The 72,089-nt window shown below is 45.0% G+C and overlaps 1 protein-coding gene across 1 annotated transcript; it reads left to right on the top strand.

The window, feature by feature from the left end:
* Window positions 1–14,493: 14,493 nt before the first annotated feature.
* Window positions 14,494–52,974, top strand: LOC115324271. The gene is made up of 4 exons (XM_029984807.2): window positions 14,494–14,545; window positions 28,661–28,752; window positions 40,616–40,711; window positions 52,906–52,974. The coding sequence occupies exons 1-4, from the start codon at window positions 14,494–14,496 to the stop codon at window positions 52,972–52,974; spliced, it is 309 nt and encodes a 102-aa protein (XP_029840667.2).
* The last annotated feature ends 19,115 nt before the right edge of the window (window positions 52,975–72,089 follow it).

Here is a 72,089-nt window from a genome sequence, read left to right as displayed (position 1 = left end):
GAAAGCGCGGCGAATGAGCAACTCGCAGCATAATAATACAGAGGAAAATACATGTGTTCATATTCTTGCTTTCTTGTTGTAGGAAGTCCGGACACTGATGCCACTCATCCATCTCCAGGAAAATGAATTTGACATCTTTTTGGACGGTGTCCTGACAGTGAGCGACATCAGAACGACAGTAGAAGCTGTGTGCACATTGCTGGCAGTGATACCCGTCTCGTCTCGAAACTGTTTCGAATTTTGCTAGCTTTTTTACTGCGAACAGAAGAATCAATTTTTGCTACTCCAATAAAGTATGGTTGGACATGATGTTTACTGTTCTGCCTGTCACCTAGTTAATTACGTACAGGAATGAAGTGTGTTGACTCTGGCCAGACTGATGTTTGTCAACCTGTCGAAAAGGCCCAGTGCTAGCGATTAATGAACAATCTAAAGACACTTTGGTTGGTAGAAAAAAAATGCACCTTGTGGAGCAAGAAATACAAAATACGATTTACTAAAAACTAACTAGGAATGTAAAAAAAAACTCATTTGTCATAAAAGAGGGTTAGAAGTAAAAAATATGGTTTACTAAAATAACGCCAACATAATCTAAAGAACTCGGGATTTATTGAAAGAACCAAGGAGGGTTCCGAATAAAACATGAAATAGGGTTCATAAAGAAAAACCAAAGAAGGATCCGTAAAGAACCTCGAAATAAGGTTCATTAAGAGCACGAAGAAGGGTTCTGGAAAGAACCCGAATGGGGTTCATTAAGAAGAACCAATAAAGGATACGAAAAGAACCCTGAAATAGGGTTTATTAAGAGCACCAGAAACGGTTCTAGAAAGAACCTGAAATAGGGTTCATTAAGAGCACCAGAAAGGGTTCTTGAAAGAACCCGAAGTGGAGTTCACCAAGAGCACCAAAAAGGGTTCGGGAAAGAACCCGAAATAGGGTTGATTAGGAAGAACCAAAAAAGGATCCTAGAAGAACCCCTAAATAGGGTTCGTTAAATAGAACCCAGAAGCGTTCTGAAAAGAACCAAAAATAGGGTTCATTAAGAAGAACCAATAAACGATCCGAAAAGAACCCCGAAATAGGGTTTATTAGAAAGAACCCTCTTTGTGGGTTCTTTTCTGCACCTTTAAGGGTGCCGCCCATTGGACAAGCGAAAGAACCCTAAAAGGTGCTAGTTGGCACGCTTTTTTTTTAGAGTGTGTCTTTCTCCCCAGCATTGGCCTTTGTGGAGGTTCGTCCACAGCAATTTCAGTGGCTCGGTATCTCGGTAAAACAAGAGAAGGTCAGCAATGGCGGCTGTATTCTGGCGCGTGTGTAAAGCGTCTATTGAAGTGGTCTTGTCTAGGATCGCCAACGCTGGGCTTACCATCAATCCGACAAAGACGCAAGCCTGCAGGCGGTCGCTGAAGTTTCTAGGGCACATATTTTCACCGGGAGAGTGTAGGCCTGATCCGGACAAAGTTGCAGCTGTACGCGACTTCCCAACCCCTGAAAGTGTCAAGGACATTCAAGCCTTTCTTGGATTCGCCGGGTACTACCGGTCTTTCTTGCCAAAGTTCTCTGAAGTGGCCCGTCCTTTGACCATTTTTCTACAGGAGAATGTATCCTGGCGTTGGAGCAACCAGCGAGAAATGGCATTTCACCAGCTCAAAACCATGCTGGCAGACGAGGTGGTGGTTGCACTCCCTGATCTCAACCGACCGTTTGTGGTGGAGACCGATGCGAGCGGCATCGGCATCGCAGAAGTCCTCTTGCAGGACACGGAGGGACAACTGCGGCCAGTGTCATTTATTAGTCGATCTCTGAACGCAGCTGAAAGGAACTACACCGTGCAAGAATGGGAGTGTTTGGCCGTAGTCTGGGCCATTGACAAGTTCAGGCCGTATTTGGAACATACCAAGTTTGAGGTACACACCGACCACGCTTCTCTCAAATGGATGTTCACCACGAAACAGACCTCAAGCAGGGTAAGTCGATGGGTGCTACACTCTCAACAAAAGGGTAGTCGTAGGGTACTACATTTGGGGTAGTCAGAACCCGTCACAGATATCGCTACCCCTTTTAGTAATACTAACGACACCATGCGTAGTCACGCGGCATGAAATCAACAGGTAGTCACAGTGAGCACCCCCAAAAGCAACATGGCGGCTGGCAAGCGACACTGGAGCAATACGAGTAAGGCCTAGCGAGCTGGACTGCTTTTTGCTAAAATACCATTCTCAAGTGCGCAAGCCCGTTCGCTGCCTTCCGTGCGCACTAAAACACTCCGAAACGCTCCTCGAAGCACCGGCACCGCACCTATTACGAGTAGGGGCGGCGATGTGAGGGGGCCCGGCATTCGAGGGGGTATGTCCGCGACTGCTTTCGCGCGGCCGGCTGCATTTACTTCGCGGCCAGAAAACATTCAAAAATTCACTTGGGGTACTTCAAAACTCTGAAGCGGGTTGCTGAGAGGTATTTTCGGATCGGTATGAGGTCTGACGTTTCACGCTATGTGCGATCTTGCCCGTCCCGTCAGACTCTGAAGCCTCCTCGTGAAAAGCCGGGGGACTAATGGACAATACCTTGGAGAAGGAACCTATGGCACAGCTGAGCGTAGATATCATTGGGCCATTGCCTATATCAAAACGCCACCACAGATATCTTCTCGTGGTCATTGACAAGTTCACGAAGTTTGTTGAACTATTTCCCCTTCGCGCTCCGACCAGTAAGGCCATCCTGGAAAAAATGATTGGGATGTTTTGTGGGCATGGCTTCCAAAAAGCATATCCAGTGACAATGGAAGAGCCTTCGTTTCTGGGCTGTGGAAGAACGCCATGAAGCACCTCGGCATCAAAGACCGCCACACGGAACCGTACCGCCCTGCAGGGGAGATGGTAGAGCGGAAAAACACAACACTAAAGCAGTGCCTCGTGGCATACTGCCATGACTGCCTCGTGGCATACTGGGACCAACGTATCCCCGAAGTTTCCTTCACGATGAGAACGTGTGAAAGTGGGACCACAGGGTACACGCCAGCTTTTCTGTGCTATGGGCGCCAGCTCCGCAAACCATGGGAACAAAACCCCGGTCAACTTCTTCCTACACCAGACAGCCGAGCTCCAGGCTTCGTGGCAGAGGTGACATCCAGGCTGCAAGACGCACACGAGTTTGCGCTAGAGAACCAGAGAAGAGCCCAAGAGCAGCAGCGCCGCTACTACAACAGAAATCGACGACAGTGTAACTTTAGGATCGGTCAATCTACAGGGTGAAACAAGGAGACGGCAGGCTCTTTAAATCGACCGGAAAATTCGGTTTCTTAACCTATCGCGCTACGACTTTGTGCAGCGTTGCCCACAGATGGTGCATTTTTTTTTTGAAAAATTTGCAAAGAGCGAACTTACCTGAGGAAAAAGTAAAGAAAGAAAAAGGCTTAGCTCCTATGGAAACGCGGCGACGCCACAGGTCTGCAAACAACACGGCGCCGTTTCGCACGGGAGACAAGAGATGGCGCAACCGATCGCGACGCCAACTGCCGCCAACGAACGAGCAGACGACGCCGAGAGCCGGCGTGTTTAGCAGACAAGAAACTGCAGTTCCTCGTTGTTACCGCGCCTGTTTTTGTTTCTGCAACTGTCGCCACCTGCGGAACGCGAGCCGCTTTTGAGTCGAAAGGATCGTGTGCTAAAGTGCCGGCTCTCGGCGCCGTATGCTCGTTCGTTGGCGGCGTTCGTTGCGCCATCTCTTGTCTCCCGTGCGAAACGGCACCGTGTTGTTTGAAGACCGGTGGCGTCGCTGCGTTTCCATAGAAGCTAAGCCTTTTTCTTTCTTTACTTTTTCCTCAGGTAAGTTCGTTCTTTGCAAATTTTACAAAAAAAAAAAAATGCACCATCTGTGGGCAACGCTGCGCGAAGTCGTAGCGCGATAGGTTAAGAAACCGAATTTTCCGGTCGATTTAAAGAGCCTGCCGTCTCCTTGTTTCACCCTGTAGTGTTCCGTGATATGCACACTCTGAGCAATGCCAGCAAGGGCGTGGCGGCAAAATTGGCACCGAGACGCTCGGGGCCACTCGTGGTGGTGGTGAAAGTGGGGCTGAATGATTATCGCTTGAAGGACCGCAATACTGGACGACCAGCGGGACTGGCACAAGCTGACCAGCTGCTGAAATTTTGTGAAGACCGGCTGAACATTTAATCTAAGGGGGGAGGATTATAAGGTATCGGCTTGGCCGACGAGGCTCGTCGACCGTTGCAACGCTCAGCCGAGCCGCCGGGTTGAGGAGAAAGAAGTAGTAAATCGAGGTGGTTGGTTCTGGCGCTAGGAATGAGCGGCCATGATTTACGGGTGTCTAAGATCAAGTGTTTAAGAGACGTTGAAACGTGACAATACATATATAGGAGAACTCGTAGTGGTGAATGAGCGGGGAGACGTTGTAAGCGAAGAGTAAGTTGATGCAATGACAGACTCTTTGAATATATTGTAAACGGCACGCCAGGTAAGCAAGGTATCTGCACTAGCTCGACCTGTAACGTTTACTACTAACAAAATACAAACAAAAGGAAACACTATCAAGGAATAAAGTGTACGTACCAGACGTTGCGGAAGTAATTCATACGGCGTTTATTTGAGCTTAATGTCAAACAAACAGTAGACTCAATCAACGCGGGAGTGACGAGAGAGTCCGCCACCAACGAAGCCACGACCGGCTAGCACCAAACAGATTCCCCCGCACCACTGTCCACCCCACCACTCTTATCTTCGAATATGATAAGAGCGAACAACGAGGGGGAAAAACTGGCCCTCTATCCCGAAAACAGGTCACCATATATTCATGCGGGAAGAGTCCAATTCCAAGAAAAGGTCGGGGATATCCTCTTCTGAGTGAGCAAAGTGCGCCTATACTCGGCCACAACTCTTCTTGGCAATGCAGTGAATAGGAGGTAAAAGCGCTAAAAAACGACGGACAAGTTGAAGAATGACGAACACCACAGAGCGCTATTACTTTATTATTTTATTACTTTATTACTGAAAACACGTACACATATATACACCGTGACATCAAAAAGACAAGTGGCAATAATGCCGCTTCATCTATCTAAGGTTAATCTATGAATTGTTTACTCTTTCGAATGATTTCAAATATGCCACCTCAGAGCTATACAGGTTTACTGAGGGAGCGCTGACACACATGCCCTGATCGTACTTCAAAATAAAAAACGCCTCCGATATCTCTCTCGTTTTTTTGTCTCTATTCCGAGTTAAGATAACGGTGTTGTCAAGCCGTGGGACACACCCACATCTGTTACAGTGTACAGCCAGATTGCCCGAGGGTGATGATCTAACTGACAGGGCATGTTCCCTGAGTCTGTCGTTTATGCACCGACCCGATTGCCCGATGTACACCTTTCCGCATGATAAAGGAATCCTATACACCACTTGTTCCTTACACTCTACGTATCTTGTTTTCGAATGATTTCAAATATGCCACCTCAGAGCTATACAGGTTTACTGAGGGAGCGCTGACACACATGCCCTGATCGTACTTCGTCATTCTTCAACTTGTCCGTCGTTTTTTAGCGCTTTTACCTCCTATTCATGAATAACCAACTAGCCCAAGTACACACCCTTCTACAATGCAGTGAAGAGGAGGAGAGCCCGCGCACAGCTTTATTCAGCGCTCAAAATGGGAGAGTAAACACGTGCCTGTACCCTCCACTGCATTGCCAAGAAAATCTGTCGGCTGGGCTTTGCTTGTGGGCGAGGGCGAGGGAATCGCAGGCTAGTTTCGCGTGTCCATGTCTCTTTCTTCTCTGCCTGAACTCGTGATCCGTACGAACATCGCAAAGAAAAATCTTCGAAGTGCCAAAATAGCAAAACTTTGGCTTTGGACCGTGGATTAAAGTGTATTTTGAATTGTAAAACAGGGTTGCCAGACGTAACTCTGAAAAGATCACGCGCGATCGCCGAGAAACCGCCAACCACACCTCGGTGCGTCAGAACGGGGTCACTCGCGAACCGCATCCGCAACCGCTTCGCGAACGCGGATCCGCTTTCAGTGTGAATGCGCCATTAAAGCCCGCCCCTTCTGGCTAAGCTAAATAACAGTTGACCGAAGTTGATTTTTGTCATATTAAAAGTGTCTACCTTTAAAGTATAATAAAAGTCTATCCAACGAGAAGACGATGAAAGAAAGAAAGAAAGTTTCGCAGTAGACTGCGTACAATACTTTGAATATCTTCCCTACAAGATGCGAAAACAGGCATGCTTCTATTAAAGAGCAATACATGTTCCGCTGAAAAATTATTTTGTTTTTGTGCAGAAAATTTACTTCAAGATAAAATAATAGACAGACCATGAAAGACTCATTGCAGGCAACAACGTCATGGGGTACACCGCATTTACGTCGATGCTTACGGCACTTCATGTTTGGCAGCTGCTACTCGGTGTTTTTTTGTACCGGAAATATTTTTGTTATAATCATTCGTCATGTTTTGGCGCTTTGCCCGAGAGCTTCCACAATCAAGGTGGTTCTGGGCAGAAAACGCAAACATTTAGGATTTACTAATAATAAAGTTCCTGCCTGAACCTCCTCTAATAAAAAAGATCACAAAAAATCTAGTTGCCAAGTACTGCGAATGTCTGTTGTCGTATATAAAAGAGAAAAATGTAACTCCACGTCGATGGCGACGCCATTTTTGTTTCAGGGGCTCTTGCTTAACTAGCAAAGGTTGCAGTACTCGAACCAATGTTGTGCAGGGGAAGCATAGGAATGAGTCATAAATAGACCCTGTGGTTAACAGCTTTACAACAGTATACCTCACAAAATCAACCGATACGTTCTAAGAGAGACATCAAGGGTGGAGTTTTAACTCTTTGCATCACTCTACATGTAACGAAATTGAAACTGCAAAAATTAAACATTTTATGTGTGGCTTAATGAGGAACACACGCTTTCGTCTGATTCGTGGACTACGCGTGTTGAATGTTCTGTTCATGAGAATCCTCAATAACAGGTGTCGGCCACCTTTTTTGCTGCCGCTGGCCACATCGGCGAAAAACGGAGACGGAGCGGAACGGACGGAGAAACGGAGATGGGGGGAGTCAGCTTACGCAGCGCTTGAACAGTTAACGCAACCTCGGCAGGCACATCTGTGAGACATTTGCGCAACGCAACTTTAGCAAGGGCCCGTCCCTTCTGGCCAAGCAAAAGAGCGGTTAACCAAAGCTGATTTTTGTTATATTAAAACTGTCTACTTTTCAAAGTGCAGTAGGTGACTATGCAACGAGAACACAATAGAAGAAAGAAAGTTTCGCAGTAGACTGCGTACAATAATTTGAGTATCTTATGCTAGCGAGCTAACACTCGGCGAGGTCTAGGAGTAGAGTTTCCCATGAAGATGCGAAAACAGGCGTTATTTTATCTATTCAAGAGCAATACAGTTCCCGCTGAAAAATTATTTTGTCGTGTTATAGTTCAATATAAAAAAAAAGACGAGCCAAGAAAGTCAGATAGCAGGCAACAATGTCATGCGGTTGGGTGCCTCTACGTCAATGCTTACGTCAGTTCATGGTTGGCATCTATTACTCAGCGTGTTTTGACCCGTAATTGTTTTCGCTATAATCATTGCTCGTGTTTTGGCGCTTCACCCAACAGCTTAAACGATGACGGTAGTACTGGGCTGGAATCGTGAACATTTAAGTTTAACTATTAATAATCTTCCTGTTGAACCACCTCTAATAAAGTACATCACAAAAGCTCTAGTTGGCAAGTACTGCCTAGGTTGGTTGTCGCATATATAAGGGCGAAAAGTTAACTCCAAGTTAAATTCGACCACTTCCCTTTCAGGGTCTCTACCTTAACTCGGAAAAGATGCAGAACTCGACCTAACGTTTTGTACGAGAAGCGTAGGAATGAGTCCTTAAATAGACCCGGTGCTTAACAGTCTCACAATAGTATAGCTCACAAAAATAACCGATACGTTGGACGGGTGAGCTCAAGGAGGAGCTGTGAACTCTTTGCATAACTGAAGATACAACAAAAACAAAATCCCGAAATAAAACACGGGTAACATAGAAAAAGGCCTGTAGTTTGTCATGTTGCTCTTGTCACCCTTTTTATACAAAATGCTGACCTTAGCTATCTGCATATTTTCTGGGAACACCCCGAGAAACAGAATAAATATGTTGGTCAGACAGGGTGTTAGGACATTTATTCCATATCTACATTTATTACGACAACCTAAGCCAGCCTGGTGTGTCAGATTGCAAAACAGCGGCTTATGCAAATATATAAAGTGTTCATGAAACAAATGAAAGTATATGTAGCAAGAAAGTAATAATTGTTTTTTGTATAAGAAATGAAAAAAAAGTAAGACGAAAACCAATAATTACTTTGGGAGAAATTTGTAACTGTGATGAAGCACAGTTTGTTGTGGTAATATTTAATGTAACTTAATTACATTTTAGTTGGAGGAACCAATCGAACAGCGTCGAACGTGCAACGTCACTGCGTTCATCGCCTTTCCGTTCATCGCCGAAAAAGTCACGCCATATGGGCTCCTGTCCTGAAGAAGGCAGTGCCACTGCCGAAACATCGACGGACGTCAGGCCCCTTTCTTATTTTTATCCATTTTTTTTATTTTCAATTCTTTATTTTATTTATCATTTAACAATTTATTTTGTAAGTTCTTGTGTGTTAACTTTGACTCTTACTCCGTCCTGTTTAGAGGTTTCTTTCCCGTGTAATTAGCGTTCTTGTGCCTAGTCTTCATTATTCCCGTAAACTAATACAACTTTTTTTCGGCACTTCACCGTTTTTTCTTGCGTGACTTTTTTCGCCATGAAATTAGAATTTTATTCTTTTCATCCTACGGCTGCTGTGTCTGCGCACATCACTTTTGCCCATATTTCAACTGAAGCCTTTGTCAACATTCGTCACTGTTTATATATATATATATATAAGCACTTTTCCCGGAGCTGAGTCGAATTTTTACGAGCATTCACGGCACTCATTTAGGCACAGCTTTGCAGCTACGTGGGTGAAAAGTTAATTTTTAGCTGGAGGAGTAACCAGTCCATGGAATCGTTTGTATCCTCTTCCTCGGAAACGCAAATTGTTTCCCTTCCAGATGTTGGTCCACCCACCGCTTGGAGCTTTGGGGCAGCAGCACAAAACTGTTTGTCATTGCGGGGTTCACTATATTCGTTTCACTTATAAGTTCGACTGCCGCGGATGCTACGATTCCACCATATTGCAGTTCCTTTCTTATACACTGGGCTCTTTTATGTGTTCCAGCGCTTCGAGTGTGTGCATCATCTAGTTGTCTTTCGTTTTTTCTGGCGCTGTTTATTTGACCGTTAAAGGGATACTTCAACGAAATTTGAAATATTCCCGTCGTGTTCAAAAATGGGTTGAATATAATCCACAATATCCGTAAATGACAATCGCACGTTTGTATTTTGAGCCTGGTGGCTGTATTTTTCGTTATAAACGGCCCACTCTGGCAAGCGCTCGGAGAAGGCCCATCGGAGACCACGTGACACCCAACGCAATCGTGACGCAGGTCGTCTCAAGACGAGCAAAGCTACGGCGAGGCTGACGTCGAGAGGATGGCCTAGTCGTTCCAGCCGCCGAAGCGGCTGCTTTTGTACGAATTTTGAGTGACGGGTTAATCTTCTATAATCTTCTAGGGGGACAATAGCGACTTCTGCGACACACAAAAGGCATTCTCGGGAAGACGGGAGTTCCTCCTACCCCTCTTCTCTCGTCGTGGCCGGAGGCGAGACAACCTCCGTCACTAGCTGTCAAGGTTCCTAGACGTACATTACAAGCGAGGCGTTAGCGACATCCACCAGGTGCTCTTTGCTAATCATTTAATTCGTTTTAAAATTGCTTTTCGTGACTTTTTTAACAAGATATTGGTATGTTCGATGTGATGCTGCTCCTTTGAACACATATAGATAAAAAAATGAGCGCCGAAATTTCCTTGTAGTATCCCTTTAACATGTACCACGCACTCGTCCAACCTTCCACCGTAATGTAGCCAATCGAGCAACGACAAAAGTGCACGACCACTGAGCTCGTGAGCTCGTTGTCTTCCTGGGTTTGCTATCAATGGCTAAATCAATCATGCGCAAAAAAAAAAAAGACGCAGCAATGCGGCGCATTTACTCGATTGCTTTTTTTGGTTATAAGAAACCCGTAGGAAGGGTAACCGCCGTGACGATGCACTTTTAGTGAAACGGACTATACTGCCCTGCTTTATCTTAAAGACCACCCTGGGCATTTCTGGGCATAAGACACAGTCCTGGGGCCCTAAGCTGGATGCTTGGCGAAAACGACGGCGAGAAATTTGGCGGCCGCGATTGGCCAACGCCCCACTTGACCTTGGCGCCGGCCAATCATAGCCGCCGAATTTTTCGCCGACTTTTACGCCAAGTGTCCAGATTAGGGCCCCTGCAAGACAAAGCCTTGCACAGTCGGCGACTTTACATGGTGCACACAGCATAGAATGTAATGTTTTAGAGGTGTATGGTACGCTTATTCCGACAAATATTCGAAGAACTAAACACGGTCCAAAAACTTCACGCGAATGCAAAATGCAGTAAAAAAATATTTAAAAAAAATTTCAGATGCCCATTGCTGTATTTTTTCTCTTAAGTTTGGCACAATGCTCTTTGAATCGAGTGCCACGTGTATAGGTGCACTTTTTGTCTCCTCCCGCCGGCTTCCAAAGCTACCATATGGCGGGAAATGTCTGATGCAATCGCCCGACATGAGTAATACGCCTACAATCGGGGATATAAATAAGCCACCAACCTTCCCAGACCTCGCACTGGCAATCGCCACTTGAAGATTCTTGAAGCAAGAAAGCGCTACGTAAGTTGTCTATAGAATTGCAACGCAGTTTTTGTTGCAATGCCCTTCTCTTAGAAGCGCCTAGAGTACAATTTGTTCGCGAAATTGTATTCATAATAACTTTTCCTAAATAACGGACTGGTGAAGGTGGGCCTAGGGAACTATGTTGCAATATTATTCCCGCCGTTTCGCTGGGACAGTCTAAAAAAATAATAATTATAACTTAAGATTACTACAGAAGTTTACTTACTTGCATCCCAGATCTCTTTATTTTCTTTTTTTTTTCTCTCAAATATTCGAGAAAATACAAAATGTGATATATATGTTACAGTGTGCCCCTTGAAGAACAAAAAAAATTACGATAGTAATATCTGGAAACCACAGAAACTCCGTGTTGAAGGCAGGAATATCTGTCGATGTTTATTTTAGTGGGCCCAGCTCATTATTTCACTATTTTCTTTCTGACGTAAAAAAAAATAATCGATTGCATATTGCGGTTACAATTCTAGGAAATATTCTGCGTTAAAAATTACACATTTTCAATTTTCTCCCTTGCTTTGCTGTTCACCCGGGAATACCCTGTCACAATAGAAATCTTGTATCACGTGACTTTTGCTCTACCCTTTTCTCTACACGTGTTTGTTCACCCGGGAATACCGTGTCACAATGTAAATCTTGTATCACGTGACTTTCGCTCTACCCTGAACTCTACAAGCGTTTCTCCTCCCGGGACTACCGTGTCACAATAGGAATCTTGTATCACGTGACTTTCGCTCTACCCTGCACTTTGCAAGTGTTTGTTCACCCGGGAATACCGTGTGACAATAGAAATCTTGTATCACGTGACTTTCGCTCTACCCTGAACTCTACAAGTGTTTTTTCACCCGAAAATACCGGGTCACAATAGAACTCTTGTATCACGTGACTTTCGCTCTACCCTGAACTCTACAAGTGTTTGTTCACCCGGGAATACCGTGTCACAATGGAAATCTTGTATCACCTGACTTTCGCTGTACCCTGCACTCTACAAGTGTTTGTTCACCCGGGAATACCGTGTCACAATAGAAATCTTGTATCACGTGACTTTCGCTCTACCCTGCACTCTACAAGTGTTTGTTCGCCCTGGAATACCGTGTCACAATAGAAATCTTGTATCACGTGACTTTCGCTCTACCCTGAACTCTACAAGTGTTTTTCACCCGGGAATACCGTGTCACAATAGAAATCTTGTATCACGTGACTTTCGCTCTACCTTGAACTCTAGAAGTGTTTTTTCACCCGGGAATACCGTGTCACAATAGAACTCTTGTATCACGTGACTTTCGCTCTACCCTGAACTCTACAAGTGTTTTTCACCCGGGAATACCGTGTCACAATAGAAATCTTGTATCACGTGACTTTCGCTCTACCCTGAACTCTAGAAGTGTTTTTTCACCCGGTAATACCGTGTCACAATAGAACTCTCGTATCACGTGACTTTAGCTCTACCCTGAACTCTACAAGTGTTTTTCACCCGGGAATACCGTGTCACAATAGAAATCTTGTATCACGTGACTTTCGCTCTACCCTGAACTCTAGAAGTGTTTTTTCACCCGGGAATACCGTGTCACAATAGAAATCTTGTATCACGTGACTTTCGCTCTACCCTGAACTCTACAAGTGTTTGTTCGCCCTGGAATACCGTGTCACAATAGAAATCTTGTATCACGTGACTTTCGCTCTACCCTGAACTCTACAAGTGTTTTTCACCCTGGAATACCGTGTCACAATAGAAATCTTGTATCACGTGACTTTTGCTCTACCCTGAACTCTAGAAGTGTTTTTTTCACCCGGGAATACCGTGTCACAATAGAACTCTTGTACCACGTGACTTTCGCTCTACCCTGAACTCTACAAGTGTTTGTTTACCCGGGAATACCGTGTCACAATGGAAATCTTGTATCACCTGACTTTCGCTGTACCCTGCACTCTACAAGTGTTTGTTCACCCGGGAATACCGTGTCACAATAGAAATCTTGTATCACGTGACTTTCGCTCTACCCTGCACTCTACAAGTGTTTGTTCGCCCTGGAATACCGTGTCACAATAGAAATCTTGTATCACGTGACTTTCGCTCTACCCTGAACTCTACAAGTGTTTTCCACCCGGGAATACCGTGTCACAATAGAAATCTTGTATCACGTGACTTTCGCTCTGCCTTGAACTCTAGAAGTGTTTTTTCACCCGGGAATACCGAGTCACAATAGAAACCTTGTATCACGTGACTTTTGCTCTACCCTGCACTCTACACGCGTGTGTTCACCCGGGAATACCGTGTCACAATATAAATCTTGTATCACGTGACTTTTGCTCTACCCTGAACTCTAGAAGTGTTTGTTCACCCGGGAATACTGTGTCAATAGAAATCTTGTATCACGTGACTTTCACTCTACCCTGCACTCTACAAGTGTTTGTTCACCTGGGAATGCCGTGTCACAATAGAAATCTTGTATCACGTGACTTTCGCTCTACCCTGCACTCTACAAGTGTTTGTTTACCCGAGAATACCACGTCACAATAGAAATCTTGTGTCACGTGACTTTCGCTCTACCCTGCACTCTACTAGCGTTTGTTCACCCGGAAATACCGTGTCACAATAGAACTCTTGTACCACGTGACTTTCGCTCTACCCTGAACTATACAAGTGTTTGTTCACCCGGGAATACCGTGTCACAATGGAAATCTTGTATCACCTGACTTTCGCTATACCCTGCACTCTACAAGTGTTTGTTCACCTGGGAATACCGTGTCACAATAGAAATCTTGTATCACGTGACTTTCGCTCTACCCTGCACTCTACAAATGTTTGTTTGCCCGAGAATACCGCGTCATAATAGAAATCTTGTGTCACGTGACTTTCGCTCTACCCTGAACTCTACAAGTGTTTTTTTTCACCCGGGAATACCGTGTCACAATAGAAATCTTGTATTACGTGACTTTCGCTCTACCCTGAAACAAGTGTTTGTTCACCCGGGAATACCGTGTCAAAATAGAAATCTTGTCTCACGTGACTTTCGCTCTACCCTGAACTCTACAAGTGTTTGTTCACCCGGGAAAACCGTGTCACAATGGAAATCTTGTATCATATGACTTTCGCTGTACCCTGCACTCTACAAGTGTTTGTTCACCCGGGAATACCGTGTCACAATAGAAATCTTGTATCACGTGACTTTCGCTCTACCCTGCACTCTACAAGTGTTTGTTCACCGGGAATACCGTGTCACAATAGAAATCTTGTGTCACGTGACTTTCGCTCTACCCTGAACTCGACAACTGTTTTTTTACTCGGGAATACCGTGTCACAATAGAAATCTTGTATCGCCTGACTTTCGCGGTACCCTGCACTCTACAAGTGATTTAATTGCCCAAATGAGTTTTATTCGTTTTGCAACGGTACTTAATTTTATCTATTAGCAATGTTTTTGCGAGTACCTATGACATGGGCATTTTTGCCAGATTATGTATACGCATGCACGTGCTTTCCGCAAATTATGTATACGTTTGTAATACGACGCACTACTTTAGCAACCTTAAGCGCTTTGCAAAAAAGGTTTTGAGTTTAGAGGCTATATTTATATTATCTTTACTCTTTCAGTGGGACGTTGCCATTGAGCAAAATGCAGCTTGTAGTTCTCGCCGTTGTGCTTATTCTACCGTCTTTTCTAAGCGGTAAGTTTCATTTTAAATATATATATATATAAATCGAACAAATACAAAAAACAAAAGTAGACAGGCTAAATAAAAACAGAAAGAATAAACATAGGGACGGACAGAACAACACCTATGTTTTTTTCTTTCTTTTTTTTTATTGAACTTCACCAACGCGCTCACGTCGAACTATGCAGGCTAGTTGTTTAAGAAACACCATAACCTAACCCAAAGACACAAAGGAAAAACTAACAGACAAGACAAGAATTTCGGTCGTCTTCTCTGTTATTTTATTTTTTCGTGTGTTGGTGTTTATATTGTGAAATATATTTTCATGTGTATTTTTCTCAAGATGAATTTTGTCCATTTTATTCCTATACAATTTTTCAAAACCTTTTCGAGTGAGGCCACCGCTCTTTTTGAACCACGTCACTCTTTTTGAGCAAGGTTTTAGAACGTCACGTGTCTGGCTAGGTTGTCACAAATATCGTTATTATTGTAATAATATAAAATACTTTAGTGTAGCAATAACATTCAACAGTTTCATGCAGGCTACACTGTTAAACTGATAATATTTTGTGGAATTTCTTAGTTCGAGAACGTATATTAATTAGCTTGAGGCCGCAGAAAGGTGGTTGCGATTCTCCAGGGTATTGCTTTGTTGGAATCTGGACCAAACAATAAACAAAGTCATTTTAGAAAATGCAAGTAATGGCAGGTGTCGCAAATAATAAACGGAATCGAAGTTCTATTCCAACAACCGGCGAGTAGCGCGGCTGTCGGGAGGCCGTCACATTAGGCAACGGCATTTCTGACGAGGCGACAACCGTTCCTGCTCCGCCCCCTTCGTGTAACACTGTTCAAAAAGCTTAGACAAATAGAACGTTCAACAGAGAGTGGAAACTCAGATGACTCGGACAAGCAAAACATCATAAATGCAGATCTACAATAAAAGAACAATTAATAAAAGGACGAAATTAAGGAAATAAAAACCACAGTCACCCGTAGCGACAAAACAGCACAAAACAGCCTTTCAACCGGTAAAATACGGCAGAGAAAGTGGAATCACGGGACAACGAGCACGAAAGAATAACGCTCAAAGTCAACCATTCGCCCATGAAACAAAGAGAAACAAGTACTTTTTTCTAAGCTCACAAGGAAAAGTTAATAGCAGTGGCACCCCCCAAAAAAACGAAGAATGAAAGAAATTAACCAGTCACTTTTAAAACGCCCAAACATAATCAAATTATGTGTCTCTTTAGTGCTTGCACAGACATACTTATCCCTATAATGGCAATAATATGAGGTTGGTTTTTTAGAAGCTTGGGTATTTGATATTCTATAGATCGTCGCACGGATAACAGTTTCATCATCTGGATCCAATCTGCATCCGCAGTTTTTGTAGCCGCTTCAGAACCGCATCCTCAAAATTTGAAACCACATCTGATCCTTAATTTGTACATTCGGTTTGCATCATGAGATCAAGAAATCCGAGCGAAAAGAGGATGCTTCTACATGCTTGTGGCTTGTACGTTTATGGTTCTCTTTGCCTCCAAAACATTTTTCCTCATTCCCTGTCAAAACAAGAACATGCTTTGCCAGGACGACTGATGTCCCTGCATTCGTATTTTTTTTTTTTTTTAGGGAAAGCCCTTTTTGTCGAGATGGAACGATCTAAAGCCATCTTAGGTGAGACCAGGTCTTGGCGTAAAAAACAATTTTCCCTCCGATTAGTACTTTTTTTTCTAATACAGCAATTTGCTCCTGCAGAAGACTGGACAATGCCCATCATACTATCACTTACTTATTCACTCTACACTTTGTGATCGCACAGAAATTATGGGCTGCCTTGGCAAAAATGCTGATACGGATCGGCGGATATCCACATCCCATCAGCATCCGCAGCCTTTGGCACCTGTATCCGATTCGTAATCCGACAAATCTGATTCAATTTTATCCGCATCCACCAGTCGACTGCAGATTACTACGGACGATTTGCGGGTAAGCAGCGGATAGGCAAAACTCTAATAATTTAATTTTTGTGTGCCCTTGCTAGTTCATATTCCTAGATACTTCAGAAAGAAGCGATGAAACTTATCGAAATCATCATATATTTTGTACAGATGTACCAGTTTGGAAATCTTCTGTTTAAAATATTTGTTTTGATCACCTAAAGTGAATTTTATTTTGTTTTAATAAGAATTCTTGACACGAACGTTTATATTCCCTCCATAATGTCGTGTTACATATCATAGTTAACGTGGAGGCAAATAATAAAAGAACAGAGTGACCCTTTTTTTTAACGCGGGCTGGGGTCAGTCGAGGCACTCTGGTGATAATTGCTATTTTACTTATAATAGTCCGAAAGATATACGAAGAGTAATCACAAGTTTTGACTTCTAGGCTGTAAAATTTTTTATTCAGTGATGAATAGGATATATAACATTTAAACCAAACATTGGAAAATCCTTTTTCCAGAAGCACATAACTTTTCAGTAAAGATCGGCACCTGCGGCGATGCACTTCCACTACCGGTGCACTAGTCTCCGAATGCCGTCCTAAATAAAATGAAGAAGAAGATGAAAGCAGGAGGAGAAAACAGACAGTAAGCTACGAGGTCTGCCTCGATTGGCTATTCTGAGTTTGGGAAGGGGGTGGAAAAATGAGAGTAGGAGGAAAGGAAGAGCGGAGAGACGACATGACTGTCTAGCCAATACACGCGTTAACAATAAGCGCAGTATCGTGCGGGCAAAGAATCATGACAGTCGTACTATCGAAAATGGCACAAAAACTCAAAGCACTGAAAGTAGGTTGTTTGCATGGTACAAATGTTCGTCCACAGTACGAAAGCGTGAAGTTCAGTTATAATAATAATAATAGGTTTATTTCCAACAAGAAAGGTACAGTGTTGGTGGGGGCTTTGGAAAAAAGCTGTGTGTACAGCTTGACTAGTCCTAAGCCCCCCTAAAGCAGCAGCTACAAGCAGCGTGGACAGAAAAAAAAGAAATACACTGAGAACGCTAAACAAAAAAGAGATTGAACAGTTGGCAATGAGATATATGAAACTAAAGAAAATAAGCAGGCACTATAGAATAACGTCACTTGCTCATCGTTCAAGGCACTATAACAAAAAATACAATATTTAAGAGTAGACAAAAAATAGCACTGCCCCACATCGTTCAAGGAAAAACCAGAAAAATAGTCTACGTTAATTAATTGTACAATACACAAAACACAAGCACATTCCCCTTTACAAAAAAAAATAAAAATACTCAGAAAATACACACAAAGGCACCGTTCAATCGTGGCCGATTTGCCGAGAGTATCATGTCCCGCAAGGTACCCACCGATAACGTGTCAAGTTCTATGTTGTGCATATGAAGGTGGTTAAGGATGGTCGGTAGTGTGTATGCTATAGTATGATGGCCATAATTTGTTCTAAAAAGAGGCACTTGCCAGGGCTGCAGAATGCGCGTTTGGTACGAGTGTACTTTTTGTGTTAGATTCGCTAAATATTCAAGATGATGTACATGCATGTTTTTATCAATCATATATTTTGCGCAAAGGCGATATCTATACAAATCAAAAATTTTAATTACACCCAGTTGAGTAAAAAGTGAATCCATTGGACATTCGAGTGGGACTTTGCAAATACTTCTTAAAATCTTTTTTTGCAAAATGAATATTTTTTTACAGTTAGTAAAAGTAGTTGTGCCCCATACTAGATGACCATAGTTTATATGGGAATAAAATAATGAATTATATATTAACAACTTTACCTTAAGGGGAAATATGTGTTTATTACGATATATCAAGCCAACAATGCTGGACAATTTGGATATAATGTAGTTAACGTGATCATCCCATGACATTGTCTCTGAGAAAAAAATACCCAATGTTTTAAAAGAAGAGACTAACTCAATTCTAGAAGAGTTTAAACATATGGTCTTGTTTATGTCAACTTGTTTATTCTTTGGGCGAAATAGAACTGCCTTAGTCTTATTTATGTTTATTTTTAAAGCGTTACATTTGCTCCATTTCGCTAGTTTTTCTAGCGTATCATTCGCGGTATCTATGAGATCTGAGGCGGTATCACCAGTAAAAAATAAACTAGTGTCGTCAGCATAAATGATAAACTTCGTTGATCGGCTGATATTTACAATGTCATTTACGTAAAGGTTGAATAAAAAAGGGCCCAAGATGCTTCCCTGGGGAACGCCTGACCGAATAGATTTTATTGATGATGAATGACCATTAATATGTACGTATTGCTGACGGGAAGACAAATATGAACTTATAAGTAGTAACAGTTGACCACGGAAGCCATACATTTCTAATTTTTTAAATAGCAAATCATGATCAAGATAGTCAAAGGCTTTCGTAAAGTCAATGAATACACCGAGAGTTAGTTTGTTATTTTCAAAGTTCTTAAGGATATATTCTTTCTGTGCAAGAAGAGCAAGCTCAGTGGACCGTTGTCTGCGGAAGCCAGATTGAGATGAACTTACTAGATTATGATTATCTGCAAATGAAGTCATTTGTAATAGTAAAATTTTTTCTAAGCCTTTCGAAAACACTGGCAAAATTGAAACCGGTCTATAATTACCTAGTTCATTCTTATTACCTTTCTTATATAAAACCGTTACTTTTGCCAGTTGCATTCGCTTGGGGAACACGCCATTTTGCAAGGAGAGGTTGAATATATGAGTCAGACAAGGGGAAATAATATCTATCACATACTTTACAGGCTTTATCTGTAAACCGTCGGCGTCACAACTTTTACTGTTTTTTAATGCACGGAAGACAGATATTACCTCTAAATTAGTAACGGGACTAAGAAACATGGATGCACAATTTCGAAAATATATAAACTTGCAAGCATCTGAGTCTGGGGTGTCTTTGACTAAACTCACGAAATAATCATTGAATACATTCGCTAATGCTTTTCCTGTCACTTCCTCACCATCCCATTTTATCGTTTCTACTTGTTTCGGGGTACATGTACGATTCAGGACGGAGTTTAGTTTTTTCCACAAAATATCAGTTCTATTACCACATGTCGAAATGAAATGAACAAAATATGTTTCTCGAGCGTTTCGAAGTTCTCTGTTTAACTGGTTGCGATAACGTTTGAAAATTGAAAGTTTTTCTATCTCCTTTGTTTTCACAAATTTTTGATATAGCGCGTTTTTTATACGAATTTTTTCAAGTAATTCCTTCGTAACCCATGGTTTACGAATTTTTCTAGAAGGACTTATTGATTTATATGGAAAACAGCTTACATAGAGTTTTTGAAATCGAATCAAGAACATATTGTACGCTTTATTTGGATCTGTTTCATGAAGGACGTCACTCCAGTCCATAGAAGAAAGTTTTCGTCTAAAGTCATCCAGGCTATCTGACGTTATATTCTGAAACTTTACTACCGCCGGTTTATTCTGTCTTTTATTTATGTTTATCTTCACACACAAAAATATACCTAAGTGGTCGCTTATGTCAGTGATTACTACGCCAGATTTAGTTTGTGATGGTGCAAAGCTGGTAATAAACAAATCAAGCAGTGTGGAAGATTCATTAGTGATCCTAGTAGCCAAAGATATTGTGTTCATACATCCGCCTGCTTTAATTAGCATATCCATCTGTCTTTTATCCGCAGTTTCTAGTAGCATGTTTATATTGAAGTCGCCCCCCAGGATTATATTGTATTTATTTTCATTTGCGAACTCAAGAAAAGATTTTAGGAAAGCAAAAAAAGACGAAATATTACCAGCCGGCGGACGATAACAAACTGCGATAATACTGTGGCCTATCAATACAGACAGAATCTCGTAATTTTGGTGAACACAGCAGTAATCAGTAAGCATCTCGCAGGGCATGCTCTCTCTTAGCAAGAGTGCCACGCCCCCTCCCCGACTTGCGGTGCGGTTTAAAAAATACGTATTATACATCGGTAACTTTAGAACGTCATTAGCATCAGAAAACCATGTCTCGGTAAGCATTATGATATCAAAGTCAAAGCTGAATTGATGAAAAAAAAGGTCAAGTTCGTTTGCTTTATTTCGTGCCGATCGAGTATTTAAGTGAAAACATTTGAAGGAACCGTCGTACTCTTTTCCCATGAAAGACTGTAGATCGGATGGAAGAAAGTAATCGGTGTCCGACGTCAAATGCAGGGCATCATTTTTATTTTTCGACGACGAATGTGCCGTATCATTCATTGTAATGAACAGTTCTTAAAGTGAACAATAAAAACAATAACAAAAGAACGTCAAGCGAGTTTGTGCAAATCATCCAGAGACCTAATCACATGCACCTGATCTCTCTCCTTTTTGCGCACGAGAACATTTCCATTTCTATACCAGACGTACTTATAGTTTGTTTCCTTGGACCATTCTTTTGCCTCCCGAAGAAGCGCCCTGTCGTGAGTCGTTAGATTTTCCAAGATGTAAGCGTTATCTTTTCCTTTTTTAAGTGCCGATCGTTTGTTTAGCCACTGATCTTTAGTTGTCTGGTGAACGAAACGAACGATGATACCTGGCGTTTTATCTGGTTTGCACGGCAGCCTATGAACTGCCGCGACTTCGTTCATTGTGAGGTCCGGTACAGCAAGTTTTCTTGCGATTTCATTTACCTTCACTAGCAGGTCTTCGTTATCAGTTCTCGGGATGCCGTGGAATTCTAGGTTCAGTTTTCGGCCTCTCCATTCAAGGTCGTTCACCTGTTGCCTCAGTGTCTTTATTTCCATCTCGGCGTCAGTTCTTTCCAGCCTTTCGACCCGTTTCTTCAGCTGTTTCATTTCCTTGCTATGCTCCTTCATTTCCCTTAGCACTTCGTCATACTTGTCAGACATTTCTTGCATGGATTTTTCGATACCCCCCACGGTCTCTTTCAGGCTCATTAGACTGTCCAACTTGGCGTTTATCGCCGATAACATGACGGTTATGTTAGGTATCTCCTCGGGCGCGTTTTCTTCCTTAGCACTTTGACTTCCCCGAGATTTCGCGGTTTTGCAAGTTTGACACTTTCACGACTTTCGCAATGCATTACCTTTTGAAATAAAAGTGGCCTCCGAGACTCCAGAACAAGGTAGCAGATGGTAGTTGTATTTACATTCAGAACAGTCTAACTTTAACTGAGTTCTTTTCACTTGTTCGGAACATGACGGACAAACATTTTCCATGCTTTATAAAATAAAAAAAGAACAATGCAACAGCAGCAGCGGCACGCAACAACAGAAGCAAAAACCAAAAAAAAAAGTAGACGAAACTAACTAACCTGTAATGATAGCGTGAACTCGTTCAGACAAGGTGCCGTGCGCGCTGCCGCTGCTGCTGTGTGCCACTGTGCGACGTGCGGGTCCTTTTGAGCTCTGTGGCCGGTGACGTTTGTGGCCGGTGAAGTCTTGAACCAATCCGAGCTCGTGGCTGCTTGCACGTGCTGAGGTGACGGACGCTGATCCAGGGACGTTGATAGCGGCTGCTTCTTCCCGATTGTTGTCTGTAATGATAGCGTGAACTCGTTCAGACAAGGTGCCGTGCGCGCTGCCGCTGCTGCTGTGTGCCACTGTGCGACGTGCGGGTCCTTTTGAGCTCTGTGGCCGGTGACGTTTGTGGCCGGTGAAGTCTTGAACCAATCCGAGCTCGTGGCTGCTTGCACGTGCTGAGGTGACGGACGCTGATCCAGGGACGTTGATAGCGGCTGCTTCTTCCCGATTGTTGTCTGTAATGATAGCGTGAACTCGTTCAGACAAGGTGCCGTGCGCGCTGCCGCTGCTGCTGTGTGCCACTGTGCGACGTGCGGGTCCTTTTGAGCTCTGTGGCCGGTGACGTTTGTGGCCGGTGAAGTCTTGAACCAATCCGAGCTCGTGGCTGCTTGCACGTGCTGAGGTGACGGACGCTGATCCAGGGACGTTGATAGCGGCTGCTTCTTCCCGATTGTTGTCTGTAATGATAGCGTGAACTCGTTCAGACAAGGTGCCGTGCTCGCTGCCGCTGCTGCTGTGTGCCACTGTGCGACGTGCGGGTCCTTTTGAGCTCTGTGGCCGGTGACGTTTGTGGCCGGTGAAGTCTTGAACCAATCCGAGCTCGTGGCTGCTTGCACGTGCTGAGGTGACGGACGCTGATCCAGGGACGTTGATAGCGGCTGCTTCTTCCCGATTGTTGTCTGTAATGATAGCGTGAACTCGTTCAGACAAGGTGCCGTGCGCGCTGCCGCTGCTGCTGTGCTGTTAACGTGCTTAGAAGAATTATGTGGCTGTGTAACACGAGAGCGCACGACACAAGAGCTTCAACGGGAGAGCGCGCGACAGGAGAGCGCCGCGACATGAGACCGCGTGTCATTAGAGCGCGCGTCACGAGAGCCCGTCTGCGCGCCTTGGGAAGGATCGATATTTTGGATCTTAAAATACATTTTTTCGTGGATCTGAATTTTTGACACCAATGGGAGTCGCCTTTCGAATGCTTCATTAAATTTAATTGGATGAGTGCACAGATCTGTGAGGAGTCAAAAAAATGAAATTGTCGCTAACTTAAAATGGAGAATTAAGAGCAGAGTTTTCGAAATATAGTTGTTTATTGATTAGTTTAATTATATATAAAGAAAAAAAACATTGAAAGACTGAATGACTGAAACGCCGTGGAGGATGTCTAGCATGCACCTTTCATCGTACCCTTCAACTATATTGCTCAGATTCTTCGCTACGCGAACGTAGGTAGCCTTGCTACTAATTTGAGGCTCTCCAGGGAGTATATCCGCCAGATATTGGAATGCACTGGAGCGTACGGTAGGGTACAGAAGCCTACCGTGCGCTCAGGAGTCACATCACTATCATGTTTAATGCTGGCATACGTCGAGAAAACGTCGAATATGGAACGCGCTAGAAATCAATCCGTACGTTCACACTATTAATGACGAAATATATGACTGCAGTCACACATCGTGCAGTATACTGGCTGTCGCGTGTCAGTTATTTCAATCTATGACAACCCAGTTACGACAGAAGAAGATTCGATACTTGACTGCTAAAGGAAAAGGCAGCTTAGGAACCGCAGCTGTTTTTCAGCGGTCTCGTGACGCACGCTCTAATGACACGCGATCTCGCGTCACGGAGCTCTGCTGCCGCGGGCTCTCGTGGCGCCCCCCTGAATTATATAGCTGGCCGTCTTCCAAGCGAGCACGAATAATGGCTAATATAACACTTTTTTTTTCAAACAGAACTTAAGGCGAGTTGCGAGCAAAACACAGAGGAGCGTTCTCGGCCTTACCCTGTTTAAGTGGAGGGTCCCAGGCCGCTAGTAGTTTGGACATCGTAAATGGTCGGTTGTCTTGATGTGACAGTGCGTGCTTTAGAGGTTCCCTTTCTGTGTCGTTGTGACTATAATCGCGACACATTGCAATACGAACAACGGAGCGCGTGGCTTTCTGTGCATGCTGCTCAGCCTGGGGACAGGCTAGGGAAGGTTACGCATGCGCAGTGAGGCCAGAGATACGAGGATTCGCGTCAAACTATGATTTGCCTTGACCATCGCCCGGTGTGCAACCGCTTTGGCTCGGCGCGTGAGCTCTTGTCACGGCGCGCCGCGGCGCCGCGATTCATTTTATCCATTTTGCAGCGGTACATATATTTTTGTTTATTAGCAATGCTTTTGTGAGTGTTTATGACGTGAGCGATTTAGTCAGATTAAGTAGACGCATACACAATATTTTCCGCAGTATATGCATACGTCGCTGATACAATGTGCCTTAACACTTTGCGAAAAAGACCTTAACACTTTGCGAAAAAGATCTTGAGTTTAGAGCCTATATCAAGGCGAAAGCCTTACTTGTCCCAGTGAGCGAAAAGGCGTCGTATATAGCCATCAAAATACGATTGAGCGGCACGGGTCGCTCAATCGCATGTTCAAGGACGGTGCTGTCCTTGGCGTCGTCCTTGAGGTCCTCCTGTCGTCCTGGTCCTCTAGGACGACGTTACTTGTCTCATTACGCGGTAAAGCGAAACCGTTGTGCTCGAAAGATGGCCACACAAATGACGTCACCAAGCACATGCCGCTCACGCTCACGCTCAAGTGCGGGAGTGTGATGTCACCGCCGGAACGCCGCGTGCAAAAGGTGCGCTTCGGACTTCATCTGTGCTCGTTGAGTGCTTTGTGCGATGGACTCTGAGGTGACCGCATCTACATCCACGGCCTCAATATCGGCAGCAGCGTTTGCATCTACGGCAGCTTCCGCAGGCAAACGTCACCGGCCACGGAAATACGTCGCCCTAGATGTCGTCCTCATCACTCTCGACATCGTCCTTAAGGCCATCATTGAGGTCGTCCTAGAATTTGACCTAGACGTCGTTCTTGACGTCATCCTAGAGGTCGTCCTAAACGTCATTCGTGACGTCATCCTGAAGGTCGTCCTAGACGTCGTCCTCTATGCGTCGTTCTCGACGTCGTCCCAAACGTCGTTCTCTAGGCGTCGTTTTCGTGTTCGTCCTAGAGGTCGTCCTAGAGGTCGTCCTATACGTCGTCCTAGAGGTTGTCCGAGACGTCGTCCTAGACGCCGTCGTTGACGTCGTCCTCAACGTTGCCCTAGAAATGGTCCTAAATTTTAATACCATGCAGAAACATTACTCGAACACATTTCCACCGGGTAACTATAATCCTTTCGCCTTCCTATACGTAAGCAGTCTTAAGTGTATTCGTGTAATTTTTTTTCTTTGGCATGTTTCGTGTAGAATAGGAAGGCTATACCGTAGTATGCCAACAAGCAATGCCACGTAAACAATAACTCCACAACTGGAGCGGCTGTTGACACCAATAGCACACTGCATCAGAAACCTCGTCGTCGGACGAAAACCGTGTTCCCTTCAGATGTTCTTTCATCTTGAAGAACAGTCAGAAGTCTGATGGCTCGAGGTCCTAACTGTGAATATGGTGAGGCAAAACGTCTTGGAACCGCAGCTCCTTCAGTGCGCAGTTGGTCTCGTCAACAGCCGCCCTCAATATTCTTGGACGGCATGAAGGGACTAGTGCACCGGTAATTGAAGTTAATAGCCGGTGGTGGAAAATTTATAGAAACGTTGTGTGCTCTTGAAAAAAAGATTTCAAACTTTCATTTGAATGAAACATCACTCAATGTTTTCCCCGAATAAAAAAAGTGGTAGCACAGGAAGGAGAACTTACGAAACACACCTCTTAGATTAAAGGGTAACTTTGGTCGAACGTAAAACCAAAATAGCTGACTGGTATCAATTTACGCAGACTAAGTTCGAACACTTCCAAAATATTACACTAATAGGAAACCGCGATTCCCTGTAAAACCGATATTAAAAATGCTACCACTGGCTTCTCTAAAGGCATTTAGCTAGTCGGCTGCTTATCAAGCAACAATGTGCCGTGATGTCATCTTCGTTTTCAAGAAGGTTTTTTGTGCTTATAAAACTAAAAGCGCTAACAATAGATAAGGACACAAAAGGAAGGCAAACAGGACGAGCACTTAATTTTAACTGAATATTTATTTTAAAAGCAGCTAAAACAAACAACCCCCGAAAAAGCCAAGTTCGACCGAAATGTCCAGATTGGCTTAGAAGGAAAACAATCATGTAAGGTTGTCAGGTACGTGGACGACTAGCGGGTACTATGGCAACGCACTGACAATCTTTTGACGCGCCAGGTTGTTGAGAGTGAGCTGAAGGTGTATTATGACAGCTCAAATGGCTTAAAGTTCACTCACTAACTCCCAGAGGGCCAGTTTCTCCAGTTTCTGAACTTGAGACTGCAGATCACGGTAAACCACATCTGTTGGAGTTACCACCCGCGCTCCAAAAAGGAAATCCTCGCCTACGATTAGGCACATTCCAAATTAGTCAAAAGTGAGATTACTTTGTCCTGTCTCCAGGCGGCACTTCAAAAGTCACACCATCATGCTATACTTGACAGCTTCAGCCTGCAGGTTAATCCACTTAGAGGTGCCGGTTATACAACTTCACGTTTGCTTGGAGTTGCCAAGACGCTGCTGAAAAAGATCAAGGGCAAGTGTCAGGGTATAAAAGAAAAAACAAAAACGAGACCTCAGGTCATCCCCTACTTGTACAAAATTTCACGCAACTTAAAAAGGTGGCAAAAAAATTTAATGTTCCGCTCTTGTTTTCGGCGCCATGTAAGTTGGCCCAATTATGCTTGTGGATCCAAGAGAAAAAGAACGGCACGCGCTTGTGCACCGTCAATCATCCCAAAAGATTTGTGGAAAGTAACGTAGGTGTGGTGTACAGAATACCGCTTACATGTGGCGGGGTGTACATCGGCAAGAAATGACGCTGCGTAAATGAGAGGATGCGCAAGCATGGCCTGTATTTGCGTTCAACAACAGGACACCTGCCTCCTCAAAAAAATTGGGTTGTGTGTATGTTTATACAGCCTAGAACTTGGTCTGCCTCACAGGGGCGACGAGTCTCCCAGCTGTAGATGAGCAATTTAGCTAGTGCAGTACAACCGCTAGCCTGGGGTCTTTAACGTGCACCACGCAGTAGTGATACACGACCGCACGCCGGTACGATGCTCATCCAGATCGAAACGGGCAGGGGCGGGGATTGAGCCCAGGACCCCTGGGTTCTGCAGCGCGAGCTTTCGCTCCATGTGCTCCGAGCTGGTGTGCGCTAGCCCACTGGGCCACCGATCCCCCCAAACCTGCCTCCTCATTGCAGACAGTGTCAGTGCAAGCCCAACTTCTCAAATACCACGATCTTTCACGTGCCCGTGAAAATGTCGCGAGGGATGTGCTGTAGAAGCGCATGCTATAGAGAATCAGGGCACTGAAGGCTGCGTCAGCCAGCCGTCAATTTTTCTGCATCGAAAAGATAGCGATTTTTATTGACACACGGCGACGACTGACGTGACTGGGTGATTCAGTGTCCTTTTATGGGAGGTTGTTTGGTTTAGCTGCTTTTAAAATAAATGTTCAGTTGAGAGTAAGCGCTCGTCCTGTTCGCCTTCCTTTTGTGTCCTTGTCTATTGTTAGCACTTTTATTTTGAGAAGTCATGAACCAACTCGGCCGCTTAGCCACTTTCGCTCAGTTAATTTCTTCTGGGTACTGCCATATATTTCGCCGTGTTTTCTGCAGGGTTTTCAGCCGTCCCAGCGCACGACTTCGGCTTGTTACGTTGTGTTTTTGCGTTCGTAGTTTGTAAGTACTCTTTGACGATCGCGCACAAAGATTATTGACTTCCTGCTCGCTCAAGCGCGTCGTGGTGCCGAAGGCTGTACCTAAGTGGCTTTCACTGGCGGCCGTAGTTTAGTCCGTTTCTGCTGAGCGCCAGCTTACCATTAGCTTCCAAAACGCTTCTGCAACGTGCATTCCACACCACCAAAATTATAGCTTTTAGAACTACATACGTTAATCGTGGCAAACTTGCTTTTCGGCCGGCAACTTGATGAATATGTATTAATATTTGCTACAGATGTTTTATATCTGCAAAGCAAAGCTGTATAAGAGCCGTAGATCTTGCCTGACTGATCGGAACTGCTATTTCGGCTACTAGGCCAGTTGTGCGTTTTGCGATACCTCAATACGAACTTTGCGCCACACGATGCAGCTGATCACGAGGCTCGGCATCATGCTCAAGCCGGTAGTTCTGGTTTCGCCGTAACCCCCGAAACAAAAGTGTTCGATAAAATATCTAGAAAACTACAGCTACACAAGGAATAGAAAAACGGACACCTTGAAATGTAGGTACGCTTCTTCACTAAAAACCCTCGTAACCCTAAAATCTACAAAATGTACTGGAGTCACCCATCAGCAGCTCGTATTCGCTTTTAGAAACAACTACGAAGTGCACACATTAGCGATGACATCCTTACTATAGCATATTATCAGTAATATTGGTGATCGAAGCCTAAAAACGGTTGTAACCAATCAATGTTCCTACACTTCTAACAAAAAGTAAGGCAATGGTAATGGTAATATATTTAATCAAAAATACACACGATCCTACGATGAGCCTTTTGTAGCTGGGATGTGAACTGGGAAGCTGAAAGGAACATTAAAATAAAAAAGAGAACAAAGTTCAATTAAATCGTTTGCGTTTCAGCTTAAAAGGAGCTGTTGACTTGGACCTGCGATCTAGTACCTTCATTCGCAATCTTTTATTTCAGGGGAAACCTTCTCTCGTACCACCGAAGTGCACGATGAATGCGGGGTCTATATTGAAGAGGGCGGAGCCCGTGAATGCTCTGCGCTAGGAACTGTGAGTCTTTAAAGGCATAGAAAACAATTAAATACAAAGTAGAGATTTTTTTTTTAAATAATCCAAAGTGACTTCTTTTCTTTTATATAAAAAAAATATTGATTGTTGTGCGTCCCCCCCCCCCCCGCCTTTTTTAGGGGGGAGAAAGGGGGCGTACCATGTGGACACATACGTATAATGATCTGTTTATTGACAAATTCGCCAGCACGTTTTGCCCGTCGGCCAAACGAAAAAAGAAAATAAAACACTAAATGGTCGGCGCTGTCGTATCAGACAGATTCCCCTGGAGTGGCTCATGCTACCGTACTAGGTAGACTCCTGGGAAGGGGGAAGCTGCAAAAAGAAAGAAGACTAGAGCCACCCCCGGCGTCTCGGGGTGTTTGCCAGGCGGGTTTATTTAACCTTCAGAGAAGGGACGCGCCCGAATTAGGTGTTCTGGCTAAGCCCGGAGATGGGTTGCGTCAATGATCACTCCCAAGGATGTGCCGGTAGCAGATTCACCCAAAAGAGCGAGGGAGACACCGCCCTCTTCGAGAAATGTGGCCTCGCCTCAATCAGGGAAGCCGCTGCCATGGCGGTCCGCACGGCCTGCATGTGCTTGGTCTATACTCCATTTCACCTTACGACGTAGCGCGATGAACAATAGAACTACCCGAGCCAATTGATAGTTCGTAACTTGTCTCGTGACTTCGCACTTTCCCGTCGCTCCGCCAAACGGGATGGAAGGAAGCAACTGACGTGTATTGAAAATCGAGAGCCCTACTCGAGTTTACATCTTAATATTCAGGTTGTCTGCTCGTGCGCCGCCGGTAGCTGGGAGCCTGGGCGAACTTCAAAGGACTTTTGTTAGTGACGGTGGTTCTGATGGAAATTGTAAAGCCGATGAGGAAAGATGCAGCGCGGCAGGCTCATGATGTCGGAGGAGTGTGGTAGTCTAGATCCTGAGCCACCCCTGGTCAACACTGCCTAGAGGACAAAGCCGTAGTGCTGACATTTTTGCGTCACCAGCAAAGGCCAACACTGGACACAGATTGGAAACGATTGCTGCGTCAGCGCTTTGCCTCGAGTCGAGTTTGAGCCGAACATTGACGCAATCGTCGTGTCCAATCTGTGGTCAAAGTTGGCCGTTGCTGATGACGACATCTCTATCAGCACTACGGCTTAGTTCTTTTTTTTTTAATTTCGAATACCCTCAAGGTTAGAGGCATCACAGAGGGGAATGAGGGCTAGTAAGGCGATTAGATATAACGCTCCGAAACATGGTGCCGTCGCTGATGGTGACGGTATTCTCCGGAACCTGCTTCGTGACTTCGCACAATAAAACAAATGAGGCAATTGTTTTGGTAATGTATTCAATGAGAAATACACACGATAATCAGATTAGCCTCTTCTACCTGGGATGTGACCTGGGAAGCTGAAAGTTCAAGTAGTTCAAGAGAATTATAAAAATGCCGGCCCTCCTTTTCGCGTCCTCGGTTGGGCGGGCTCACTCCGCCATAAACCTTGGTCTGACCGTTACTGGCAGTCGCTCGATGACAGTCCGTCGAAGTGCTGCTAGGACTTCGCACTCCCAATATTCGTGTGAGAGCATGGGGATGACTTCTGGCACCTTACAACGCTGGCAGTCCGGATCAGGCGGGACGGCGTAAGGCTCTCCTTTTGAGAGTATATCGTAGATCACTGGAGGGGTGGTCGCCCCACCCGTCTGGATCCGGTGGAGGGTGACAGTTTCCCGCCGCCGGAAAGTGTTGTCTGGGATCGGATCGTACGTTTGCTGCCAGGAGTCTTGTGACTCCCGTGGCCTTTGGAGCCGTCTCCTTCTCACTTTTTCCCTTGGGTCGTATTCTTCAAGAACGTTATGTTTTCCGGTGTCGTCGTCGTTTGATCTGGATGGCCTCTGAGGTGGTGGCTGAGTGGTGGGTCGGTTTTTAACTGCATAGCACAGCCTACTCTTCACCGCCCTGTGGCCGGTCTCGTTCCCGGAGGGCCCTTCATATGCGAGATCGCACCTGATTGCGAAGGTCAGTCCGTGGGACCTCTGCAACTGCATGGCCGAGACGTACGGCGCGTTAATGGTGGGACTGCACGTCCTCCCGTGTTTTGTGACGTCTCTGAGTGTTGATTGTGAGTCTGCGTAGATGATTACTTTGCAGTTTTATGCTGCCGCTTGTGCGGCGGTGTGAATTCCCAGATGAACCACCTTGGTTTCTAGCGTTTCTGGCCTTTGCTCCTGGCCTCCGCGGGGGCATAGCATTAGCGCTTTGGTTGTTGGTGCCTCGAGAAATCCTCGATACACGGCGACCGCCACGGATCCTTTTCCAGAGTCTGGCTTCAGTACGGCATCTGTGTAAACCAGCAGAGAGCCAACATCGTTAATCAAGGTAAGGGATTCTCGCTCGTGATCCTGACTTGATGTCTTTTGCTATCCCTGTCTATTTTGGAGTTCATGTTTCTTGGTCGGGGCAATTTCCCTCCCTTCTTTCGTGTGTTGCAGCTTTGCTAGATGTGCCTCAGTTTGCTGCTTATCGGTGTCTGCAAAGTCCGGCCAGCAGAGTGCCTCGTTCAGCTCGGCGATCTCAGTGTGCAGAAACTGGAGGCGTAATTCACTTTGGGGGGGGAACCGCCATGACAAGCTTCTTAGCGACCTTTTCCCAAGCTCCCCCTTTTTTCTGAGATATCCTTCGCACGAGATTCAGTTCCTGTTCCCATTTCTTAGACATTTCGCTGACCCAGCTGTTGGAAACTTGCTTTCTGTGCCCCACGTTAACCGCGAGAACTCTAACGTGCGGTCCTCTGTCGATAGGGCTGCCGTTAAAGGTGATACCCAGGTCAGTGTGCTTGCGTTCTTTCTCAAAGACCGAGAACCTATAGTCTTCTTGGCCGTGGGTTGCATGTTTGTTTAGGCCAGGAACTTCGCTATTGTGTCGAGTCCTTTCTGTAATGTCTCTTTCTGCGCTTCTGGCGCTCCGCCTTTGTTCCAGATCGTGATGTCATCAGCGTACGTCATCAATCCCAGTCCTTGTATATTGTGTAGTTTCCAAAGAAGTGGGGCCAGTACTATGTTGAATAACGTCGGGGATAGAACTTCCCCTTGCGGGAAACCGACCCTGTTGTCCCTGGTTCGTCCGTGTTTAGCTTTTGTGCCGAAGCCGGCTCTTATGCTGTATATTCTGAGTGCCAAAAAGGCAAGGACAAAGTCAAGCAGCTCCCATTCAGATTTAACTCATCCCTCAATTCGATAATAGTTTTATGCTGCCCCAAATCCTACGAATTCTTTATGACTATCCACACGAAGACCCTCATCTTCTTGCTGCCTCTAGGTCTGCCCACAACGTTTTTGTAGATCATGGCGAGACTGTCCCTGGTACTAAGGTTCGCCCTGAACCCCGTTTGAGTTGAGTGAAATGTCCCATTGTTTGTTGCAGTGTGCTGTTTCTGTGCCGAGATCATGCATTCCATGAGTTTTCCCAGGCTCGATGTCAGGAAGGTGGACCTGATGTTCTTTGCGTCCGTGGCCAATTTGCCTGGCTTCGGGATAGGCAATAAATACCACGGACATTCTCCACTCGTCTGAAAATCTGCGGTCTCCCAGATTATGATGAAAGTCTTCAGTGTTTTGTCTTTGACCATTTTAGGCACGTGTCTCAGCATGGCGGCCGTGATCCCGTCCCGGTATGTCGCGCTGCTCGTTCTGTACTGGCCAATGGCGATCTCTAGTTCATATTCGTTAAAGGGGGAATCTCGTGGTTCTCTCATTGACCCGAAGTGTTTAGGGGTGTAGACTTTCTGGTCTGGTTGTTGATTCGGTTGGGGAAAAAAAGATGTTCCTCCTTTCCTCAATAATTTCTTCCGTTTCCATGTCCGCGCGTAACGCGATAATGGGAACGGCGCTGGCGCTCTTTTTCTTTGTACTCATCGAGTTGAAGACTCTCCAATGGTCTTTCATTGTGATGGTGTAGTTCACTATGGCAGCAGCTTGTATTTGAGGGCCATAAAGTTTGTATTTCGTCACCAGGGAAGAACTCTGCCTATCTCAGAAGGTTTCTTGAAGAGGCACGTGTGACCGGATGTGAAATGATGAACGAATGCTTGGAAATAGTTAAACCATGTCCATTTCGAGGCAAGTTTACTTAAAAATGTCCTATTCTAAAGGATTTTTAGTAGCAGCAGCGTACAGTAGAAGGTCCTAAATTGTATATATCATAACCAGCAAAACCCTCGGTCAACCTCAAAAAGTTCTTAGATGAAGTGCTTGTGCCGGAATTTTAAAATATGAACGAATGCGTTAAAACGGGCGAACCATCCCCACTTTGATACCGGTGTTCTCAGAAGGATCTCATTTTTGAGCACTTGCCTTAGTAGCAGGATGGGCTCGAGGGCTCTACATTTTATATTCCATCTTTAGTTGGGAACTGATTTCTGCTCAAGAAGTTCCCTGGCGAAGCGCGTGTCCCAAAATTTCAAGATATGAACGAATGCGCAAAAACAGTCGAAACATCCGTACTTTGAGACAGCTTTATCAAAAGAACTGAATTTGAAGTATTTGCCATGATACCAGGATGGGCTCAAGGGCTATGATTTTTATATTCCCGCTCTAGTTGGGTACTGCGTTCTTCTCCAAAAGTATCCTGACGAGGCGCGGGTGCCCAAATTTCAAAAGATGAACGAATGGGTAAAAACAGTCGAACCATCCCCAATTTGTGACCGGTTGTCTCAAAAGGTACAATTTTTTTAGTACTTGCCATAATATCAGTATGGGCTCGAGGGCTCTACGTTTTACATCCCAGCTTTAGTTCGTAACTTAGTTCTACTCAAAAATTTACCTGGTGAGGCGCGGGTGCCCAAATTTTAAAAGATGAACGCAAATGCGTAAAAGCAGCCGAACGATCCCCACCTTGAAACCGGTTGTTTCGAAAATTATTCACTTTTAGTATTTGCCATAATACCAGAATGGGTTGAGGGCTCTATGTTTTACATTCCAGCTGTAGTTTGGAACTGCGTTCTAAAAAATTTCCCTGGCGAGGCGCGGGTGTTGAAGTTTCAAAAGATGAACGAATGCGCAAAAACAGCCTAACCATTTCCACTTTGAGTCCGGTTGTCTTAAGAAGTAATAATTTTTAGTATTTGCTATAATACGAAGATGAGCTCGAGGTGCATGTCGGGGTTCGGGATGTCGTTCACGACTTTCATGGTCTTCCTTGCCTTTTCGGTAGCGGTGCTTAGCAGTGACCCCCGTCACGTCACGGGGGTCACGTGACCTGAGGGGGTCACGTGTCCTCAGGGGGTCACGTGACCTCCTGAGGTCGCGTGGCCCCCGTGAAGTCACGGGGTCACGTGACCTCACGGTTACGCCTACGCCGACGGCAGCGCCGACGCCGCTCTAGCCGGAAACGGGCGCTTAAGAGCTGCGCTCTAAAAATCAACATTATTTCAGTAATACCCAGCGAGACAAAGTATCAGTGTCTGATGCGTGCCCTTCTTTACTTACATGTTATGCAACATAATCCCTAGACCAGCTTGGTGGTTTACGTGATTTTGTTAAGGGCTGCCGCACGTTAGTGTCCGGTTGCGGCATTTGCTGGGAAGCTGGGAGAGGTGCGGAGGTAGACTCTTCCCGTCCAGGCGGTGTCTTCTGCCCTGCCACAGCAAGTTCAGGCGGCTGTTCGTCTGGCAACGACCTCTGATGGGATAGAAGTGACCAAGGTTTCATCGGTGCCCCTGAATTCAGCGGAAACCATCCTGGCGAACCTGGTTCTTTTTCTTTTCCCGCTTGAGGGACCAGAACTAATTTCGAAACGTTCTACGTACGTACGTCTTCCAGCTGAAACATGCCCGGTACTTTTCTTTTTAGAATTTTCAACGGCCTCGTATACGGAAGGTCTCCTTTCCTGCCACCAGGCGGCTTGCGTACTCTGGCAAGGTCGCCTTGCTTGAACTTTGCTACTCTTACACCACGTTCTTCGTCAGTGTAGGCCTTGCTTTTGCTCTGCCGGTCTTCGACTCTCTTCCGAAGAGATTTAATTTCGGCCTCTGGTCGTCGTAAGAAGTCCTTGAATAGCAGCCTTACTATATCTAACCTTGTTCTTGGCTGCCGACCATGCAGTAGAACGGCAGGGCAGATTCCGGTCGTGCCGTCTGGGCTGCATCTGTAAACGCCCAAATAGTTGGTAACCAGAGACTGCAGAGGGCGACTCTCGAAGATAGCAAGCTGGATGAAGTCCTTTAAACCCCGATTGAACCTCTCAATCATTTTATTCGCTTGCGGATAGTATACTGAAGACAGGCAGTGCCGGAATCCCCTTTCATAAAGAAAATCCTCGAATTTTTTGGATTTAAATTGCGTCCCATTATCTGTTACAATCCCCTCGGGGCACCCTTTCCTACTGACACTACTTGTGTCGCTTGTTCCAACAATCGCTCGACTTAACTTCCCTTCCCGCAGACTGGAGATTCGGGAGAGTTTTACCCATTTTTAAGACCGGCAATAAAAACGACTCATCAAATTATAGACCCATATCACTAACTAGTGTGCCTTGCAAGATTATGGAACATGTCATCTACTCCCACATTATGAACTATATGTCAGAACATCAATTAATATGTAATAGTCAGCATGGCTTCAGGAAGGGATATTCATGCGAATCCCAACTTTTTGAGTTCGTTACTGATCTACATAACAACTTCCACTCGTCTCACCCTACTGACGCCATCTTCATTGATTTCTCAGAAGCATTCGACACGGTTCCTCACCAACGTCTCCTATATAAACTTTCAAAACTAAACATTCACCCTTCTATTATCCACTGGATCGCTCAATTCCTAAGTAACCGTAACCAGGCTGTCCACCTGGGGCAGGACAAATCACCTAGCCTTCCCGTAATATCAGGTGTTCCGCAGGGCAGCGTTTTGGGTCCGCTTTTATTTCTTATCTATATTAATGACCTTCCTCTCCATATAACATCTTCCATAAGGCTTTTCGCAGATGATTGTGTTATTTATCGTCGTATTACTAAACCTGAAGAGTCTTTAATATTGCAGCAGGATTTAAATATGTTTTCACTATGGTGTAACACATGGCAGATGAAAGTTAATGTCACCAAGAGTAAACTATTAACATTCACTGGCCAACGAACGCCTGCAATACGAAATTATACATTACAAACTCTGCCTCTCGAAAAAGTGTCCAGCTACAAATATTTAGGTGTAACATTTTTAGACGACCTAACCTGGAATACCCACATTAACACTGTAGTTTCTAGTGCTTGTAAATCTCTAGGATATATCAAACGTAACCTTCACAGTACCCCGCATTGTGTTAAACAGCCTATAAATCCTTTGTGAGGGCTAAATTGGACTATGCCAACTTTATTTGGTGGCCGCATCAAGCTTACCTTATTAACAAACTTGAATCAGTTCAGAATAAAGCATCTCGCTTCATATCTCATGACTACTCACGGACATCAAGCGTAACCGCACTTAAAACAAATCTAGACCTTTGCCCACTGGCCGAAAGAACTAAACTTGCTCGTCTTGTCATGTTCCACAAAATCTACTATTCCTCTTCGTCATTCCGAAACCATTACTGCCAACCTCCATCTCACATCTCCTTACGTCGTGACCACAGCCAGAAAATAAACCCTCTATTTGCGAGAACTAATAAATTTCAAAATTCCCCGCTCTCTCTAGCCATCAATAACTGGAATTCTCTTCCTGAGGCTATTGCTCTCGAAAATAATCCAGCTAAATTCCGCGATCTTTGCAAGGCACACCTCAAAAGTGTTTTTTGTTAGTCTAAATGTTTATGTCGGTAGCTAGTCATTAGTTTTCTTTTTTTACCATGATTTGCATCCTGATGCGATTTAACCCTAGCCATCTTTTGGCAAATATTACTATTTGTATTTGTTTGTGAATCTACTTTTGCTTTTGTTTGTTTTTATGTGAGTTTGTATTCTTATCCCCCCTCATGTAATGCACTTCGGTAGAAGTGCCTTTGAGGTATAATAAAATGAAATGAAATGAAAAATGAACACTGAGCGAAGAAACTCCATGACCGTTTGCGAGGTCACATGGCTTGTAAAGCAGAGCTCAGGCCATTTCGAGTGATAGTCTAGCGGTGTTATTACAAACTGTTTTTCTGGTGGTGCTCAACCAGTGGTCCGACAACATCCATGACCAACTTCTGCCACGGACGATCCGGTAAAGCAACCGGCTGCAGCGGGGCGGGCACAGGCTTTGTAGACTTGTCTACTTCCTGGAAAATGCTGCAGCTTCTGACTTCTAACTCCACTTGACGACCTATGGGAGGCCACCAAAACCGGTCCCTGAGCTTTGCCTTGTTTGCACGATACCAGTGTGGTCTTCATGTGCATTGCGTATCATCAACGGCGTAAGGGCTTCAGGTATGACCACTTCATCCTCCCGCAGTACAAGCTTGTCAACCACCAACAGTTCTTCCTGAACGTAGTAAAATGGAATCAATTTAGTGTCTATGGACCCAAAAGAAAGCGAATGGGCACGTTGCCTATGAGCAACTCCGTAGGTATTTCCCGTGCACGTCTGTAGCTGTCGTCGATCTGAAGAACCGTGACGACGTTATCTTCCGCCGACTTCGGATCCTTGACGGCTTGAACACTGGACATCTCGCTCGACTTGCACACTCCTTCGAAGTGGGCAATATTCTTGCATCGGCGACAAGGCTTGTTCTTTGCCGGGCATTTGTCGTAGTTTGCCTTGTGAGCTCTTGACCCGCAGCGGTAGCAACATCCTTTTGCCGAAGTAGATCTCTCATTTTTCTTCGGTGACACGCGCTGCACAGAAGCGTCACCATCAAACTCGTGGATCTCCCGTTGAATCTTTTCAATCTGCCTGCCCATATCGATCGCTCTCTGGAGTGGGAGGGTAGAACCTTCGTAGGGCAGGCGTTCTCGGACTTGACGAGTAGTGCCCTCGAGGAGTTCATCTCGAATGACGTTGTCGATGTCGTCACCGTAGTCACAAGAAAAAGCAAGTTCCCGCGGATTGGCTGCATAAACCGCAAATGCCTCATTAGGCGCCTGACGTCTTTGTTGGAACCGGTGACGGACTACGAGCACATTCGCAGTCGTGGCAAAATGAGCGTCCAGCACCGTCATTGTAGATTGGAACGCATATTCAGCTGATGGCGTTCCCTCCGACTTGCCATCCTTCTATGCTTTGTCGCTACCCCGAGAGGCTTTTCAGTAGGAGGTGACTTACCGGTCCGTGCCCCGGCGATGCTGTAGAACAAGCGCTGTCCTTCAACACCCCTGGCATTGAGAATGATTGCTTTTCGACGATTCGACTACAATTTGTGGCCGCCGGCAGCTTCCAGAAAATTCAGGAACACCCGCTTCCACTGCTCCCACGGAATCGCAGGCTGTCCCGGCGTAGGCAGGAATGGGGGCGGCGATGCAGCAGAGAAGAAAGCCATGGCTGATGTTAGTATGGCCGTAATGGGCCCAGCATCTCGTCGCCAAAAATGTGGTGTCCTCAGGGACACGGCAGAGAAGAGGGACCGGACCAGTTCAGTCAATGTTCTAAATCAGAGTGTCTATTCATCAACAAAGACAACGATGATGTATAGGTCATTTGGTGGTGATGATGATTTGTACATATCTTGGTAACACAACCCAGCTACACAAATTTTTCTTATACAGTCACTTTTGTCGGCCTCCTGTGCGTCAGACTTTCTTGCCCTAAAACGGTGTCGTCGTCACGTGTCGGAAAGACACGTGAAACCCTGCGAGCTATTCACTGACTCCGGTGGCTTCGTAGCGTCTTTTGGAGTCCATCGAAAGCGGAAACTATGTATAGATAGCGAGACCGGGAACACGTGGTTCCCAGATTGTTTAAAAGCGATTTCTATCAAAAGCTTGCGTTATGTATGAAAACTCACAATATGTTAGGTAACGTACACAATACAAGCACCTTAGTGACACATCGCATAAATATACATCGCATAAGTATAGGGCGGATTAAGAAAAAATAATCCTTCTCAAAAGCCCCGGTAAGCTGTTTGAGGAAGCATAGGAACCGGTTTGTTTTATGCGAAGATTCCTGTATCAGATCCCGTTGACGTGTGGCAGGAAATATGTAGGTCATACAGAAAGATTGGTTAATAGAAATTACGCGAACATAGCCACAACGTGAGCAGCCACAGGGCAATCTGTGACAATGCAATCTGTCATTGCAACGTCATGAGTGCAAATGCAAACATGTTCACTACATGCACGATTATCAGCGTGCTTAAAACTAAAACGGTAAGTGGAATTATTGAAATGGACTGAACCGAAAGTTACGACGAGGAATGCGTCAGCATGGCTTGAATTGATATGGCAGATAAAAAGAACTACTTCTTGCGATCAGCAGCGGGTTACGCGACTGGTTCAGTGGCGTGACGGTGCAGAGTATATATTCGTGCGGAGTTCCGAAAATTATACAGCTGATGTTAGCGCATTTTATTTTCTCTTCTTCCCTCTTTTAGCTATAAGCGCAACCATATTTTCAACAGCAAAAAAATATACGGCTTTTATTTTTTTAACCTTGTTTCTATGGTGTCTTGGGACAAGTAGATTTAGAAGGTTGAACGAAGTAAACATTCTATAAAGTAATATTGTTTTGTGGATTTCTAATGTTCAGCAGTGGTTCAAAAAGGGACGAATTATTATCGACAAAAACATAGAAGGCAGCTACTGCTTCAAAAAAAAACAAAAAACGACACATCCAGAGCAGCGAGAAAGTAACGCGATTCTTTTGAACCTGTACCGAGTCTCGCATAGCGGTCACCATGCTTTCCGGAACACGCGAGCGGTTTCTTATCTTATGGTATTACAATCCTGATGACATCTGTAGAAGTACTCTGTAATGTATAGCTCAATGTAACACTTCAAAGAAGCGAGGCCGTTCGCTCAAGGTCAAGATCGCGGCTTTACCGTAACCAGAGCTAGCAGTTTTTTTTCGGCCGGCCGTTCTCTGCTAACCGCCCCCTTGTTGCACAAAGAGGCATACGTGCCTGTCGAAATTATTAGTGGTTGAATTATCCAATTAGTATTTAAAGTTTCTACTTGATGATCGAGCGATATATAAACTGACGACAGGGGTGGCTAAAGGCGTAGATTGCCACACATGCAATTGTGTTTTTCTGCGGTTCAGTGGCGACTTCAACCTTTATCCAGGGCCTCTAAACTCGTCAAGCACAAAGCGAACATTGTGTTTGACGACTTTAGGGCCCCAGTGGTTCCAACTTCCCCGGGTTGTCTCACTGAGCGCTACGTCTAAGTGCAACTCTTCGACTGCCGCAGAATAGTGCTGTTACCAGATGGGACGCCGTTCACGTGTTCCCGATCAGTTTGGTTAGCACAGTTCTCAGTTACTTTTTGGGTGAGTAACGAGTAAGGGAATTTTGTTAATATTGTTAAAGAACGTGTACATGTCTACTTCTTGGGAATACTCTGTTGAGAGAAAGTTAAATAAAGCGACAGGCAAGGCTGACCTGTGAAGAAGGGAATTGGCTGGAAGGCCATGTACTTTCTACACACGGAGCCGGTCAAGTCTTGTACAAATATTAGTTGGAGATACTTACCCGCTGGTTCAGACACCCGCAGCAATTAGCAGCGTCTCCTCAACTACAGTACAGAAACTACCGCTGTGTTTAAGAAAGAGAACCCCTGCAGCCAGCATTGCCGTAGAGCTAGATCCCGTTGTTACAACAAGATTGACGTAAACGATAGTTAATGACCTTCGTATTTTCACTTTTTTCACAAGTTGAACATGTTAAAAATTTATTTTTTACTTACATATTTATACTACACATTTCAATTGGTGACATTATGTAGATGTATTTCAGGAATACAAAACCTTTGATCCAGAAACATGCACCATGTTATGCAAAAATGAACAACGGCGGAAGTTTCCAGAAGGAGTTTGCTCGAGCGGTAACGTGGTAAGTCACCAGAAAATCTTTTTGCTGCTTGGGCGCTTCTTTTTTCTCCCAGGCGCGACACCCCGGCTATTTCATACAAAAATGAAGTTGTTCATAATCCACTTTTACTTTTCTGAAGGCAGCATGGCAGATCAGTGTCAGACGTTTCTTTGGCATCATCATGTGTTTGGCCCTAACAGAAGTAAAACTGGTTGGTTCTCTCATAATTCTGTGCTGAGTCTACATGCGAACTATATTTTGAATATCTGACATACCATATTTATTTCCATCGGACTCACTTGTTAAGATACTCTCTGTCATCTTTTTTTTTCTTTTGTGCATGCAGGTGAACCCATATTTGCCTGTATATCAGTAAATAGTCGGTGGAGAGATAGTATAAAAATTATTCAAATGTGTAGCTACTTTTAAACTTCCATGCCAGATGTTTCACGAGAACAAAAACACCTCTTATATTTCACCTATATCTGCATGATCACGGCGGCTACAAAATGCTCGTCAGTTAGCAGAATGAATCACACCACCAGACCCCGAACCTAATATTTCGGTCACAATTCATTAATCCTCTCAGTCTTTAGAATCGTTCTATGACCATATTGTCAAGGACTAGTAGGCAAAGATTGAGTGACAATTACCACGTGTAATACCGTCTGTTCTTAAGCCTATTGATGAGGCACAGTTCTTCTCAAAGGTCACGTCATGTCTTGCCAAGTGGTTTGCTAGAATAGGCCTGTATCTCTCGACCAGGGGGCGGGAGCTAGTCCGTAAGACGCGACCATGCAATGTTTTTATCAAGGATAAAGCAGCACTGCAGTATTTTATCTTGCACGAGCCAAGGTCGTCTATAAGCGTGAGTCAACATCCGATTAGGCGCGGTACTAGCGCGTTTAGAAAAAAACAAATAAATAAAGTAACATATTGTGTGTTCTGTCTTTCTAAAAATGGTAAGAATTACTTTCTTCTAGTTTTGTGTCCTTGTTAACTCACAAATTTATTACTACCAATGTATATTTGCCAGATTACTCTCCGCGAGCAACATGAAGACGCGTATTGTTGCACAACCGAAACGCGACTGTAAAGAATATGATAGGCTTGATAAAGGCGCTGCCCAGACTCGAGAGCTACAGACATAATATAACAAAACTATTTTTCGTTTTAATATCAGTACAAAAGGTGATCGTCGTTTTATCAAAATTAGAAGCAAGATTAAGAAAAAGAATATTACCAGTAGTACCCACATTTGCTACTGTAGCATGCAAAGTTTTTGTGCAACACTATTTGTAAATTATCAGAAATAAATAAACATATAAGGAGAGAACACGAACAGCATATATCTAGTAAGATATGCTGTCAGAGTGCTCTCTCGTTATTTATGTTTAGTTATTTTTGAAGCTCTTGCGCTATCCGAACGCGCTCAACTCCAAAACAACGGTTGTATGGCTTGGAACCTTTCCCCCTTTACGCAAGCTTGATGGCCCATGTTCTACCTTAGCTACACTAGCATGCAACGGCACTGACAAACAAGGGTCTTTGTCGCGGTGTAATAGACCCTCTTTGAAAGTCACGTGCCGGTTGTTAGAAAGTCGGAACCACTCAGCAATGGCGAAGCAACCGACAGCACTGCACGCGCAAATCTAAAACTGGAATAAACACAAGCACGAACACACCGACTAAAACCACAAGCTCACGGTGCATACCTGCGCTTGATTGGTTTAGCCGATGCTAATGTGACAACGAGCGCCGTGACGTTGCGCTTTTGGCACTGGGTGTTTGTGTTATGCGAAATACGCAACAAAAGTATTTAAGATAAAATACTAGATGCCAATTTAAAATGTAATTAGAGTAGCATTCATGTTGTCTTTACCACGAACCATCTCGGGTAGAGTACAAATACTGTGAAAGCAGTAAGTGAATTACTTTCGAAGGTATGTTCCAAGCACGCTGCATGTTGGTTATAAAAGAATAAAAAGTAAAACCGGGATACTTGAAGACTCCGCTGAAAATCGCAATCTGCAATGAGCTCCATGACTTTCAAAATGAGCCTCAGCTGCTGGAAAAGGTTTCTATGAAATAATTTGGGATACGCAACATAATGGATGCAAAAGATTCCAGGTACAATAGGGGCTGAAGTATTGTAGACATATCGACTGCGGTTCTTTAGTTTGGCGGCAGGTTCGGCTCATGACGCACTCCGTAATAAGTCCTTAATATGCCCTACGGCCATCAGGGAAACCTCAGATGTAGTTAGGTGTTGCATATCCCTGACAGCCGAAGTAGAAATAGTTCAGGCAGCCACACTTTTGGATGAGAACGCGAGTGAAGGGCAAACGCTTAAGAAAAACATCGACCCGAGCACGGAAGCATCGGTCGCTGATCAACAACCAAGGGCTAGTACTTTGTGCCCCCGGTCAAGGGCGAGGAACAACACCTCTACCTTAAAACTGGCAAACAAATTTTTTAAAAAAGTCGAGAAGAAAACACAGCTAGCGCGAGAAAATGTACACGAAACCGCACCCAAACTGCATTCATTCATCAAGGTCAGGATTAAATAATCGAGATAAAAGAAAGGCTCTCAAACGGGCTTGGGAGCAAATGTTAAACCAGAAGAAGCGCACGGGGGGCTTTGGGGAAGCCTAATCTAGGTCACTGGAGCTTAATAAAGAAAGCAGGATCTAACTTCCTTGTCCAAGGGAGTGTGTGCGCTCGCTTGAAAACCAGCTCACGAATTTTTATGCTAGAACCCCTTGAACCGGCGATTTCTGACAATGGTTCATAAGGGAGCTTTCGAAGACCGTTTTCTTACCTCCTCGAAGCTCCCCGGAACGAAGACGCCCTTTGCAAAAACAGCCCTCTGGCCGCCGCCCTTTTGCGACTCGTGCGACCCCTATCAGTCAGAAATGTCTGTCAACCACCTGAGCTCGGGAAACCCGGTCAGCAAACTTCTTCCCACCTGCATTTTGTATTCGGAGATCGCCGGCTTTTCTAAATGTTTTTACTTTATTTGCCTATTCCGGATGGCTACCATTTTTGTGTTATCTTAAACTGTTAGAACAAGGGAATACCAGGTCTCTTAACCTGCTCGGCCTTCGCAGGAAACGAACGAAGAGAGCGAACGTCCAGCGGCCCGCGACTTTCTTTGAGAATAATTTCCGTTGAGATAAGCTCCGAAAAGCCTTCCGGCTATATTCCTTGCCTTCACGAAAAATAGGGGATATGTCGGGTCCGGGTTATGGGGACGGAATAGACATGTTTGTTCATTTGTTTTGGTACTGTGCAAAGAAAGCAGCAAAGCAGCTCTCTTCAAAACATGCTCCAAAACAAGCCGGATTCCGTCAGATCGGCGTGAAGTGACTATCATCGACACTGTATATTGCATATTTTGTGTTTTTTTAGACCTTTCTCAAATTCTGTTCGGATCACGAGGCACCGTGGGATACTACGTATCAATCGGTTGTTTGGTTGATGAGATCGTTGAATTTGATATTGTGAGCGGGACAATACCCACGCAGTTCGACTACCTTGTGTCTTCAAATATCTTCGACTGTTAAGACCTTTGTAGATTAAAATGGCTGTGGATATGGTGCCGTAAAAAATCATCACAAAACAAAACAAACATTCCAGTTGAATTTGTTCGGTCGCGTACGGACTCACCAAAAATAACTTTTATTTGATTCTGTTTTTCCTAAAAATAGTCAAAAGCTTTTTTTTTTAAATCTATACAAATTATAATCGCAATAGAACACGAAAAGTCAAAAAAAAAAAAAACGTGGCAATTTAGCTGCCCCCCGCGTCCGGGATTGGGCCTACTCAGGCTGCGAAAGTCCACAGACGAGAAAACCCACAGTCCAGCGCAACCGGACCACAGTGACGTGGACTCTCAAAACCAGGGAAGCGCGCTGAAAATCACTTCGCTCGAGACTGCCACTGGAAAGGTCTATACTCAGTTCACCCTTAAACGGAGACTGCAGTGGGACCTGCACGCCCGCCGGTCCAATCAGTCGCCTCCCTCTTATCGGGGAGTTTTCGTAGACCGCGTTTCCCCCTCCACTAAGCCCTTCGCAACGAAGAAGCCGCGCCTAGGGAGCCTTCATGTGCGCTTTGCTAGGGTGATGCCACCCTTTGTAATACCACTCGCCGACAAACCAGCAGCCATTTTGGTCCTCGGCGATAATCCGTGGGGCTTATAACCCTCCCGGAAACAAGCACCTTATCTCAGAAGTTCGGAGCAGCGTTGTGGAACCCACGGAGGGAGGATTAGCATTTTCCCCCTCGGATGGGATTACCGATGGACACAAAGGCCACTTTCCGGCGCACGGGGAAACAATAGGGAGTTTTCGTAGACCGCGCTGCCCCCTCCGCTAAGCCCTTCGCAACGAAGAAGCCGCGCCTAGGGAGCCTTCATGTGCGCTTTGCTAGGGTGATGCCACCCTTTGTAATACCACTCGCCGACAAACCAGCAGCCATTTTGGTCCTCGGCGATAATCCGTGGGGCTTATAACCCTCCCGGAAACAAGCACCTTATCTCAGAAGTTCGGAGCAGCGTTGTGGAACCCACGGAGGGAGGATTAGCATTTTCCCCCTCGGATGGGATTACCGATGGACACAAAGGCCACTTTCCGGCGCACGGGGAAACAATAGGGAGTTTTCGTAGACCGCGCTGCCCCCTCCGCTAAGCGTTCCGCAACGAAGAAGTTGCTACTGCGCCTGCGCGCCGATAGCCTTGACAGTGGAGTTCCCGCTATCCTAGCGGGTTGCGGAGGGCCTTGCGGGACGGCGAAAACGATCTACGAAAACTCCCTAACGAGAGAAACAAAATGGCGGTGGAAGAGGGTGTGGGAAAGGGAAACAGGCAGTTGGCATCACTCTATGCGAAGCGCACATGAAGGCACTCTAGCCGCGCCTGTGCGCCGATGGCCTTGACTGTGGAGTTCCGGGTATCGTAGAGGGTTGCGGAGAGCTCTGTGGGATGGCGAAAACCATCTACGAAAACTCCCTATCATCTGACTCCTGCGTGTTCGTACGTGCGAGAGCGTGATGATGTGGCGAAAGAGAGGCCTATGACTAGTCCAACGAGGACGTAGCTTCCACCGCAGTCTCAGCGTAGGGGTGAACGGAGTATTGGGGAGGAGGACAGACCGTGACGCCCCAAGCGGTTAACTTTACAACTACACAGATGGGGACAACAAATACAATGACGCAGCGCTCGGCCGACATACCCGAACGCGGCGTCAGCGTTCGGCTGGAGTTCGTGTTCTCCGGCGAGGGGGAGGAGGGTCTCTTTTGTTTCCACTAGGGCCTGCATGAACAATGCAGCATGCACGATCCCAGCTCGGCACAAAAGCCGAAGTGGGTCAAGCTCGCATTCTCTGAGGATAGATCCGGCACGTCGCTTCGTCGATTGTTAGTATTTTTTACACTAAACTGTGCCCCGCGCTCTATTGAGGAAGATGACATGGTCATGCCCATAAGGCCTGTCGGCATGTGCACAGGCCTTGTCTTGAGTAAACACCGAGCGTGGGGAAAACAAACGGGTCGGAGCGCGCCCTATAGTTCGATCTCCTGCCCAATAGCCTGCAAAGTCCCAGATCTCGTAGCGGGTTGCAGAGAACGTTGTGGGACAGCGGAAGGGGTATACGAAAACTCCCTATATGATCGTACTGGGCGTTGGCTTCCCAATCTTCTGCTGAAGGAGTTGCAGACAAAAGGTGGGGTCTTGGTGTAAAATCCCGGCGACGTCAGTAGTACTTTTCTAGCTCTAAGCATGACGTTCCATTATAAAACAACTTAAAAAAAAAAGGTCGAGAGGAGACAATACTTCGTGTCACTAGTTGCGTGTAGTACCGGCGAAGGCAACTCCAGGCGAGGGGAGAAAGGGCAAGCACTAGAAAAGCTGGTGCAGAAGCGAGAAACTATACCCTCCTCTCTAACGTTCCGAGTGCCCTCCATTTCCCCCCTCACCCTCCAGTTCCCTACTCTCGTTCCGCCTTCATAGTGCTCGCCCTTCCTCTCTTCGCCTGGCATTGCCTTCGCCTGCACTGCATTTAACAAGTGACACTGAGTATACATGGGTTGCACGTGACGTCAATCAAAAAGCGCTCCAATGATAATCAGAGAAGAGGGGGAGAAGGAGCTCCCCTCTTATCAGGAGCCTCCATTGTGCCTCCCGGATTTGTACAGGCGTCGCTATTCTCCCCCCAGAAGATTCTAGAAGATAAACCCGTCACTCAAAATGCTTACAAAAGCAGCTTCCCTCTCCTCCTCTTATATTTTGGTGAAAAATATACGATGTGACGTCAGTGCAACACATGTATATAGCTGGGCATACTTGGGGCTTTCCAAATGGTCCTTTGTTCGAATTTGGAGACTGCGTTTTGCTCGTGCCTTGTTTCCTGTTCTGTGTTTGGTCGCTTGGCTCCAAGTTTGCAATATGTTCAGCTTTGCTCTGGAGTCTGAGAATCCCTAGACCCGTTGCTCGTTCCGGCGACAAATAATTGTCCAATGTTCAAAAATGTGTCTGAGATAGTGAGTACAAGATAGTGACAATTGCATTTAAAATGGAGTAGCAAATACTCCAGACAAAATGTATTTGCAAGGCACCAAATACTGACAAAAGCATTTGAAATACGTACAGTTTCAGTAGAGGATTTAAGATAGGCACAAGTCTGGTTTTCATCCCGCATATTTCAAAAATCCCTTGACTCTGGTGTTGTTCCGGCTGACTGGAAATCTGCAATGATTGTCCCGATTTTTAAAGATGGCGCAAAAGATGTCCCTCTCAATTTCTGACCCATATCTCTAACCTCTGCTGTAAGTAAATTGATTGAATATGTCGTTTATTCTAATGCAACAAACTATTTCTGTCTAAACAATATACTCTTTACAAACCAGCACGGTTTCTGGCGGTCGTACTCCTGTGAATCTCAGTTTTTTTTTAATTTTTAACGGACATCCACCATAACCTAGCTATATAAAAAAAATGAAACTTATGCTATCTTCATTGATTAAAAAAAGTTCGATAAAGTCCCACATTGTCGTCTTATCTAAAAATTAAAAACACTTAAAGTAGAAACGTCCGTTAAAAACTGGATTGAAAATTTCCTTTCAAAAGAACACATAACGTTGTTGGAGACAACGATTGTTCGTCACAAAAAACTTGTTAAATCGGGAGTACCGCAGGGAACCATGCTGGGTCCATTGTTGTTTCTAATTTACATAAATGAGCTGCCGGATCTTCTGAATTCCACTATTAGATTATACGTGGACGACTGCGTGACTTACAGAAAAATAATGAGTGTAACCGACTGTACCCTTTTGCGAAATGGCTTGTTACAAATTCAAGCATTCTGTCGAGAATGGCAAATGGAGATCAATGTTGACAAAACCAAATTTCTTAACTTCACTACAAAAAAACATTACTTAGATTGACTATTCACTTTCTACCATACCAATTGAATCCGTAACGTTCTACAAGTATCTTGGCATCAACTATAACCATAATTTATCATGGTAACCTCATGTAAACTACACATCTGCGAAAGCAAACAGAAGTTTTGGATTTTTAAAGCGCCATCTTTATAAGGCCACACAAGAAACAAAGTTTATCGCATACAGTTCTCTCATCCGTCCTCAACTCGAGCGCGCATCCAATGTCTGGAACCCCCATCAGTTGTACCTGGAAGAAAAATTGGAAGCTGTGCAGAAGCGGGCTACACGTTTCATTCTCCACAATTATCAGCCTACAAGTGTTACCGAAATGAAAGCAAAATTAATCCTCCCTCTTTTAAAACACGGAAGAAAAGTATCACGTCTTACTCACATGCACAAAATATATTATAATGCTCCTTTAAAAAAAGATGAATACTGCCCACCGGCCACCCACATCTCCCCCGCAATTACCATCCACTCAAAATTCAACTGACTACGCCTAGGACTAACCTATTCAAATTTTCTCTCTTAGAATTGGCAATTACTGATTGGAACAACCTCCAGGAACCTATTGTGAGCATCACAGAATGCAATAACTTTAGATCTGCCATTTCCTCTCTCGTCACCACCTAACGTCCTGTTCGCACGTGTTCATAAACATCCTAGTCTTTTTTTTTTTTTGTTATTTCGAATGTTTAAATTTGCCCCCCCCCCCTATATAAAGCCCCCTGTGGGCATTTAAGGGTAAAATAAAATAAATTAAATTAAATGCCGTAGTAATGGGTATCGCATTGTTGTCGTAGACCCTGGAAGTGACTTATGATTGGGCTTCCGTGTTTTCGAATAAATTCATAAATATCCGAAAAAACATTCGCCGGTAAATATTCTATCAAACCAGATATCCCCGAAACATTAAAATTCTAGATCACAACAAAACGTACACAAAAACTAAGGCGGTTTTTCAAGTAACCTCCATGAGAGCACAAGGTCAGTGGTCCTAAGGAAATACCGTTTCCGTTTCGTTTGAAATCTCGAACTACTGACAAAAGGGATTTGCTTCTTAGCTCGTCAAGGTTCTTCTCAGGGACTCCAAACCGTAACCGGAAACGGAAACCGATTAGGAACGAAATTTTTTTCAATGACGGTAACCGAAACGAAGCCGTTATTTGTAATGTATAAAAACCGTAACCGTAACCTTAAATTATTTACCGGTAACTGACATTAACCGACATTAACCGAAAAATAAAAATATTAGTTTCTCTCAAGAATGATGTCGAGGAGGGATCTTGAAATATGCCCATTTGACAGACTCACCGTCAGCGAGTGGTGCATCTGCTAATACGTTTCCGTTCAATCTAAACTTCGGACTAAGGATACTTAGTTGGAATCAGTGCTCGAGCCTATTATTAAAAGTCTGTATTTCTAAATATGGACTAACTCCTAAAATCCCTACATGTATTCAGTACGTGTCGCTTTAAGGGTATTAACTAATATAAGTTAGAATTCTGAGATGTTCAACGAACTCGGTTCTTTCAAAACCGCAGATGCTCCTGACCTGCAACTAGGCATGTCGCGAACAGGTTGAGGTTCGAGTTCCGCCAGGTTTGACGTTTTCGAACTTTGCGTGAAAAGGTCGAGAAAGTACGATTAGGGTTCGACTACTATGCGTATGCGCGATGTAATGGCTCAGTTGGCTTTGGATTGGGTGATGATGACCAAATGATGAACTCTAAGATCCTACTTTTAGCTTCATCACTAGAACAACTCTGTTGGAAAACTGCCCTATAGCCTGCTTTGAAAAAGTGGCTCCGATCTGTACTCAAGACCGAACTAAAGGCGGTCGCAACGCCTCGATTTACCCCGCAGCGGCCACCCCGGGAACTGCACGGCTGCACGCATTGGTTCAGATTGAGTCGCGCAAGGGCCGGTGGTGCCATCTCGCAGTGCCATTTCTCAGTAGCTATGTAAATGAACTTTCTTGTTTTGACTCGTCGCTAAAGGGCGGTATGTTATCGTATTTCGTTCGGTCTCGGTCGACGCGAGCTGCCCAGTTTCAAGTGCAAGTTTCCCAACTGAGTGTTTTAGTAACGTCGACTTTTAAAAATGGCAGCACTGTTTGGTTGTTTATTATATAGCAAGAATAAGTTATGCAATTCCCTTTTACGTTATTAGAATTATGTTCCGTTGATTGTATCCATTTATAAAATAAAGCAACCTATTCCGTAAGAACGTTTTCTACAAACCTTAACTTGATTGTATCCAAGTTTAGCCACACTGTCCACAAAGTCCAACCCACTGATCTCTATGATAATTGCTGGGTTGCGCTTCCCAGCTTGGTCGTTGCACCGCGCGTGTGGAGGAACCGGACGGCCATCTTGCACTTGGCGAAATTGCGCTTTTGCTAGCGTTGCAGAGGCTGGCGGCAGCGTGCTGAAGACACGTTTTCTACTTGTTCGTCGTCATTCGCCGAACAAGTTTTTAAGACCCTGTGTGAGCGTTGAAGTGTTAACAAATTTTACGAAAGCGCAGTCCCACAGGAAGAAGGCAGAACTTGTCGAAAGCAAGTTTTGGCTGTCTCGCGGCGTGATCAAAGCTTCCTTGGCACGTCGAAGTGCTGCGTCTCTAGCCCTTCGCACGCTTGAATACCAATCAAGATTCGAAGTAGTGTTCCTGTGTTTTGCGAGTGCAATGTGCGTGAAGCCGTATGTGCCTCTGGAGTAGCGTTTTGCTTTACTCTGACGACTATTTTCTTTTCTTGCGGCTCTAGCAGTCCAGCAAACGAGCTTGATCCATTGTCCAGTGGCGACGGACGAGTTGGCGGGGGGGGGGGGGGGGGGGGAGGGGGGGTACCTTTTTTTATTCGACGTTAGGCGGTTTACAGAATACCGCGCAACAGCTTCTCATCACTGATCAGTGGTCTGGCTCATTATCAACGATTGCACGTGACATCAAGTTTGAGCGCGTCTCGCCTAATTGTGATTGGTCAACCGATCGCACACGACTGTATGGGCCGCGCTTCAAAGATTTTCAATCTCACCGTCTTGTATTTTGCCTTCAAAAACCATCCTTGCTCCATAGCGTTGCTCTATTTGTGTTGCAGTGTGATCCATTAGAGTAGATTTGGAACATAGCCATGATTAATAGTGCATAAGAAAAACTGTAAACATTTTTTTACCTCTTTATTAATAGCAACTCGCCGGAACAGCTGAACGATTAAGAACTCCGTGACCGATATATGATGCTAAGACATCCGCGCGCGACACACCTCCAAACCTTTGCCGCAGACTCGATTCTTGATCGGTATCCAAGCGTGCGATGGCACAAAGACGCAGCACTTCGGCCTGCCAAGAAAGCTTTGATCACGCCTCGAGACCGGCGAAACTTGTTTTCGACGAGTTGTTCTTTCTTTTTCTGCGGCATTGCACTTTCGAAAACAATTTACACGTATTCTCAATGGGGTCTCACCACTAACACAGGGTTTTAAAAAAATTCTTCGGCGAATGACGACGAGCGAGTGGAAAACGTGTCTTCAGCAGGCTGCCGCCTGCCTCTGCAATGCTAGCAAAAACGCGATTATACTACTAGCAAGATGACCGTCCAATGGCTTCACTCGCGGGAGCGGGACGCGCGATCCAGCAGTTCTCATAGAGATCAATGGCCCAACCTTCTAGAACCAGGTTAACACGTCGAAGGGTCGTCTAAGCAGTGGAACCTTGAGGTTCGATGTAAAAATCCGGTTTGATGGAAGTTTGTGACATCGCTAGTTGCAACATATCTGTAGAAGAAGCTCCGCCTCCAAATTCCGTGAAAAAAAATGGCGACAGTATATAAATGCACAATTTTTTTAGCGTCGCAGTATCAGGCAGCGAGAAACCTGCGTTTCTATAAACACATGCACTTGCTTGGAAATAGCAAAAATGACGTAAGTGTAACATTGCACAAGAACGAAGACTAGGCAAAGGAACGGACGGCACAGACTCGGGACAATCGGTGCTTTAAAAAGTATAGAGGTGGTGACTCGCGTCAAATCACCGCAGTGACGGGAGCAACCGAACCCTGAAGGATAGTTCACAGACTTGTAATTGTTTACTAAAGGGAAGGCTAAATGCGAGCTTTTAAACCTCTTGTGACTGCTTAGAAGAATTTGCGCTGCTCTGCAGTCGATTGTGAACAGTCACAACAGGCTTGAACACTGCTTGTGGCGCAGTCGGTCCTAGTCAGGCTCAACTGCGAACCAGTCTTAACAATGTGTGGAACTCAAAGCAGGCCCCGTGCTTTTCCAACACCAGCATATGACTATATGTTAAACACAGGCGGCATATAATGGACTTCAGATCGCGTGGTCGCAAGTTCTGTGTTTGAGTTGAGGGTGTGAACACCGTTGATATTGTTTTTTTTTTTTCGGTGACTGCCATGCGTTGAAAAAAAGCTAGTAATGAACACCAATAATTAAGTCAATTTGGTATATAAAAGCATATTGGCACTGCCTTCTTAGTATGACAGTTTAGAAGCAAAAAGGATGATCTTAGTGTGAGTACGGAAACAAAAATTTCTCTCGCCTTTTAAATCATAGGTTTCACTCACGCACCTTAATCTTATTTGTAGAAAGCACATTCAAAGGCGTGTTTCAAGGAGGATGTTTTGTAGCATATTTTATTATTATAAAGTGCTGTCCAATTACAAAAACATCCCTATTACCAAAAGGAAGCTGTATTAGAACGTTAATATATGTGTTCCGATTGTAATAAGGTCGCATTCTCTTTTTTTTACAGGTCTGCACTCAAGAAGTGAATAAAACGCTTCACGAATGGTTATCGATTATAAAAAAAAAGAGAAACTGAAAACTTTGAACTTTTCTTCCGGAAAGAAATAATTTTGGCTAGGGTGACTGACCAATAAAAAATAACGATTGTGGTTCCTCTAAATCTATAATTTGTAAAGATGAAGGTACATAAGCTTCATCATGCTGACAAAAACCAGGCAGCTCGGAATGTGTGCCACACAAAGCTCACACACTTTTTAAAAACTTTTTAAGGTTATTTTTTGTATATTTGTATTATTTTTATTTATATTATAGTTTTATTGTAACTTATTTTTATAATAACAATTGTGTTAGTATAAAAAGGCTGGTTCGCCTCGACGGGAAACTTGTCTTTTAGTTATAGATGAGAAATTTAGCCGGTGCAGTACAACCGCTAACCTGGGGTCTTTAGCGTGCACCACGCAGTAGGGATTACACAAGCGTGTGCCGGTACAAAATTCATCGCTATCGAAACGAGCAGGTGATGGGGATCAAGCCGGTCAGGTGGGCGTAACGCCCCATTCGGAGGCGTCGAACTTGCGTTCTGGTTCTCATACGCGCCACCAGATGGCGCCACATACATCAAGGTCTACGCGAGGCTGCGAGGCCGCCTGCTACGCGCGGAGTGAAGCGTTCAGCAACTGCAGCGAAGCTTTACACGACTTAACTGTAGGAAAAAGTTCACCATGGTACTTTTAAGCGGCGGTGGATATTTCTGATATTATATAAGGCTATTAACCATTCCAAAAAGGGGTTTTTGATGGCGTCATTTCCAGCGGTTGTGCGCATGGCGCGTACTTCCTTTCTAAAGCGAAGAACGCGGACCCAAGCGCCCTGTCGGCATGCAAGTGGCTCATAGTCGATTGTAAAAAACTGGACGCTGAAGTGCTGTCGTGGCGACGGCACGCTATTTCCTTATTAAGTACGCTCCGATCACAGCGCCGGCAAAACGGTTCTCTCTCGTTTGCACAAACAAGTCTACTTTAAAATAAAAACGGCACGTTTTAAAAGATGTCTATGTTCATGAGCCTCCAGCTACAACTAATATATAAAAAGTGCCTTTCGGCAGCATGCAAATTTTTTTATTTTTTTTATTTCAACATTACGCCAAAACGATCAACTAAAATTCTTTGATGCAGCTGGCCTACTGACAGTGAGGACTCATTGAACTTTAGTTCTGTCACAGAAACGAAACGAGGCGGAGATTTGCTTCCATTTATAAATGTTGTTTATTAGAGAAGTTACACTGCCCTTCATTTTAGGAAAAAGCAGCATTTGACAAACAAAAGGCAACACTGCACTACTCGTGCACTTTCAGGTAAAGTAACACTGATTCTATTAAGAAAATACTTATAAAGTAAATATACATAATGATAAAAGAAGTTTGAAGAGCTGAAGAGATCTATTAAGGCAGTCTTTTCATAAGCTTTTGTTCTTTTTTCTCTGAAATGTCTGCCATATTAAGCCATTCCTGCTCTTCAAACTTTATGGATCGTTCCAGGAGAAGCGGTCTTCTGAACTACTTTTGAGAGCTTGCGCAAATTTTGAGTTTTGTTTGCCTGGTTAATTTTGAGCTGTTTGCAGTACTGACGCATTCGCATCCCAACATAGTAGTGCAAAACGTGCGCCATGACCTCCACTTTGCGTTCATGGCAAGGAAATGACAAATGGAAATTGTCCAGGACATGCTCAATGATTATGTCGTACGCGTGTTTCTTCCTTGCATGCTTCTGAAATATTTTCTCTGTTTCATATAAAAGTCCAAACAAACCAGCATTGGGATGCAGCAGTCCCCCTCGCGTCTTGCAAACTACTAGAGCTGGTTCGAGTCTTGTACATGATGCAGCGCTAGTTGTGGCCGTTAGTCCAGTCTTGCACACTGAACAGCTTGTGCTTTTTAGCAGTTTCTTGCACAGAAACCCAGCTACATAATAAATTATGCATTCGGTGACAGTGGCTGATGCAGGAGCGCCATCTAATACATCCTCACATTCAACCTCATCATCAACACAACCGTCAAGTTTCCTCTTGAGCTCTTCTAGTCGTGACACGCACGGAACATCTTCCTTAAATGTTGTGGTTAGATCAGACAAGCTTAGGAGACGCAGCTCTTCATTGGCATGAACTTGACAGCTTCCGTACTTAGGCGGCTTCACAAGACTGTAAATACAAAGCATGTTATACAGTTGCAAAAACGTAGGCATGCAGGGATGCTCGTTCTATCCACCTGCTTGACGTATCACTCCTAAAGCGTTTTCGAAAACATCCTGATTAAACTTTGTTGTTTACACAAACTTGAAATTGCATTTCGTCAACAGATACTCCCAAAGGTGAATCCTTGAGAGAATGAACACTCGGGCAGCCCCTCAGCAGTCGATTGTGATAAAAAATTGTAAGGACTAATTTTTCCTGCCTTCAGTTCTTTCTCCCAGTCATTGAGCCATTTCAAAAAGGATTCGAGTACTTCAAAATCTTTTCCACCTAGCTTTAGGCCTTCCTTTGGCTGCCTACGATTTAGCGCATCATAAAGTTTATTCATCCGCACTGTAAAGTCAATTGTACCTTGGACATTTCCAAGTCCAGCGGTTCCTCTTTAAGAGTAAAACTCCAGACCTTTTGCAACACTGAGGCTGAACACCTGAGTTGCAAGCGTGACGCGCATTTTTTCAGTGTTCGAAGGGTATAAATAAGAAAACGTCAGCTTCGGACAAGCCCTCGCCTTGCCTTCAGCCTTCGTATCTTCTACATAAAGTTTGTCATAGTGCGACCAAAAGACACAAGCACCGTTAACAGAAGGCACTTTCTGCTTCACAAGGCGATTCCGTACACACTTGATAAGGTGCGGTGCCTCCGAGAAAACAAAAACCTTTCGGTCTTCACATGCAGGATTGACAAAGCTGTTCTTTGCACCCCCTAACGCTCCTGTCACACCAAACTGTTTCCACATGGACCGGTTTGTCGCAGCACCGTCACAAACAATTGCATCCAAAAATGCGCCGGCATCCTCGAGGGGGAGAACAGCCTTCAGGATGAGCTGTGCCAACACAGTTCCTTTGGTTGGGCCACGGCTGGCAAAAGCAGCAACAGGCTGCGAGTAACTCTCGCCAAAAGAGCGAAATGTAAACACTTGTCCATGGTCTGCTAGTTGGTTCGGTGCTTTCACTTCCTTTCCAAAGTCTGCATGGCCTGAATAGGTCATAGTTTTTGCATTCACCCTCATCTCCTTTCGGACGTGGATCTCATCAAACATAAGAATCCCATGCCTCTTAAAAGTATCTTTTGTTGCTAGCTTTTTCTCGAAAGCAGAGAAAAAGCGAGTGTCAAAGCCACACTTGACACGAACCATAGATAAGTACTTCCTTACAGTTGATACACAAGGAAGCGGCAGGATGTTGTTGTCTCTTAAGAAGGAATATGCCGACGTGCTGCAGATGTGCAAGAGCAGACAGAGCAGGAGGCAATGCTCAGTGCAACGTCTGTTTTTCTTGTTTGTGCAGTTGGCAGCTGCAATGCACTCTTTTATAGCTGTTGCTTGCCGCTTCGGGGAGATGCAAACCACTCAGTGTTTCCTCCAGAGCTTCATCAGAAATTCTGGACAACTTCGCTTGAGTGTCCTTCAGCTGGCAGTTAAGTGACTGCACTCTCTTCGCTAGACGATCATCCGATTTCTTCAATGCATACTGGGCTCTTCTGAAAGCAAGCACGTTGCTGTTCCGGGTAGTGGTCAGGCGGATATATCGAAGATGTCTCTTAACCCTGGTCTTATCCAGCATGCGTTTTTCATGAATCCGAAGTGTAGTCACAAGGCACTGGCAGTGTGAGCACGCACTTTCACTGTCTTTGAGCAATAAGGCACATTGCTTGTGTCGCCACCGACCTGGGACCAGTCTTGTACACGTTACTAAAAAAAAGTAATCGATTACAATTACTATCACTTTTGGCTAAAAAGTATTCGATTACATTACTTGATTACTCGACGGCAAAAGTAATTGGACGTTACTTAGAGAAGTAATCGTTACTTTTCCGATTACTTTATTGCGTGAAGACACATCTTTAGCACTGGTAACAATGAGCTACTTCCAAACTATATTTCACATTTGCACAAGTATTGAAGAAGAAAAACTGGCTCCCTCTTCGTGGTCGTTGCACCTTCGTCATGCGGACACAAGCATAGAATTCGTTCGAAGACCTTTAATGATTTGGGCGTTCGCCAGTGTGTGTGTTGGGGGGGGGGGGGGGGGGGGGGAGCGCAGGGGGTTCTTGTTAAGCTTGAGCAAGGGTTGTCGCTCAAAGTTTGCGTCGCTCATTTTATTATTCACATGTGGATGAGCTCGCATGTTATACAAAAGAGCAGCAGCTCCAGGATTTGAAACGGACCATGTGTAGTATCCATTAGCGGAAGAGATCGCCCGACCACTTCTCAACTCGAAACCTTGCTTGTCACAAAGACCAAGTAGGGGAAATGGGGAAATATTTTAACTGCCTTTAATATATTTTGCATCCGCTTTAGGCATTCTTCGGTCCTCGTTCTCCTGCGGGCTGCGAGTAGGTACCCTAAGCAGGATTTTTTTTTTTTATTTATGTGTGTGTGTGCGTGAGGGGGCTAGTTTGAACGAAGGACTCACTCAGCTACATTCTGTTTCCTCAAACTTCGCCCTGAATGGCCATTGTCATGCACTGTGGCTTCCCTGGGGCATCCCACTCCTAGTCCCAGCTAGAAAAAAAAAAAAAAAAAAACGGACATTTTACAGAAACTGTACATAGAAAGAGATTGGCCTCGTTTCCTACAGCTCCGCCAAAATCGTTCTTTTTTCCGTTCGAAAAAAAAAAGGGAATTTTATTTTTGTCATTTCATAAAAAAAAGGCGTGTACCGGGGGGGGGGGGGTTTGTGGACAAATTGTAACGGTTACAAGTAATTTTATTACTTCAAAGAGTAATCAGATTACTCTTGTGATTACTGCCTAATAAAAGTAATCAACTGATTACAAAATTACTCCAAAAAGTAATCGATTACAAGTAATTTGATTACTTGTAATGCGTACGGTACAAGTCTGCCTGGGACATCAACAAAAGCACTTGCTGGGTGGACATTTGGATACGACTTAACGCTTGGTCCACCGGCACACGAACGGGCCTGGTGCAAATCCGCAACCAACTTTTCAACATCTTCGACACAGCTGACATCACCAGAAAGATTTAGGAATTCGGGTGTTGCTCGCTCGCTGGGATGAAACACGGAGAACACAATAGTTTGGAAGCCGTCGACCTCAACCTGATGACACGCCCAGGCACCGGTTGGGAGGGGTACGCTGTCTGTCTTTTCGAAGATGTTCTCGAACGGTTTTGTGACTGGCATGGTGGTAGTCGGTTTGGCAACTTCGGCACAACTTGCAGATGCACTTTCACTGACCATGGTGCACTCTTGCAAGGCTTCAGGTGACAAATCGTCTTTGTGGGCAGCACGCGAGCTCTCTGAGGACTCCTCTGTGACACGGTGCCGCTTGGTGGCCGGTGGGGAATGACGGTTTGCGGGTCCTTTTCTTTTTTTCTCGTTCTTTATCATGTAGCTGGGGCACCCCGGGAACTTTGTTGGCACTGCATATTTTGCCAGAGCAGCTTTCCGTGGCGCAATTAAGAGAACGTGGCCGTTGTAGACGGCTTCCCATGATTGGCTCACAAATTTTGTTTCAAAATGTCTCTCGCAGACGAAGTCTGTGGGCTGCAGCAGGCAGTTTTTGCGCGGGATCGCGTGACGCCATACCTTCAGGCGGTCGTCTTCTTTGGGAGCAGCAAAAAGGGACAGCTTTTCCGTACATGTTTTATACCCCGCGTTGCACCGTGGCACGAAACACGTTTTTCCCATTGCCGTCAACTTTCGGCAGCCGCGAGACCGACCGGAAACAAAGCGATAAACTGCGCAACGGTGTAGCCCGGCGGCCCGGCGCACGCTATTGCTCACCAACAAGGAGGTTAGAAGTACTCCTCGCTCACCAAGGACGGCGACGACCGACCTCCATGTAAAGCCCTCCATGTTGGTGGCGCGCCCTGGCGGAAAGGGAGAGAATCGCGTGCCGATCCTGGACGCCACGGCTCTTCTGCGGAGGCGCACCGTTAAAAAGACCGACCAACGAAACCATTTTCCGCAAGGTAGGAAAATGCCCCTCGCGCCCTCCTCTTTTCACCCTCTCCCAAAAATCACGTGACGGCAGAGGCTTCTTTTGTGTCGGCTTTTTCTGTAGGGATAATCCTCAAAAAGCGCGAAACGAGCGGCTAGCTGCGAGCGCCACAACGACCTTGAGACGTCCAGGTGTCTTCCCTCGTTGACGCGGGCACGCGCAATCCGCAGGATTGAGGAAGCCAGCGCGACCGAACTCTTTTTCCCATGAGCTGCAAGTCCGAGGCCGCTCAGTCGGTAGAGATCGAGGGGTCGTGGTATGCTGGGTTCGTTCCAGCAGCCGCTTTCTGGCATCGCGCGGCTGCTGGAACCATTCTCGCGTCTGCACACGGATTGGCTTGCACAATAAAGGGTTCAGGTCGTCGATAATACATTTATTTCCGAAACTTATAAATCAAGTGGCATTCCCTAATCTCTTCATTACTGTTTGAAACACATCTCCTCTCATAGGTAATTGTTCATCCCATTTTGGACTCTTTTGCGTATTTATTCCTCCTTACGTCTGCTTGATGACTGTTTTATAACTTGATAAAGACCTTTAAATATTGGCGCGGGCTTGCGCGATCAACGCTGTCCCGGATTTATCCCAAATTGGAAAGATTGGCGTCAGGAGGGGTTGAAGAAGCAAACCGAAATTCTTGCTTCTAATGAAGACGGCACAATCGTAAGATAGGTCTTTGCTTCACTTGCCTCAACCCCCATCGTTTGCACTATTGCAACTTCTCAGTAACATAGCTGTAATCCACATTTTACTCATGGTTACTATAGATGTGGCCCCACAGGCTTTCCCGTTATGAGCGAGTCGACTTTTTAACGACCGGCGACTCTCCTGAGTGAGAATAAATATTATCACCTTGCCACGATATCCGCCCTTTTCTAACCCCCCCCCCCCCCCCCCCCTTTCCCGAGTTGGGGAAATATCAGGCCACTCCAGGAAGCAGCCTGCAGACTGCGCTTTTCGGCTACTCATTCTCAACACATTCGAACATGGAAGTAAACACATCGCATGAACGACGCCCAGTTTATTTGCAACCTAAATAATGTGGCTCTACTGTTGGGACCCAATCAATTTCATCATCAATCATTATTTGTTAAGATTTCATGGTGAAAGTGTGTTCGTCGTGATGCCACAAGTGTGATCGATTCAAAGGGTTATTTTGCCGAAATACTCGCTCCTGTGACGCTCTAGTGCGTAAGGTCAAAGCACCCGAGGCAGTCCGTAATACTTTACAACTATCGTTGACGATAAAATATTTGTGGGAAGTGCGTAAAATTGTTTACGCCACAAAAGCATACCTAAAAACAACAAAATGTTGCAATTGCAAAAAAAAAAAAAAGATATATCAGCTTGCGAAAACCGTTGCTTTCCTTTCTCTCTCTCTCTCTTTTTTTTTTCGCGCCGCCACAAAAAGTAGCGGCCGAGCAATGAAATTCCATCAAAACCTCACTTACTGGAGAAAGAATACCAGGCTATAGGGTAGTGAATCTGCCAGGGAGTTTGTAGAAATAATAAGCGACCACTGAACCTAGCCTTCTGCACAAATCATGCCCGGGACATTTCCATTTTCCTTCCACGCGATTAGAAGGCAAGACGCTGGGAGAATTCATGAGCACCAACATGCTGCTTCTAAGAGAAATTACCAGATTTATAGTGCATGTCAATTTAGATGTAAATAGTTTAATCACTGTGCACAAACATTCGCGGCCTGGAGGATGACATGGAAGCATGGCGGAAAGCAGCTTGCTGAAAATAGAAGTCTCTATTGCATTGCACGTGTGTGAAGAATTATTACGTATTTTTGTCTTATTTCCGTGCCAAAATAAAAACATCGTTTAGAAACTGAAGCCTGTGCGTTTTGAGGAGCGCCGAAAGGCCATAAAAGACCGGGACAACCAGAGCTTGTCCTGGTTCTTTCTTTGTTCGGAGCCTTTCAAAAGGGGATGAAAAAATATGAACCAAGTGACCCGACTTACCACATGAGAGGAGTTAATTTTTTAATTACGGTGGGCTGTCTTCAAGCGTCTTGCATAGTCCAGCTTGTATTGGTCAGTTTTTATTTTCGGTACCTTTCAAAACGTGAGCTCTAAGCCACTGGACCAAACTACCACATTCATAATCTGCGGAAGCAGAGAAGTGGAAATGCAACAAAATGAATGATTCGCCCACGTTATTTGAGGCCTATAGAAAAGCGGACCGGATAGAAGGGGGCCGAAATCTCGTTCAAGAAACACACAATCTTCTCTTCAATTCTGTCTAACAATTTGATGTGAAGGTCTACTTGGCTATGGCATTATTCGTTTAGGAATCAAGCGAAACTTTGTATCGAATCATTATACGTCTACGTGCACTCCCATTCGACGCTTATCATAGACTATGTACACGGGGTGGTTTTCAGCGGTAGGTTTTTAATCTGATTGCCCGCCAGAGCGCAAGCCAGAACGCACTACGGCTGCGACCCGTCGCGCTCTTCTCCTTCTTCTCCGTATCATTATACAATCAAAGACGGGGGCGGAGCCGTCAATCGTGCTGGTGTCAGGAACCAGTAAGTCTGACCCTTCAAATGCAGGCGTGACGCAAACCCCAGAGGCGTCTCGTTCGCCAACTTCCGTTCTTCCCAGGCGGCGGAGATTGTCGTTTAGAGGGGATTATCTTCTGAACGGATCCAAGTTACTCGAGCAACCTCGCATTCTGCTCGCAAAGCCCAGCCACTAAGCAAAGGTAACGAACGGTGGTTCGAGAGGCGTGCAACCCTTGCCCGCTTGGCCCTCCCAACCACTTCTCCGCTTCCGTAAATTTTGAATGTTGTAGGTTGGTCCAGTGGCTTAGAGCTTACTTTTTGAAAGGAACCGAAACTAGAAACGGACCAGTACAAGCTCAACTATGCTAGACGCTCTAAGAGAGCCTGTCGTTATGAAAATGAACTGCTTTAATGCGGCAAGTCGGGTCAATAGGTTCATAATTTTTCATCCCCTTTTGAAAGGCTCCAAAAAACAAGAAACCAGGAAAAGCTGTGTGACGTAAGGCGCCTCGTATTGTCCACGTTGTCCCGGTTTTTTATGTCCTTTCGGCGCACCTCGAAACGCACAGTGTTCGGTTTCAAAACGCTGTTTTTATTTTCGCACAGAAATAAAACAAAAACACGTAATAATTTTTCACACCAGTGCAATCCAATAGAAACTTCTATTCCCAGCAAGCTGCTTTCCACCATGCTTCCATGTCATCCTACAGGCCGCGAGTGTTTGTGCACACTGATTAAACTATTTACATGTGGATTGACATGCACTAGAAATCTGGTAATTTCTTTTAGAAGCAGCATGTTAGTGCACATAAACTCCCCCAGTGTTTTGCTTTCTAATCGCGTGGAAGGAAAATGGAAATATCCGGGGCATGAATCGTGCGGAAGGCTAGATTCAATGGTCGCCTATTATTTCTACAAACTCCCTGGCAGATTCACTACCCTATAGCCTGGTATTCTTTCTCCAGTAAGTGAGGTTTTGATGGAATTTCATTGCTCGGCCGCTACTTTTTGTAGTGGTGCGAAAAAAAGAGAGAGAGAGAGAGAGAGGGGGGGGGGGGGGAGAAGCAACGGTTTCCGCAAGCGGATTTTTTTTTTTTTTTCCATTGCGACATTTTGTTGTTTTTAGGTATGCTTTTGTGGTGTAAACAATTTTACGCACTTCCCACAAATATTTCATCGTCAACGACGGTTTTGAAGTATTACACACCGCCTCGGGTGCTTTGACCTTACGCACTAGAGCGTCACAGGAGCGAGTATTTCCGCAAAATAAATACGAGGACCTATTTCCCCCTTTCAATCGACCACTTTTGTGGCATCACGACGAACACACTTCCATCATGAAGTCGTAACAAAAAATGATAGATGATGAAATTGATTGGGTCCCAACTGTAGAGCCACATTATTTAGGTTGCAAATAAACTGGGCGTCGTTCATGCGATGTGTTTACTTCCACGTTCGAATCTGTTGAGAATGAGTAGCCGAAAAGCGCAGTCTGCAGGCTGCTTCCTGGAGTGGCCTGATATTTCCCCAACTTGGGAAAGGGGGGGGGGGGGGGGGTTAGAAAGGGGTGGATGTTGTGGGAAGGTGATAATATTATTCTCACTCAGGAGAGTCGCCGGCCGTTAAAAAGTCGACTCGCTCATAACGGGAAAGCCTGTGGGGCCACATCTATAGTAACCATGAGTAAAATGTGGTATACCGCTATGTTACTGAAAAGTTGCAATAGTGCAAACGATGGGGCGTTGTGGAGGCAAGTGAAGCAAAGACCTATCTTACGATTGTGCCGTCTTCATTAGAAGCAAGAATTTCGGTTTGCTTCTTTAACTGCTCCTTACGCCAATCTTCCAATTTTGAATAAATCCGGGACAGCGTTGATCGCGCAAGCCCGCGCCAATATTTAAAGGTCTTTATCAAGTTATAAAACAGTCATCAAGAGGTAAGGACGAATAAATACGTAAAAGAGACCAAAACGGGATGAACAACCTATGAGAGGAGATGTGTTTCAAACAGTAATAAAGAGATTAGTGAAAGCCACTTGATTTATAAGTTTCGGAAATAAATGCATTATCGACGACCTGAACCCCTTACTGTGCAAGCCACTCCTTGTGCAGACACAGGTATGGTTCGAGCAGCCGCGCGATGCCAGAGAGCGGCTGCTGGAACGAACCCAGCATACCACGACTCCTCGATCTCCACCGACCGAGCGGCCTCGGACCTGCAGCTCATGGGAAAAAGCGTTCGGTCGCGCTGGCTTCCTCAATCTCGCGGCTTGAGCGTGCCCGCGTCAACGAGGGAAGACACCTGGACGTCTCAAGGTCTTTGTGGCGCTCGCAGCTAGCCGCTTATTTCGCGCTTTTTGAGGATTATCCGTACAGAGAAAGCCGACACAAAAGAAGCCTCTGCCGTCACGTGATTTTTGGGAGAAGGTGGAAAGAGGAGGGCGCGAGGGGCATTTTCCTACCTTGCGGAAAATGGTTTCGTTGGTCGGTCTTCACATCTTGTATTAAAAGTATCTCTCTTCTTCAGTATAATGGCAAATTTGTGTGGTCAGTCGTCGGCAACTTATTTTTCCGGGAAACCGGCAATAGCGTTCGCGTGGTCAGTTTCCGCCCTGTGTGCACCATACGGGTGGTGATACTCCGACAAACACCGCCCACTTTCCGGCGCTTTTTTCACCCGAGCTCCGAACGGCCGCACTGTACATTGATTTACACCCTTAAGGGTGGTTTTCAGTGTCTATAACTCGCACCATAACACCAATAGAAAAGGGCGTTTGGGATACAATAACACCCATGTAATGGGTATTCAAGCCAGCATTGCACCCCACTGAGGCGTGCAAGGGTGTAAGGGTGCACTGGTTCACAATACGTTTGGCCGTAAACAATTGTGTTAGGAGGGCTTGTGACTGCTTATAATAGAAGTATTGGCGCCAACAATCAAAAAGTCGTAGAACACATCCGACCCGCGTATAACCAGATCCGAGGTTTTATAGTGCTTGCAAGATCAAATCTACGAAGGTCTCTTTTAAAATTTTCAGATCTATATTATGCCCACGGTGTAATGAGTAAAAATATGCAGGTCGGAAGTGTGCCAAAACTTCTCAATAAATGGCGCCAATGTGGCGCCATTCTCATCATAAGCAGTAACAAGCAGTCGTAGCTCAGTCAGTCAAAGTCAACTAAAAATGTGCGAATGAGCCACGTTTTTCTGTATCGATTGTAATGCATACGGTGCCTGTAATAAAAAATCTTTCTTTTTGCTGCAGACAATATTTAAAAATAAAAAAAATATGCTCGAGGTGGTTGTTGCAAGCCTCCATCCACTCATGCATAAAATGGACTTTTAAAGTTCGAATTCTTCCTGTACATACAACTCTTTGGCTGTGAATCGTGCCTTGTATGTTGCAATAAAACGTTCTGCGATGAACTTAGGTCTTGAAATAGTAACACCAACTAAAAAATTGTATCCCAATATGTTGAAATCATTGAATTGCCTTCTTGTGTACCTTGAGTTAAGATGTCAATCGGCTGCGTGATAGGTTGTAGTTTTTTCACTTGTGTCGATGACTCGAAGCAGCCGTCTCCTCCCAACGGATTTGTGAAAAAGCGTGTCAATCTCCTTGAAACGGGGGCACGCGTACATGTAGCAAGACGTGAGGGTTTTTTCTTCCCGCTAGAAAAATATACAATAGAAAAGATATTGTAGATACAGTGAAATGCACATGTCACAATTCTGGCTCAAAATCAAGCCGAAATCCATGCTGGTGAATCCCCACCCTGTTTTGCATTGCGTGGAAGCGATGTGTTCTAACTAATAGGCCGTTTGCTGTATTACGTGTATTACCCAAGCATCAAGGAGAACGCAGGGATTGGTGTTCTACGCGCCACATACGCACGCCTTCCCCGTATAAAAGATTCGAAGTAAATAACCAAAATAAAGCGTTGAGGAACGCGTGTGCAAGATGCCATTTGTTTTAGGCTTTTGCTTTAGAAAATTTACTACTGCTGAGGCCAGCACGTGCGGCGCGTGGAACACCAATTCCTGCATTTTCTTTGATGCTTGGGTAATATAGCAATAGGTCTATTGATTTTGTGTTTTAGTCGATGACGAAAGCTGGAGTAGTCGGCAAAATTAAAGAGCACGGATAGTAATAAAATTTTAAATATCGGCTGTTAAACATGCCTTGCATGCGACATCATATGGCACCGTACCATTTTAATGCGCCTGTACTTTCTGCAGCATACATTAGGCACAATTGAATTTGTTTTCGGCAAGCCTTGCCGAGAAGGACAGATCTGATGAGGTTGAAATATATGCCGTAGAAGGAATATTCACAGGAGCGTGGAACAGAGCAATGGCGGCCGACGTAACGTCAATGCAAACCAGGTATACCTTGATAAGGTGAGCCAATGCTTGAGCAATTGAGATGTCGGCAGTCATCTGCTGGGACGATTTCGGAGGCAAAAACATGACGAGGTAAACCAGTATGCAAGCCAAATACGCCTCATTGTTGCATCGTGTATCGGTGTTGCCGACGCGCTCGCGATCCAGCCACGCTGGTGCGCGAGCTCAGGAATAGAAGGCACGAGCGAGTTTTCGCTTCTGGTTTCAACTCAAAGCAGTCGTGTGATGAATACATGGAGCCGAAACCTGATGGTTTTTCTGACCAGACAAGCCTTTGCGTAAACATGGAGTGGCTCATGCCACCCGAGGGTCTATCGTTATCGGGACCGTCGCAGACAACTGGGAGCGCTTCATTCAACGCGTCGAGCTGTTCTTCGAAGCGGCGGCGATTGGCTCGACGGTTTGAACAAACAAACAGAAGGTGGCTCTCTTGCTGCATGTGGCGGGTTCGGAAGCTGTGGATCTCTTCAATACCTTCACACTCACGGAAGACCAGAAGCAGGACTGCGCCGAGGTGATCCACAAGTTTCAGGAATATTATGCACTGAAAGCCAACGAGACTTTCGAGCGCCATGTTTTCCGAAAGACCCACCAAGCAGAAGGTGAGTCGTTCGAACAATTTTTGAGAAAACTGAAGCTCAAGGTGCTCTCGTGCAATTTCGGCGTCCTGACGGATTCCTTGGTGAGGGATCAGATTGTTGATGTCATCAGAGATGATAAACTTCGCGAACGCCTCCTGGACGACTTTACCAGGGAAGGAGCAGCTAGACTCTGCAGGGGCGCAGAGGGCGCCATAAAAAAAAGAGTCGACTCATGCCCCCTTTTGCATTTGTTTAGCTTTTTTTATCTATTTGAACACGGCACCCGACACAACGCTATATGCGCTATAGCCGTTTGTTGTTGGAAAGCGGTTCTCATCTGACAAAACGCTCGTGCTGGGCCGCCACTCATATGTTTACTTACAACGTGATGTCGTATCTAGTATATACGGGCACATAAAAAGGCAGGGGGGATGCTATGTCTAGAGATCGTCCAAGGCGCTTGATGGTGTGTGGCCGGCCCTTTATCCATTCGTGTAAGGGAGATTTCTGAACATGGTGGTTTGATTTAGTCGATATTTTAAAAGTTTATGTAAATGTAACTTAGACAAGACCGAGGTTTCAATAAAGTGTGATTTGTCATACTTAATGTGTGAAAATAGAGAAATGACCTGGTGTGAGACATTGTTGACAAACACAGGCCGTCGACGAAGCCACGACGTCAGACACAGCGATGGGTGCATTCAGCCAGTCGGCCCCGGCCAGGATCCAGACCTGGAAACGGATGCCACCACCAGCCTGCTTCAAACACCCGTACGTGTCTCAGTGCAAACAGAGTGTGCGGAAATATGAACACAGTAATATCGAAAAGGATGAGAGTCAGAAGCATAGGAGAGGTTACGATCATAGCTTGAATAACTCCAGCTAGTGCGCATGCAGCATCAACTTTCTCACTAATAAAAGTATGTAGAATGTGTCCTGTACAATATTAACATATTGATATATCTGGCCTGTACTAAGGTGGAGCATCCTCAAGGTATGGAGCCTATAGTGGAGAGAGTGGCATGCAATTGGCGTGGCACGGTGCCGGCTTTGACCTTGCCTTCGCGCGGGAGAGTGGACAAAGCCGTCGCGGTGTGCACCTGCAGAAGGCAGTCGGTGGTTCGCGTCGCTCGTGGAATACGGTGGCCACTGCTGCGGCGGCGGTGGGCGATGGCGGTAAGCTAGATTTCCAAACAAACCGCGGTACGCGTTGTCACCTCCTGCTACTCTTTCCTCCGCTCTCGGAGTAATATGTTTTCAGGCACATGTGTGTGCAAAGCCACGTTGAAACCGACAAGGTTTAGGCAAGATAGGCCAGCAAAGAGAAAGAGCCGGAAGCGAGGGTTGCATTTACGGCAGGCATCCCGTTCCCGTCTTCCCCTGGAGTTACGCGGCGTTTGAAAACCCACATTGGCCGGTAGCCCGCGGCCCCAGCGACGTGATCCCCTGATCACCGCTGCTCTCTAGGCGGGACTGCTCGAAAGCCGGCACCGCGCTGCGCCAATCGGCCCATAGGTGACTGGCGTTTTAACCGGATGTTTCGTCATCCGAAATGTGACGTCAAGTGAGTTCACGCTTCCGGTTCGTCCGGTGCCAGTCGTGTTTCATCCAGCTGCATCAAGAGCCCTTCTAAGCGTGGTAGCCGTGCTATATTCGTGGTGAAAATGGTTCACTGCATCGCGGTAGGTTGTTCTAATTCAAGCCATAAAAACCATAAGATGTTCCGATTCCTGTGGAATGAAGAACAGAAGGAGTGATGGGCAGCCGCAGTTAAGCGAGTGTCGGAGCGAGGTGACCTGTGGTAGCTTGCCAAGCGCAGGTGCCCGTTTATGAGCGGCCCATGTTGTTACAGGCCAATGCAACGTGCTCTTCTTTCTTCGGGCAGGGGCCGCGCGAAAAAACGAAATCTAAGAGAGTTTCTTGGCACCAAAAAAAAAAAAAAAAGTCTCGTACAAAGGCAAAAACAAAGGCGTTTGACCGTGTGCCTCACGGAAAGCTACTCCTTAAACTGATATCATTATTAAACAATGAGTACATTTTTAAATGGCTTGAATCACATTAACATAACAGAAAGCAGTTTGTACAAATACAGGATTCCCGCTCCTCCAGATTAAAAGTAGAATCCGGAGTTCCTCAAGAATCAGTTCTTGCACCCCTATTTTTTTCTAATTTTTATAAATGACATCACAGTTGACCGATCCGTTCAAATTCGTTTGTTCGCCCATTACTGTATTATTCAAAGGCAAGTGGAATGATCAGATGAGCAAGTAGTCCTAAACAGAAATTTAGAAATTATTTCAGAATGTCGTTGTGATTAGCAAATGTTACTTTATAACCAAAATATGTGCGATGAAAGAAACTAAAAAAAGAAACCCACTGAAATTTACACTCTTCAAGGAACACCTTAGAATATGGTATGCGGATACAAATACCTAGAACTAATCATAACTTCAGATCTACTTTGGAACTCGCATATTACATTTATCGCCAGTAAAGCAATGAATAAATTGTGGGCATTAAAAAGGAGACTGAAGGACTGCTCTATCAAAACAAAACTAATCACGTAAAAAACATTTGTTAGATCTCTACTTGATTATGGGGTCGCGGTGTGGTATCCTTAGACAAAATCTAATATTAACAAATTATAAAGGATTCAGAAAAAGGCATTAAAATGTTTATTTAATGGTTATGTCAGAAATACCTTAATCTTAGAGCTTTATGTTCAGGCAAGCATTCGACTTTTACAAAAACGCAGAAAAATCAATCCACTGAAATTTATATTTAATCTAATAAATGGGAACTACGACTTAGATTACCAAGGTTACTTCCACTTCAACACGTCAAGAGTCACAAGAAATGAACAAAGTAAATCAATGACTGAAATAAAGTGCAGGACTGACCGTCACAACACTCTTGTTTTCCTCGTACTATCCATGCCTAGAATGCGTTACCCGAACAAATTGTCTCTTCAAAATGTTTTACGTTGTTTATAGCCTTGATAACCAAATTAGCAAAGTTTTGAAGTTTCAGGCCTTGATTTTCCCTTAAAAAATACTTTTTTCTACTAAGCGTGTTATCCTAATTTATATATGGGATGTTTTTTGTTGTTTTTTTTTCCCTTGACTACCACATTCTGTGTTTGCTTTATTGTAAACCTTGATCGATGCATCTTAAGATGCATCGATCAAGGTACCGGCCGCCGTGGGACAGCCAAGGTAGAAATTTCTACCTTGGCTGTCCCACGGCGGCCGGTATTGTCCACAAATAAATAAAAGTAAAAATACATTCCTGAAAGACGGGGTTCTGGGTATGACATGAAAATTAGGGGCTTTATGTGCCAAAGCGGTCAACGGCTAATGACAGACTATGGAAGTACAGAGGATTAAACTAATTCCCCTGGGAATCGTCACACGCCACCAAATTCTCAATTCCGGGGTGTCTGCACTGAAAAAACTCGTCAGATTGAAGGCACGTAAGGCTGAATTCAAGCCAGTATCTTAGAGATCTGCGTGCCCGTACTTGTCTCAGAGCCATCAAAGCGCGAACTACTGGATATGGTGCCTGGCTGAGCTTATCATTATTTTAAGCACTTGTTTGATTACAAGGATCATATGGGTCTTCATCCTCGAGATTCGAGGGACACTAAGCACCGTGCAAACTTCTCAGATTATGAAGGGTTTAGTAGAATCCCTCCACCTGATAGGAACTGGCATGTGGAAATTCTTGTTCTTTTTGATAAATTGTAATTCTCATTTTTTTCCTTAGCTCAGAGGGCTCCAGAAACAGATGCGTCGCCAGTGACAAAGCAGAGGATGGGGGGAAAAGGGGGGGGGGGAAAGGGGGGGGGGGAGGGCGCGCCAATAGGTATATTGCATTTGAGTCGTGCCTTAAGAAGCTCCTGAGGCGATGCCCTCACTCCTTTTCCATGAACACGGAAGATTCTTTTTACTGCTTCAAATCCATGTTGCAGGCCAAGGTCATTTGCAGCACTGACCACACCTGCAAATGTGAGAGCCAGTCTAGGGGTTATGGAAAACAAGGGGGCAACATAATATATTCTGGTATCCTGTTCAGCGGAAGCTCTCATACCATACTCTTCGAAATTATGGGTGCCGCCAGCCATCTATTTCTCACAGTTTTTTTTAGTACCAGAGTTGTTATCTACTCCCAGCTGTGAAAGATGTAAGTTGCATGTGTTTTGCTACCCCGCGTTGCACCTGCGCGTCGTTGTCATCCGCCAATCAAAGACAGCAAGTTTTCAGCTCCGCGCACGCTCAGACTGGAACACGGAACGCTAACGCAAACACAAATTGCTTGCGTTTACTTGCATACGCAATACTCAACATCACTACTTTTTTACCGGTTTTCTCACGCCAACGAAACATACTGCAATGAACAGGAAGTGCCGGCCGGTGGGCGCTTCTTCGAACTGCGAAGGCTGAGATTGGTAAAACGACAGCGCATAAGAATGAAAGGAAATGTTCTGTAAGTTTTGTAATTAAAAACAAGAACAACGAAATTCGTCTTTTTTTTTTCTGTATTTCGGGTAGGCCTGGTCACTCATCGGTCACTTGGCCAACGCAAGAAAACTTGCCGCCTGCGTTTGCTCGCTTCAATTAACTTACGGTATGTGCTGAAGCTTACAAGAGCGTAGTAAAGAAATGAGCAGAAAACAAATATCGGGCAGGCACCCTCCGACAAAACGAATTGCACGTATACCGACCTCTGCCACTTATCCTCATGTACTGAATTTAAAGAAAAAAATAATAATTAAACAACACATGGCTAACAATTATCAGACGACGAATGCAGAGATTGTTGTAACTTGTGCTGTTATTACAAGCGCGGAACGAGCATGGGGCAACATGGCTTAAGTGAGCTTTTTACTACGTGAATGTCAGACGTAAACTGATTGGGAGCATGCCGTGGGGTGTTAGTTTAAAAGATTACTTTCATATCATGTTGCGATTCGCAGCGCTATAGATTAAGGGAAGTGTCTAGCCTGCCAATTTTCGTAAACGGGGCACTTGTGGTCCAATAATAATACTTGCAAACACCCTTTGTATTCATCTCGTAAACAGTGGCACCCACTAACCTAACCGTTGTTCGAAAATACTAGGTCATATATACAAATCGGGCAGGTAGGTGACTAGAATAGAGTCGCGGAGCTGTTGTGTTAGAGTTGCACATTCTGTCTCCGGCATTCGTAGAGCTCAGAAGCACGGATGGCTAGTTCCGACAGAGCTGCGATAACGGCCCAGTCAGGCCGCGATTTTTTTTCTGCCGGCGTGGCTGAGGATTATCAAATTGTGATGCCTGCCCTGCCATGGCGCGTTGTATTTTTTTTTAAATATAATTTGTTCTTCAACTGTAGCAGCGCCGGGCGGCCGTATAGGAATGCGGATTTCAATGCTTGAGACCGCAGGCGTGGTGAAAGACTTGCGGGCCGTACAAGGTGAACCAGATTCGGGAGGT

This window comes from Ixodes scapularis, unplaced genomic scaffold (assembly GCF_016920785.2).
Source record: "Ixodes scapularis isolate PalLabHiFi unplaced genomic scaffold, ASM1692078v2 ptg002746l_1__unscaffolded, whole genome shotgun sequence".
NCBI lineage: Eukaryota > Metazoa > Arthropoda > Arachnida > Ixodida > Ixodidae > Ixodes > Ixodes scapularis.
The sequence above is the reverse complement of the archived record's forward strand: the minus strand, read 5'-3'. Positions and strand labels throughout refer to the sequence as shown.

Coding starts and splice junctions, on each gene's coding strand:
- LOC115324271 (XM_029984807.2), top strand. CDS start 14,494: ATGCAGCTTGTAGTTCTCGCCGTTGTGCTTATTCTACCGTCTTTTCTA. Junction 14,546..28,660: donor TCTACCGTCTTTTCTAAGCG/GTAAGTTTCATT, acceptor CTTTTATTTCAG/GGGAAACCTTCTCTCGTACC. Junction 40,712..52,905: donor TTTGCTCGAGCGGTAACGTG/GTAAGTCACCAG, acceptor TTTTTTTTACAG/GTCTGCACTCAAGAAGTGAA.